This window comes from Balearica regulorum, chromosome 3 (genome assembly GCF_011004875.1).
Source record: "Balearica regulorum gibbericeps isolate bBalReg1 chromosome 3, bBalReg1.pri, whole genome shotgun sequence".
Lineage (NCBI taxonomy): Eukaryota > Metazoa > Chordata > Aves > Gruiformes > Gruidae > Balearica > Balearica regulorum.
Window position 1 is genome coordinate 62,926,217 of NC_046186.1, and position 71,505 is coordinate 62,997,721.

At 43.3% G+C, this 71,505-nt stretch overlaps 2 protein-coding genes across 2 annotated transcripts; one reads left to right on the plus strand and one right to left on the minus strand.

The window, feature by feature from the left end:
- Positions 1-5,190: 5,190 nt before the first annotated feature.
- On the plus strand, positions 5,191-18,990 carry TBPL1 (TATA-box binding protein like 1). The gene is made up of 7 exons (XM_075748120.1): positions 5,191-5,401; positions 11,709-11,895; positions 12,554-12,636; positions 13,553-13,616; positions 15,242-15,345; positions 15,447-15,541; positions 18,456-18,990. The coding sequence occupies exons 2-7, from the start codon at positions 11,761-11,763 to the stop codon at positions 18,524-18,526; spliced, it is 552 nt and encodes a 183-aa protein (XP_075604235.1). The 5' UTR covers positions 5,191-5,401; positions 11,709-11,760; the 3' UTR covers positions 18,527-18,990.
- A 5,395-nt stretch (positions 18,991-24,385) lies between these two features.
- Positions 24,386-58,069, minus strand: SLC2A12 (solute carrier family 2 member 12). The gene is made up of 5 exons (XM_075748119.1): positions 57,683-58,069; positions 48,683-50,005; positions 29,994-30,116; positions 27,725-27,857; positions 24,386-25,656 (listed from the first exon to the last, which is right to left on the minus strand). The coding sequence occupies exons 1-5, from the start codon at positions 57,813-57,815 to the stop codon at positions 25,554-25,556; spliced, it is 1,815 nt and encodes a 604-aa protein (XP_075604234.1). The 5' UTR covers positions 57,816-58,069; the 3' UTR covers positions 24,386-25,553.
- Positions 58,070-71,505: the final 13,436 nt, after the last annotated feature.

Consider the following 71,505-nt stretch of genomic DNA (forward strand, 5'->3'; position numbering starts at 1 on the left):
CAGCTCGGTGCTTGTGAAAGGACGGGCTGGGGAAGGGAGGAACTATCAGGAGCTCCATCACAGTCGGGTGGAGCCAGACCACCGGGGAGATGGAAACTGGAGGCTGAGGGCTGCAGCTGCCTTCCCTGGGAGGAACATCTGCGAAATCCTGCGCGGCAGCAGCAGGGGAGGAGCAGCAGGCACAGGCAGTGAGCGTTCCCAGGGAGTGCTCACAGATAACTGTCCCACTGGATGGCTTCCCAGGCTGCTGCAGCGGCACTTCCCTCCCCCATCAGGGATGAGGCAAAGACCATCGTGTGCGACAAGCAATCCAAGCGTCAGCGCGGTCTCTTGCTTCAGCATCCTGTTTCTTTTTGATGGTCAAGCTGACCAGAACAGGAACAGTTCTTCCTCACCAGAAACATGTTGGTTTGTTCTTACATAAGGACGTTAATACCACTGGCACCTCAGAGTCAAAGCAGATGGCAGTTACCTTGGAGCATTTGCCATCACCTCATGACCAAATGTTTTTCTATAGGAGGCCACTATCATTGTACAGATGGGAAGAAAAAGAGGTGCAGAGCTGACAAGTGACTGGCTGAAGGTTCACACCCAAGATAGGTAAAGGCTTAGGGTGACAGCTCTTCTCTTCGTAACAAACTTAAGAGCTGTTCTCCTGGGCATGCTGAAATCACCAGTGATCTTTGCTCTTTGAATTCAGTATAAAGATAGGAATGAGAAGGGCATAGGGAAGGATCCTCTCTCTCAGGCTGTATCTATATCTATATATCTATATCTATATCATCTATACTTGCTAGTATAGATAGAACAGGCTGTGGACCATTCTCTGTCTCTGACAGCCAGTGCTGCAGCTGGGGTCACATCCCCACATGCCTGCATTTTATTCCATGCTCACCAAAGTGTGAGAACAGTCCCTGGCACACGCTATTCCCAAACCGTGCTTGGATGCTTTCTGGGAGAAAGTTAGACAGGCCAAAGGCATGCCAAGGACCCTGCTAACAACCAAGCACTATGAAAAATAAGCCTTGGCCCTGTTTTATTTAGCAGTGTCACTGCAGCCTTAGAAGCTAGAGCCAATAAAGGTATTTGATGCCTTTGTCTCATACCCATCTTGTGCTCTTCTCACTTGTTTTCTAGATCAACCTGATATCTTCTTTTATGGGCCAAAAATTCTTAGTGTGGACCCTCTTTGCTATTTGTATCTCATAACTAATATATTAAGACAGAGATCACTAGAAGCAAGAGTCCAAGTTCAGTAACAAACATCACACAAGATTTAAACAATATTATAGCCTAAATTACAACATTGAAAACCTCTGTTCATTTCTTGCCCAACTCTACTGAGCTCTGCAGTACCTTTTCTACCTAATTTGTGAGTTCCCTGATGCCAAAATTTGACATGTGCCCTCAGAGTATCTCTTTCTCGCCATTGCCAAGCAGCTCCATGTAATTAGTACCTATATTTATTTTTAATATAAATACAAATATATAATATATATTCTGAAATTAAGAAGAATGTTTGAATATTGTCTAACTGGCTGAAGTAGCACTTATAGCAGGGGGGTAACAGTTTAATAGTGCCGGCATGAGTTATCAAACTGTACATCATCACAGAAGTGTGAGAAGGCACATTTGATTTTACAGTTTCACCTGATAAACCAAGCCCTGGAGCGAAGGATTCCCTCCTTGACTGATCTCCTGCCACAGGGTTAAGCTTGTTCCCTGCTGGCTGCCAGTTTGGGAGATGTCTCACAATTACCCTGCAGTATCACATGCACGTAGCTGACAACCATTCCACAAAATGTCATTCCTATGGAATGTGTGAGACACGGGTTGCTCCCAGGTACCTCCTCTTCAGGCACAAATACTTCAATACAGTCTTCTGTACAGACCCCACAGTACTTAAGCTGCAGTGGTATAAAATTCTTCATCTAGCCTTCACTGTGGGCTACCTCAAAGGGGCCATCCATCTTTCTTCTCTCCCCCCTACACTTTCCCATGGTCTACCTTGCACTGGATCTTATCTGACTGAAAATTAATCCCACAAAAATCCAGATAATCAAGCATTTGCTTCAGTTTGATAAGCTATTTCTTTGATGTAAACTCACAGTTAGATCTGAATAACAACATCATGAAATTGCATCTTCATTCCCTCTCACTGCTGTAATTACAGAACAGAAATATGTGCAGTGTTCTAAAGTTCGGCTATCCTTATTTTTACTGTGCTAATACTGATGGTCCCAAGCAGCCCACAATTCCACTCTGTAGAATGTCCAAGCACAGGAAACTGCCTCCCCACACCTCCATCCCCTCTTTACTTCCCAAACAATGGATTGAGAAACAAAGACATAGGAAAATGAAATCACATAGTAAGGAAGCGATGGTGTTAGAAATGGCCTCTGTGCCTTCCCTGTTTAATGTCAGTGCAGCATCTGTGAAGTGAGAACATGCAATAGAAAGAGGCAGATGAGGACACAGTTCCTGCAGGTGGGCAATCCTTAGCATCTCAGGCATACTAGTAGAGGAAGCCACGGAGCCATGTTAGAGTTGCATGAAGCGATGGAGACCAGGAGGGGGAGAAAATGAGGACAGAATAATCAGTTTTGTAACTATATACATGTGGAATAAAATTGCAGGCACAACTGATAAACTTACATGTCAAATTAGGTAGATGCCCAATCACCTTATTTGCATTCCATGTTAATGTGATCATAACTACTTGCACAATTTGCACATTTTGCAAATATATATTTAAAGACGCAATCTTCAAACATGTCCTAGTCTAAACAGGAAAAATTCAGGCTGACAAAGCAGCCAAAACTTTGAAATGGTAGGGGGTTCATCTCTTCATCAGTAAAAAAAATTTTCTTAATATCCCGTGATGACAGCACCTTTCTGTTGAACACTTGATAGAAAAAGTTATATCCTGAAAAAGCAAGCATGTAGAGATAGACAAGGGATGTGTATTTGCTAGAAGACATTTTGTGTCGAATTCATGTACACCTTTATGTGTATGCTAAAAAAACCCCCAGCTCAGTCAGAATTCAAGCAAAATCAGGGTTTCTAAAGCATTTCTTCATAACTTGCCTATGCGATCAACTATTGAGAAAAAAAAAATCAGCATCTGTTGTGATACAACTATATAGAACCCCAAAAGAACTGTCAGGGAGAAGACACCATAACAATCTACGCCACGTTAGCAGTGTTAATTGTAATGACTCAGAGCCTTTAGGCTGAAGCCCATAAAGAATTAAAACATCCTTAAGGCACTACATAAACATGCCGCCGAGTTACCGAACTGCGGTAACAGTCGCTGTAACTCCAGAATCCCTGATTCCATAAGCTCGCCTCCCTCGCCGAGACACGGTGGGTCCGTTTCTGTGACAAGCCGCAGGGTGGCAGCGCTGCCGCGCATGGGGGTGAAGCCAGCCTGCTAACAGGGAAACAAAACCGGCATTAGCAGGCAGTGCGGTCACTGATGTACTCGCAGCTGATTTGAAGTGAGACTCTGAAATAATTATTCTTGACAAGTGAACCTAGTAATACATTTAAAGGATTAAATTGAATGAAAACATCCCAACTCTGAAGACTTCGAAATTTAAATTTCATACTGTTCCCTCTATCCTAATTAAAGCTATTCTGGTATCACTTCAGATGTGGGAAGTACATAATTACTGAACCTCAAGTTCAAAAAATTGTCAATCCAGTGAATACTTTGCACTACACACATTAATATACATATATATACCTTTTTCACATAAAGTCTGATGTGTCTTTATAAAGTCGACCTGACAACTTTATTTCATTCTGCAGCGTGACTGCTGGGTCCTTAATTGGCAACACTGCAGCCACACTCAGTCGTTCCTGGGTTCCCAAATGAAGCACGACAAACAGCTCTTCCAAGAGAAAACGCAAGTATAGCTGAAAGGCAGTTCATCACAGGCTCTACTCCCTACAGACAGCATAGGTGAGACAGCGCCAAATTTGGAGGACTGTCCTGGACAAAGAGAACCAGCGCCATCCCCACTGTGTCCTCATGTCCCCTTCTGTCTCTCCTCAAAGCATACACCATGTGCCCACTTTGCAACGATTAACAAGCTGCATATTGGAAGAGTGCAAAGCACCAGTCTTACTTTAGTTATTTTAACATTAAAATCACAAAAAAAAAAAATGCTGAGGGCCACAGAGTCTTCAGGGGTCTTGGGAATCTTTGAGGCTTTTCAGTCACCTGCTCTTATATTTGTTTCACTTGGGGTCAGCAGTTTGCTCACACATCAAGGTACCAGAGTTCTCTGCTGTGGACTATCCCTTCAGTACCAAACAACGTTGCTCTAAGTTTTTTTAAAAAAAAAAAAAATCTTTAAAGCATTTGTAAGACAAGAGGCAGTGACTAGAATCCTTCTACAGTGCAACATGAATGCATGCAGCAGCAACAGTGACAGCACCTTGTTGCTGTGAGTCCTTACTGATGATTGCTGGATTGTGTCAAGAGCACCAATGACCACTCGGTTCAGTCAGCGTGCCTGTGAAGCTGCCAAGCAAGTGACCAAGGTGTGCGTGGCAAGCTAAAGAGGTCTGAGGGCAAGCAGCCCCGCAGAAGCACAGGTACGTGCCACAAGTGTTCACATCATCTGATCTGCAAACTTGATCAGATCTCCTGCCGGTTTGCTGGCAAAGCTGCTACCTCAGATGATGTGGCTAGATGGAGCCCGTATCAGTTGGTCAAAAACCGGGCCCCGCAGGCCCATCGGCACCAGGCGTGCAGGCAGGCGCTTCTCGGGTGGCCCGCAGCCAAGACCTCCCGCTGCACGGCCGGAAAAATTCACCAGAAAAATTCCCCGCCTGCTGCGCGGCCCCGGCAGCTCCCTAGTGAGGAACAACGCGGCTGCTCAGGGGCCTTTCACGACGGGCGCTGTGGCGCAGCTGAGGGTGAAGCCTCGCTGCGCCCGGCCCGGGGCGCCGAGCCAGCGCCAACACTACAACAGGCCGCGGGCACTGGTGGGGCACTAGCGGGCCCCAGCGCCGACGAGCGAGGGCTGGCACGGTAACTGGCCGCTTAGGCCGCGGCGGGGCGGCCCGGAGCCTCCCGCCCGCCCGCACCCCTCGCCCCGGGCGGCACCGCCGCCCTCAGCCCGCCGCGCCTGAGGGGGCGGCAGACGAAAGCGGAAGTGCGCTGCTAGCGCGGCCCTCTTCCTCCCCTCCCGCCGCCGTGACTTCCGGCAGCCGCTCTAGCCGGCGTCGCGTCTATGCCCGCGGCGCTGGGGGATGTTTATTGTTGCGGGGAGTCGGCCCAGGACCCGGAACGCCGCCGGGCGCCAGCGGCGGGGCGCCTAGCAACCGGCACCCCGCTCCGCCCCGTCCCGACCGCCGCCGCCCGACCAACCGCCCGCCTGCCCGCACGGTAACGGCCGCCGCCCGCCGACGGGCCGCGCTCCTCCTCCTCCTCCTCCTCCTCCTCCTCCTCCTCCTCCTCCTCCTCGCCGCCGCCTCGGGGGGACGCGGCCCCGCCGCCCGCGCGCGCCGGGGCGGCCACTGGGCCCCCGCGTGCCCCCCCCGCCTCCCGCTTCCCTCGTCCCTTCCCGGCTGAGGTAAGGGAGGCCTCCCCCCTCCCCGGCTTCGCCGCGGCCCTGCCGGCTCCTCTCGCCGCGGTGCCGGTCCCCCGCCTTGGGGCGGGCTGGGGGGTGCCGGTGCGTGGCCGGGGCCGCCGTTTGGGGAAGGGGCCAGAGCATCCTCCCAGGGGAAACGGCCGGTTCGCCGGCAGCCGGCGAGGCTTCCCCAAGGGGCACCGGCTGCCCCGCGCCCGACTCCCCGAAATAGCGTGCTCAGCCCCGAGGGCTTTGTAACAGCCCCGTCCCCTGCAGCGGCGACCGGCGCCGCTCCGGGTAGCGAGCTGCCGAGCGGCGGAGACCGGCGTGGCCAGGCCGCTGCTGCCTGCGCTTTGTTTCTGCCGGGCTTGTCGGAGAAGTTTTGGGCTGGGGTTGAAGGGGGAAAACGGTAATTATTTGTTAAGGTGAGCGTTGCGGCACTGGTACGCGTAGGGCTTTGAGCGAGATTCCCAGCTGTGTGAATAGCAAGAGTACTTCTGTTTCTGCGATCGAGACGTGCAAATGGTCAATGTTTGACTGGGGGGAGGATGAGAGGCTTACCTGTTGTGTTAAAATGTTTTGTAACGGTAAAACAGATTTTTTTTTTTTTTTTTTTTAGCAATGTTTTATCAAGTTATAATGGCCACCTTACTGGTCGGTTCAGACTTTTGTCATACAACAATTTTCCACGTATCGTAAAGACCTAAAGGATTGTTTTCAATGCTTGGCATTCGACTGTTACTGCATGTTATAAGGGAAAGCTGGCACAAAGTAGGATGCAAGTGAATCTTGCTTTGAATATGAGCTGACCGTTTCGATGAGAAAGATTTGAGGAGAATGGCCTGTTGCGCATTATTTAAAAGCACACTTCCTGATCTTGTTCTATAAACTGTTTGACTTTATTCCTGCAACTGGATTTGTGTTGGAAGATCCCATGTCTGTGGGGATGCAGTAGGCTTTTCCAAGAGATTTGTCAGCAGGATTGGGCATTTGTGTCTTCCTTGCCTATGGTATATCTGGTATCATCATTCTGTGCGTTGGTCTAATTGGACAAATCCCTACTTTCACACTGATTTTATGCATATTTGGAGTTGTTCTCCTTCTCTGAAATATATTTATTTCATTCTGTAGGAAGTAGTAATGACTGTGCAAATCTTGAAAGGTGACGGTATTAGCTTCAAGATGGCCTTCTGGTTTAGGGACAATTTAACTTGCCACTAGGGACAACAAAAAGTAAAAGCATGCCCTACTAGCTCAGTGGCTGTACCTAAGAAAGTTGTTTGGACCAGAGGATTTTCTATACAGACAGTAGTAGCTATGTTACTCTTGGTTCTGCAGAGTCATTCGCCTGCCACCGTGATTGTATTGTATCTAAGAATTTAAGCAGATTTCAGAGGTCTGTAACCTCCGGTGTTTCATGTGGATCTGTTTCCTGAGGGGCTGAACACAAATCTTAAAAAACGCACCTTCAGTGAAAGGATGTAATTGCCTCTACTTGTGCCTGATGGCCTTTATTTTGTATGTTTTCTGTTCTCATGTGGAGGTTCCTGTTAACTTTTTCAAAAATGTTTTTCAAGTTTGACAAATGCCTGCTGGCACAGTAGTGACAGATATCCCTTCAGCTGGGCTGTTGGAACTGTTTGTGGAGTTGGTAAGTTGCTTTGGAGCAAGGTTAAAAATAACCAGTAGAAGTTGCTTATACTTAGGCTGCTGGTGAAAAAGGTGTTTATTAAACTATTCTGCATTAATGTAACCATTGTTAGATACCCCTCCATCTACCTTTATAGCTCTGAGTTTGTCAGATCAAAGGTAGCCAAAAGCTTAAAATAATACTTTGTTTATATACCCCATCCCAAGTGCCTTTCGTCTGTCTTTGATGATGGGGTGGTTGGTTTGATTTGGAACTTTTTGAAGACAAAGAGCACTGGCTTTTTTTAGATTGTAAGATTTTGATGCAGGGTGTTTGTCTTGTAAAGCAGTATGGTTGTGGTCCTAATTGGGGATGGATGGATAATGCTTTGTTTAAGAACTTGAGTGCTCATTCCTTCCTCTAAAGTATTTCTTATTCTGGGAAGTTTTCTAGTTTCAGTTTAGAATACATTACAGTGTCAAATATCCTTGAGTTAGCTTTTGTTGTTGGTTTTATTTTTATGTTCGTTATCATGGTTTACCTATCTACTTTTTCTTCCCTTCCTCTTTTTTTCTTCTTAGGGTAATGTTCCAGACGTATCCCTGAAATCTATGTTGAAAAGAAAGAACAAACTTTTAAAATTTCCTTGATAAAATAACATAATGCAAACTTTTACAGAGATGCATTTAAGCTTTTTTTTTTTTTCCTCTGTTGGAATAGATTGTGTTACGCTGGTGCAAGAGAACTTGAAATCAAAGTTGGCTAGTTTCTTGTGCTGGAGAAAGCTGAATGAAGTCCATAATTCAAAAGAAATGCTGCACATATAGACAAGTAAATAATTTTATTTTCAATTTTAGCCTATTATTAAATTAGCATTAACTGGCAAAATATAGTTTTAGAAATGAGATTTAAGCTGCTACGGTTCAAGTGAGAGAACCTTTGAGCAAAATTGTTCAACAAAACCTAAGGTGAGCTCAATAAAATCAACTTAAGCATTTGCAAATCCAGAACTGGAAAGAACCAGATGTTTGGTTTCTATTCAGTCCCTCTGTTCTGCAAGTGTAACTGCATAAATATGGAATAGTAACGGGTTTATATGTAAAGCTGTTGCTTGATCTCAAAATGTATTTGTAAAAGCATGGGAGAATTGTTTTCCACATTTTGCAGCTAGGAGGCAGAAATGCAGAAATTCAGGGTTTGGGAAATAACATAATGGGTCAGAGCTGCGCAGCAGGGGATACAGTAGTGTGTATTAGTAGCACAGAAGAGATGAGAAAACTGGGAAAGAGGAGGATCAGAATGTTGTTTAGGTCTCCTGTATTCCAGCTAGTCATGCTACTGGAGATATGTATCAATAAGATCTTTCTTTCTTTCTTTGAACATTGTTACACCTTTTTTATAAACATATTCTTCAGATTTTTTTTATATAGTGCATGTATTATTATTTTTTTTAAAACCTTTAGCTTTCTTCTATTCACATGGTTCCTATGAATTCATATTTCTTTGAGACTTCCCAAAGAAAGGCAGCAGGATGTCTTTTCTCTAGATTTTTTTCTTTGTTGTCAGTGCAGAGTGAGACGTTAAAATGAATGCTTAAGGCAGAGATTGTAATAGGTTATGCTTGCTCACTGCTTGGATGGAAGTATCCAAGTCTAGAAGCATTTTGGTTTACTCAATATTTCTAAACCATGCCTTGCAAGAGGTTAATATTATATTTGTATACTAAATGGGAATGGGTGTATTCAAAATTGTTGACACTTAGATTCAGGTTCTCAAAGAGCATGGCTAGTATTTAGCAGCAGCAAATAGATACCTTTCTCAACACAAATGAGAAAAACTTGGTAATTAATATTTGAAATGTTCAATATTTGAGTGAAAAGTTTAACAATTAAAGACTTCTGTTAGGTCAAGTAACATTAAAATAGAATAAAAGCAGTTTTCAGTGTTTTTACGCTGTATTCACATACTGCTTCTATAACAAATTGTGTCCATTCTTAACTGAATATCACAAAACATGGTCTAGAATATTAGCTACAGCTCAAATTAAATTTCAAATTGAAAAGCATCTCCCTAAATATCTGTTGTCTTGAACTGTCAGAACATGGCTAATGAACATGGGGACACACTACTGTAATGTTGTGTAATTTCTCTCCCATTGAAATCTATGCAAGTAGATTGTACTTCTAGCCAAGATACACCATAATTGCTGTAAACATCCTTACTGACAGCTCCACAGCACATTAATGTTCTTTATTCCTGTAGATCCCCCTTTAATGATAGATCTTTTCCTTTAAAATTGTAATTTTCCTCTCTTTCAACCACTTTTTCCTTTGTTCTGAATAAGCATGTGACTTTTCTCTCCGGATCTGTTTAAGACAAGCCATCAGAGTTTTATGGAGACATTATCATACAGTATTATGGTTTGCTTGGAGGTTAGCAACCTTTCAAGGGTGTTACGCGTGACGGCGTTATTCTTTCAGAATGTAGCTATTGAGGGTGCCAGTAGAAACTTGCTGATAATTGGGAGACGCTGCTGATTGGAGGTATCTTGTTTTCTTACACGGCAGTCGTTCCTGGGTTCCAGTAAGTGAACTCAGCAAGAGCCAGGAGTTGGAGCCAGGGTGGAAATCAAATGCCTCTCGGAAGATGCCACGGGTTCCAGCTCCTTGCTCTGTCCTGGCCCTGCCTGCGTGCCATGCAAAATCTGCACATGTGCTATCTTTGGATCTGGTGCCGTAAATTGCCAACCCAATCTGTAGTAGTCCATCAAAACCAGATGGGATAAGTCATTTCTAACTTTGAGGATTCATGTAATTTTGGGTTTTTAAAAAAATAAATAAAATCCAGGCATACTAATTAGTTACTGTTTGTTCTCTTCTTTGCCTGCTTTCCCCCCCACCCCCACACATAGCCTTTGGTTTCTCTGTTTTTTCTCTTGCTGTTTCTTCATCTCTTTTCTGTGTTGTCACCCATCTTGCCTTTTCTGATATTGAACAAGCCAACAATTACAGAATAATTCTTTCAGCTGGGAACAGGCTGCACAGTAGAAGCAGTAACCATCACAGCAGTTGACCCGGTATATCATGCACATCTGCCTTGTAGTTTATTACTTCTGTATTGTCAGTGAGTTGTAGTCAAAAATGCACATTGAGCGAGTTCTCAATTGGAGACTATGGCATGATGTTTAGGAAGTTGTAGTCAGGTGAAAATACTGAGTAACATTAATTTTGTATCTTGAAGATTTCTGATACAGAATGTAAGGCCAAAACATTTAAAGTGGTATAAATGCATTACGTATATTGGTTCTTCATACATAGTCTCCTGCTTCTTCCATGGTGGTGATCATGTAGAACATTTCATTTGTCTGACTATTTTTCTTTAATTTTTGTTCTTTGTTTTCTGTTCTGTTCATTTTGGATGAAATACTACTAGAATTTGAGATTAATGGATCAAGATAATATTGCCTCTATCTCTTAGGCTGTGCTTTACTGAAGCTACATCTCCTGGAGTAAAACTAAGATTTTTAAATTCTTCTACAAAGAAAAATTCCTTAATGAACTACAGTATTTTGATATAAGTCCTTTTCACTGTATACCAATGTTCATGCTCTTTTCTGCTCTCCTTTCTCCAAATACTTCACCTGAGATTTATTTGAGTTGAGATGTGTCTTAGGAGTGTCACCTTCAATGTGCACGGGCAGACTGAATGCTTTCTGGCTGCCTTAGGTTTGCGGGGTGTGCACTGGGCACCCGTCCTGTGCCTTCACAGTTGCTCATGCTTTTTCTCAGAAACACTCAGTTTTACTCTGCATGTACGATACGTTCATTCTATACAGTTCCTGTGGGCAGTGCAGAAGGGGGTGAGAGGCCACTGTGGCTCAGCCCAGGCTCTTGTTGCCACCAAGACATTTTGTATAGTTTGCGTTGCGCTGTTATGTTGGGACAGATAGGCCAAGAGTGCTGGATGAAGATGGGAAAGCTGTGGTAGCCGGCTGTCTACAGACTGTAGTTTCTGTAACCCCTGTTAGTTCAAAGTTATTCAGCAGGCTCATCCATTCCAACACGAATGTCAAGCTGTTCAGAACTATCAACTTCAGCAGTCAGATAAGTGCATTTTCTTGAGGTGTCTAATGACATCCTCAAATGAGCTGAGGAAAGATTATCCACTGGAGCTATGGAAAAAGTTTCAGTAATCTTTACTGTGTCCTAATATAGTTGGTAAGAGTTGTAACATATTTAACTGGCAAGTTTAAATATTATATATATCTATACACACTTTATTTCTGTTAAGTCTGGCAACATGGTTTCAAACAAGTAACCTATTTTCTAGCATACAGGATGCAGACACCCCCCCTTCCCCACACACAGCTCCCTTAAATGAGTCAGAGTGTAGTTGCTTCTGCTTCTTGTTTCATTTGAGGGACAGATGTATACAATGGCATTAGGAGGCAATTTTCTACTGGTATGTGTAATTTTATCATTTTTGTTTCTCAGGATGTGATCTTCATGGTGAGCTGGTGGGAAAACTGAGTTGTAAATCACCCCAATGGATGCGGACAGTGATGTTGCATTGGACATTTTAATCACAAATGTAGTGTGTGTTTTTAGAACAAGATGTCATTTAAACTTGAGGAAGATCGCATTAGAGGGAGCAAATGTGATATACAAGCGTGATGTTGGGGTAAGAGATTCAACATACCTCAATTATCTGTTTTTATGAATGTTCCTTAAGCTAAACATTCTTGTGTCTGATGTCTATGTATGGTGGATAGGGAAAAGCATAGCTTTATTTCTGTATTTGTGTCTTGATAGACATTTAGTTTGCTATACACTAAATGTACAGTAAGGGGAGTAGGTAAATGGAGTAGGTAAATATTGTCTCAGAAGACTGCAACTAGTGAGGTGAATATTTAGTATAAGGTATGTGATGAGATCTCTTACACCTGAGGGTCCATTTTGCCTCCTGAAATTTGATGGTTTTGTCAAGAAAATATATCTTAATATGGAGTCAGCACTGTAGGAGTCACTGTAATAAAAAAATAGCACAATGCTCCTGGCTTACAGCTTTTTATTCAGAAGAAAATACCTTCATTTAATCTGTTTTGTGAACACTGAATCACTGGCTGAGGTATCCCACGCTTATTTTGTTCTTCTCAGGAGCTGGTTTTGTTTTGGTTTTAAATTACTGAAAGAGATGAAGGAACAGTTCAAAGCTATCAAAAATAAAGGAATTATTATTAGTGTAACAGTTGATTTGTCTAACAGTGTTATTATTTTTTCTGGTATGAAATTGAAGTACCACTAATTCCCAGTTCTTCCACTTTTATTTTTCTTTTTAGAAAGTATTAATGAAGCTTAGGAAGCCTAGGATTACGGCCACAATTTGGTCCTCAGGAAAAGTTATTTGCACAGGAGCCACAAGGTGAGTTCATGAAGATTCTTTCTCTAGCTGTAAATTCTTGTCTATTTTTTTAAAAATAGGATGTTATAAATGAAGAAGGTGGCAAGAGGCAGTACTTTGCACTGTTAAGATTCACTCACACTGGATCACATGTAGATCCTTGCCAAGCACTGTATTTGGGAGGAAGTTTTCTATGTGAAGTGTCTGCCTCAGACTCGCTTGAAATCTTAAGCAACATCAGTTCACCCTTCTGGGAGAGCAGCAGGGAAAACTACTTTACGAAGAAAATCTTAGAGATTTCATATGAGAACTCTAAGAATTCTATATTTTTAGCCAGAATTTGAAACTGCAGAAGGAATGCCTTTTTTGAGGGATATCTGTTATTCTTTTATGAAAACCCACCTGAATTTAATCAGGTTATACAGTGTTGAGGGACTGGAGAGAAGCAAAAGCAGACTCTCAGTTCAGATACGTCTGAGACTTGCTAAACTCTTTAACAACTGAATTCCTCTAAGATATGTCTGCATTGTGGAGTAAGGATAAGGTACAATAGTAAATTTGCGTACTTTCTGTATATGATCTCTGTCTCAAAATGGAAGATGATTGTTCAGGATGTTAACTCCACACTACCTGTGATCGTATTTGTCTCTTAAGAGTATTTAGTATCGTGTATGATCACAATACATCTCCCACTTCAGCTGGAGCCAAGTGCCAAGATATTCTTCAAATAGGGCATAAAGGACTCCATTTGAGTATCTAGATAGTTAAAATGTAATAATACAGCAGGATAAAATGGAGGCTGTCCATGCACTCATGGTTCATGTGCTACGTGATGTAACGGTTCATTTTATAGTCTGAGAAGCTATTGTGGTATGTGTGCACACAAATAAATACTCTATTTCTGTTAATGCTAGATTCTTTTCTTTCTCCTTTATAGTGAAGAAGAAGCTAAATTTGGTGCCAGACGATTAGCTCGTAGTCTACAGAAACTAGGTTTTCAGGTAATTCTAATGAAAAAGGACTTGTATGACTCAAGCAATGCTGGTAGTCAATTTTTTAGAAAGAAACAAAAATGAGGGAGCATAACAATTAGCAGTGAACATGTTTTCACTTAGATGCCCCTTTTGTGTCTGCATACATTTTCCAGATGCTGGTTAAAGAGAAGCTGTTTTATTTTGTGGATTTGAGTTTCATTTGGCGGCTCATAGTAGCCAGCTTCTTCACTGGCTAATGAACAACAAAATTTGTTTAATAAATGAACCACCCACAGATGTTTCTTGGATAGAATTTACAATATCTTGAAAGATTTATTTGGAATGAATGCTGAAGATTATAAACCTAACTGTCATTTGAACATAATTTTCCCTCATTTCTGATGCAATAGCAGATACACATCCATCTTGTTAAAGGCAAGTTTGAGCCCCTTTAATTAAAGAGGGGGGGAAAAAAGTGCTTCTGTGCTGTAGGTTGTATGGCAGGAAATAAGCCAAATAAAATACTTAGGACGTGAAACCCCTCTTTTTTTCTGGGTTTGAGTTAAAATTATGAGTCAAAAACACCACTTCACACTTCACCATAGTGAAGGCTGAAAGAGAGCAATGTGAATGACTTAAAATGGCATGGTTTAGTACTCTAAAACTTCCTAGTAGTCAGTTGTGCTGTTTACCCACAGTTTCACTTTACGGACAGACAATTAAATAGACACAGTGGCAGTCCTTTGGCAGGGCGAGGCTACCTCTGATTGTAGTGTATAAAGGCAGTGGTGACAGGCTATCCCGGTAATGATCCATCAGACCCAAGCAGAAGTTAGACACTCTTACTGTTACGAATGCATGCGTTAGACCCAGCCTCTTAAAGTTGGAATGGAACATTAAATCAGTGAGGTGAATGTTGCTTCCAGGGTGGACACAACAGGTTTTATTATAAAGCAAGCAGTTTAAGTGGAGTGTATTTGAAGATTAAATTGATAGTTGACCTTTTATAAGGATAAGTTGCTTCTACTGGTAGTTCTGAAATGAGGTAGTTCCTCATTTGACTGAGGAATGGTCATTTTAAGTTTAGGAAATCTCAGAAAACGAACAAAAGTTTCTTCAGTGGTATTGCCAACACTGACTTCTCAGCAGTGCATTTCTTTGTTTAGGAATGCAACAAGGCATTAAAGCAGCTTTCAAATTGCTTCAGATTCTTGTAACAATGAAATTTAAGCTTTTCTCTGCTTATTTTGATGTTCAGTGAGCTATTTAATTTAGCTTATTTTCAGTTTGGAGGTGTTTAGTACAGCAATACAAGTTGTTCTGTGTCTCATTCTTAAACTTTACTATAACCATATAATACAACTGTGAAGTATCTAGTTCAACAGTTACTGTACCATAGAAGGATAAAGTGATTTGAGTCCATTAAGTACAGTTTCGATTCCTATTAGAAATGCATCAATCACAAGGTTTTCATTTTGAAATCTCATCAAAACATTCTAATTAGTAGATTATTTTGTTTTGGGGTTTGGTGGGATTTGTTTTGGTTTGGTTTTTTGGGTGTGTTTGGGTTTTGGGGTTTTTTTTGCAACCCGTACATCTGCCTTGCTGTAAACTAAATCTCTAATGTCTTTTTTTCCCCTCTTTTTGAAAAGGTAATTTTCACAGATTTTAAAGTTGTGAATGTTTTAGCAGTGTGCAACATGCCCTTTGAGATCAGATTGCCAGAATTTACGAAGAATAACAGACCTCATGCGAGGTACGGTAGGATTTTAATGAATTACAGTCTTGGTATACTTCTTAAGCTTTTCTTTTTCGGTTCTAGATCTATCTTTTTTTACTTTTTATTTTGTTTTCTAGTTATGAACCAGAACTTCATCCTGCCGTGTGTTACAGAATAAAAACTCTCAGAGCTACCTTACAGATTTTTTCCACAGGCAGTATCACAGTTACAGGTATTTTGATGTCAAAAATAAATATTTAACTTTTGGGGAATATTTAACTTTAGGGCCACTAGGTTTAGGAAAGGAAGATGTTTAAAACAGTCAGAAGATACATGGAAGGGATTTTGTTTCCCAGTGCTAGCACCTAGTTTGTTTTTGAGTGAAATTGCCAGAAGAGTTGTAGAGAAAGTTTTATTATTGGTAAGCTCAAAAATTACTTTGAATGTAATCTGGTTTTTGAACGTAGTCTGGTTTTTATAAAAACAAAAGTGAGATAGGACTTGAGAATGCAGTTATTTAGTGTTTATTTAAATATTTGAATTTTCTTCCTTTTTTTCATCTTCATAGTGCTGTAAACTACACTGCATGTAGCATTAAAGTCCCTTTCATAAATACATGTTTCCAAACTTGAGATTTATGGAAATGTAAAGGATAGCATAGTATTTTGTCATAACTGAAGTTGACTAATACTTGCAGTTCTTCCAGACTTGTGCTCTCTTCTGTTTATTCTCAACTGAGAGAGAATCACCACCTGAATCACAGGCATCAGTGATTTTTTTTCCCCAATGTAATTAGAGACATGATTGTCCTGAGTCTTGGAGATGCCATGCCATGTTTTTGACTCTTTCTTCCTAATTTTCATTTTCCATTTTCTGTTATGTATGCTTGTGAAGTATCCACCACAGGTTTCCAGATATGAGAAGTCGGATTTTTTAGAGAATACGTGTTAAAATGGTACAGAACCAAAAACCATCACTTTATATCACTCTAGCAGGAATTCTGTCTTGTGGTTGTTAGAGCTCAGTTGGGTAGGGATTTTTATTTTCACATCTTAATTCCTTAACAAATACTTGGCTTTATGGGGAATGTTTCTCACAAGATATTTGGAGAAGTCTTTTTTTTAAAGATGACAAACTCCATCAGATTTAATCTGAAAATATAGGGCTGAAAAGTATTTCAATATTCCAGTATATGCTCTCAACAGAGCAACTGGTCTAGCCAAAACTAGAAACTAAATTTAGGATAAATCAGAAGCTTGAGTATTACTGCAGTAATAAAAGGCTCTCAGTGTGTCTTGTCAGCCTCCTAATGAGATTTAGCCTCTCTGTAAGATTCTTATTACTACATATACGGGACAAAATCACTTTCGTATTTCCAGAATTGTCCTTTCAAATATGAAGGCAAATACAGTAAACAACAAAGTTTTACTTCCTTCTGGTTTATTTGTTACAGTGAGTTTGAAATATCTCAGACCTCTGTTGGTTTTGAAGGCTTCTGTTTTGTCTAGGCCTTTCTTCTAGGGGGGAAGAAAATGTCCACAATCTTACGCTTCTAAAAACGTTTTAAATTACTTTTCAACCTTACTGTACTCACTCTCAAGTGCATTCAGATGAGGTTCCTTTTGACCATTCATACTTCTGTAGTACTAGTACTTGTCATGCCACTAACTCCAAGAATTTCATTTGAGATGCATAATTAGAAATGTTATTAAAAAAACAGGAAGGTGGGGGTTTTTTAAATAAATAATAAAAAGATTTAGAGTTCCATTGAGAAAAGAAAATAGAAGAGCTGATATGTAATAGGAAGAAGTATGAATTTTTTTCTTCCTCCAAAACGAGTGATGAGGGGGTTGGTTTGGGTTTTTTTTGTTTGGGTTTGTTGTTTTTTTTTCTTCTCTTATACTCCCTGCAATTATGATCCAGTTTTTAGATCTCTTCCACCCATACAGGGAGTAGCATTTTCTTACAAGAATTATTTGCCTACTCATACTCTCGCTTTCTGAAGGCTTTCTCTAGAACGTGCATTTCTATAATAGCAGACAAATTTAAGGAAGGTGCAGTATCTGCCCAGAAGGCAGGTTATCTTTCACCAGGCTTGTTTTAGGTGAGTGCTTAACTCAACTTGACAAGTTTGAAAGTACAGGAAGAATCCTATTCCATTCCACTCTTTTTCTCACTGAGCGTGTAAATTAAAACAGTATTTCCAGATTTACTTAAGTAAGTTATTTATGTTTTTTGGGAACCATTTTGAACAGTTCTCTATACTTGGAAGAAACTTTTGAAGTCTGAAGTGATGTAGAAAGCCCCTTGAGTTCAGAGTCATCAGAGCACATGAGAAACTGCTGTTTTCATTTATCTGCATCACCAAACTTCTATCCCGGATTAATTTCTTCTGGCATGTCACTACTCACCTATTTGCACTCTTAATTGTTCATTGCATAAAATGGTCTAGTACCATTAGAAGGCATCGCTGTTTCATTCTTCCTTTTCTTTCCCCAAATACTCACAGATCATGTTAGATAACCTTCATATGCTTCATCCTGAGACAATAACCCTTCCCTGGCTTGCAGGTTTTGTCCTGAGATCAATGGTGGAGCTATTTGCAAAATCCAGACTAGAAAGTAATAGTCTATAATTTTAAAACATAAAATAGCCTTGCTTGAAACACACTTTGGTTAAATACAGCATTACTTAGCAGTAGTTTTTGTTGGTAGGTTTTAAAAAGAAGAGATAAAAGTGGCTAGGCTTTGAGTAATACAAATTCCTAGAAGATTAGCATAAGTAAAAGTATTTTTTACCTCTGCCACTCAGCTTCTACCTTCTTCTCTAGGCTGTTTAAACCAGTAAATCGAAAAGCACCCAAGTTGTTACGAAGTTAAATGACAGTATTACTTATTTGTAGTCTAGCCATTGACCAGTGTAGAACATCTTGCAGACTTCATGTGAGAGTCTTTTCTTGTAAGTAAAAGTGATCAAACACCTTCTTAAGTTGGGAGAAACAGAGGAGAAATTATTTTTGTCCACAGTATAAAGTTGTAGTAGCTAAAAATATTAAGGTTATTTTAAAGATACTGTTGTTGGTTTAACTTACGATTCCTTGATTTTTCTTTTCCTACTGCCTTTTTTTTTTTTTTAATATGTCTCAGGGCCAAACGTAAAGGCTGTTGCCAGTGCTGTGGAGCAGATTTACCCATTCGTGTTTGAAAGCAGGAAATAAATTTTATAATACACCACTTGATGGTTAGGTTTCCTAACCAAGCACCTTTAAAGACTGCTGCACATTGGACTAAAAGCAAAAAGGAAAACTGGACCAACCGTAGCAGAGGAATACAGACTCTCTTACTTGCTCATGGCCACAGTATAAACTCCAGTTCTTTTGGATTTTACTCTTAACAGTGCTGTATTGTAAAAACAGAAGTTTACAAGATATGAAATTGCTGCTTTTAAAAAGACATTCTATTTATTTTTGCAGTAATTTCTGTGTATTCATAAGCAAAGCTGTCACAATGTGCACTACCTTTAAAACTTTTTTTTTTTTTTTTAGTTTGAGCTTGTGTTTTATTTGTGAATAGTCTTTTACATTTTTTGTATGCTGAATATTGGGCACCAAAGAAGCTGTAAAAGTTATCTTTTTCACCTGATGAATGTGCACAAATAAAAGTTTGAAAATATTTCTCTTCATACCTGTTCTGTTATATTCCTTTCCCTTTTTCTATTACAGTTAAAATTGTATAGTTGCAAATTTAATTTGAAACAATGTAAGAATAGTCTTTTGCTGATACCTTCTGTTTCTATTTGTAGTATGTGTAAAACTTTGTGCGTGGGTTAGATCGAAATCTATAGTAGTTACGTATGTTTATCCGAGGATGAAATTTGGTTTGTTCCCAGTTCTCTTAACTACATGCCAGACTTCAAGTATTTTCTTGCTGTTATGTGAAGAGAAGACATTTCCAAATATAAAGGTCTACAGCAAGTGTTTTCCTATAGATGGTGAGGAAATCTTGTCAACTAAAGAAGCTACTGTAGAAAACCCAACTGCCTTGTCCACCTTCTGGATGAAAAGGAAAAAAGTCACTGTGTGAGCTTCAGTTTTCAGGAAAGTGTTGTTGTGCTTCAGCGCGAGAAGATGGTGTGGTCACGCTAATCCAGCCCCAGCCTATTGCTGAATGATTAACGCAGACCTTTTCTACACTCTTCTTACTGTATAATATTTTCATGACAGGAGCTGCCAGCAAGCAATGAAGCTTGATTCTGGCATGTATTATTATTGGTATTAATCTTGGACTCGGAAGCCAGTAGATGTTTCTCTCGTAAGTGCACATTTGAAGCAGAGGAGAGGTGAATGCTTAAAAGTAACTGCAAATGCTACTTTTAAAAAGATACAATAAATATGTATAAATGTATGTATGTCTTTTTTCCCTATCTCACTGAAGAGAAATGTAACGCTACCATTGTATGCTGCAGGTAATATGCAGTCTTAGTGGGTGCTAAAAATAGTAAATGGTGAGCTGTTACTGCACCAGGAGTCACAGCTGCGAAAGAAAGGTAGAACGTCCTGAGGCAGCAAGTGTCTAGCATAATGTATTTAATCTGTCTGAGGGGATGGTACAGAAGTTGGGGCTATCTGTTGTGTCTTTGTGCAGAAATTATGGAAAGGAAGGAGTAGTATGGGAAATGTTCAACCAAACCCCTCAGAACAAAAAGAAGGAAGCAACAATTTGCCACGAGCCTGAAGTGATATATTCGTAAAAGCCCTTTTAAGCTCAATGTATGTGGGAAAGAGAGGACTTAGAACCATGAAATTGTGAAGTTGAGTTCAAGTCATGCTAAAGAGTAGGGAAAGGGATGCTTGCTTTATGCAAGCTTTCCAGTTTGTATAGAAGGTAATGTGGACCTCAGCACTCTTGACACTAATGAGGATTTTGTGAAATGTCATAAAGAGCAAGGGACAAACCACCATTAGGGAACACTAGTGTATTTTTATTACAATTTAAAAAAGAAAAAGCAGAAGGCATTTGAACAATGAACAAAATTGAAATGGGTTTTCCGGGAACAAAGTGTACTCCTAAGCTGATGAATGAGGATTTGGCCATTATAACGACAATAGCTGCCTTAGATGAGGCCTGCCTCTCTTTCTTTTGGATCAAATTACAAAGCACTTGAGTGCTACCAGTGAAATGCTGGAGCTTTTGTGAAGCATATGCGTCTCCTAAATTTATCTATGGAGAAAGAGGAACATTGTGCTTTTTTGTTAGCACTGTCACGTAATATGAAATCTGCCTGTTAGAACAAAAATGAAAGGTAATAATAAGCTGCAATGTATTAAAATGGGAACTGTTTCTTTTGAAGTGCTGCTTAAACCGTGCTAGCCATTTGAGGCCTTCTTAACAATCCATAAGGGAGCCGAAAAGCACACAGCTGAACTTGCAGGGGAGTATTGAGAAAGAGAGTAATAGCAAATAAAAGATTCCTTGCAATGTGTGCTTACCTATCCTCCTTGCTCCAAGAGAGCCTCAAACTGTTTGTGACAAATATGCTTTAAAACCTCTGATGATGAAGGGCATTTGGCAGCGTACATTTATAGTCGGGGGTATCGCTCTATTCCCCATCGCTGCTCTGAATCAGGAGGTCCCTGTCTCAGTGTGGAACAAGCCTTGCTGCTGCTGATGATGATGATTTCTGCATGCATGCACGCATACACACGCACCCCCCTTCCCCATCCTCAGGTGTTGGTCTTTGTTTCCTTCTCTGTCGTGTTGTTCTGCCTCCACCTAGTCTCTCACCATCAACTCCTGCAGTCATGATGCGGACCCCAGGCCAGACAGCATGCCCCAGCGCGCTAGCTCTCGCCCCAGTGTGAGGAGCCGTCCTCTCGGCTAAACTTACTTGTCGATCAATCAGCTCTTCCCCAATGGCCATGTCTTCTAGAGCACTGTTCATCAGTCCCTGGGTTCTCCAGGTGGATTCCATGCAAAACTCTGCACGGTGCTCAGCTGTGGCACTAGCAGCGCCATGGAGAGTTTATTTCATGTCGCTAGAGAGAAGGGCTGGTTCTATTTATGCAACCCACATAGGGCTCCTTTTTTGCAGTAGAATGATAACTCTGACTCACTGCTAGCTTGCGAGTTGTCATAGCCACTAGATCTTTTCCTGCGGTCTCTAGCTCCATTTTATCGTTCTCTGACTTGCAATTAGCGTTACCAGAGAAATTTGCACTTACGCTTTCAGAATTGTATCCTCCTTTTTTCACGCCTTTCGCACGGATTTGCGAAGGTCTGAATTCCAATCCAGTCTCTCCTAGTTTAGTATTGCGTGCAAATTTAATAAGTATACTATGTTCTGTAATCCGGTCCATTAATGAAGATACTGAATAATTTTAGATCTGGGACAAATTTTTTTGTGGAGTGCTTCAGAGATCCAGGGATGTGATTTGTGAGACGTGTCGCTTTTTTCCCTTGTATTTTCATAGTTGGTGAGATTGTGACTGCCAGTTCTGTCTCATCAGATGTGCAGGCTTTGTTATAAAAGACCAGTACAATTAGGACTACATTTATAGGGGTTTATAGGGCTAAGTCTGTAGGACTACAAATAAGACTATAGCTATAAAGATTTAAAAAGCCCTTGATCACCACCTTTTGGAGGTATCTGAAGCTATTAGTGTCTGCAGTTCAACTGGTGTAGGAACTATGCCTTTGTCAGAAAGATGGTATTTTTACTTAGTTTCTGCACTAAATAGGTGTGCGCAGGGAAAGTTCAGAAGAGCTCATAATGAACCCAAAACCTGTAAGGTGGGGAGACAATTTCTATGGTATTTTCTGAGTTAGATTTATTTTTGTAAGAACACTCACAAAATTATTACAGCAGAGGTTGGTTTGGGAAGCTGCAATGCTGAGAAAGATTTTGCGAAAGCCCCTTTCACTAAATGTGATGTAATAGAAATTGTAAGCCAGTATGGGCTTGGATTGCACGTGCAAAGGTCTGCTATCTAGAGGCAGCTGTCAGAAAACGGTACCATCAGAGCAAATGGGGATGCTATTGAAAATGCAGGTAATCCACTACCTGGTACAGTCACAGATCAGGACATGCAATTTCCTGCAATACAGTCTTACTAAAAATACATTATATTACTGGATTTAATTTCAAGTACTTGATAGTATAAGAATGATGTTGATAAACTGGCAGCATATTTGGAAGACTACTACTTTGATATTTCTTGTTCTGAAGCTGATTTAGTAGAACACATGATACTGATAACCATCCTCCATGCCTAACATGAAACAGGTGGAGAGGTTTCAGTAGACATCAATGCTAAAAAACTGAGGAAGGTACTAACATGCCAAAACCCAGAAAATGGTGGGTTCAGACTCTGTTTTTTGACGAGATCATTTTACAAGTGTTCAGAACGGATAGTGGAATTTGTAGGTTTTATAGAAAGAAAATGCCACTGTTGATCTATGAAAAAAAATGTACAGTATTAGCAGGTCCAGCCTAATAAGCGCCCTTTGCTGGCGCATGAGAAGTTCTTCTAGATCTTTTGCTTTTCTTCAACAAATGCTTGCCAGGCTTCCCGGCTTGACACACACTCATTAGGCAACACATGGCACTGACAATGTATCCCATATTTTACTATTCTTTCAGCTGCCCCTTTCCCCCCATCGCCAGAGTCAATCTCTGACTTCATTGCCCTTGCATTTCGTTTGCCTTCATCCATGGCTCCAAACCCAGTTCTCCAGCTCTCCCTGTTTCACGTGGCTGAGCTCTAACACGTTTTGCATCCTTTTTCTGACTGTTTGTAGAAGTTACAGGAATACTCTTACCTTTGCCAACTCTTGCTGCTGCAGCATGGAGTAAACTCTTACTGCTGTGGTCAGGGAAGCACAAGGAGACTATTTGCTATGGGCTGTCTCCCATGTGGGGGCAAAGGGAACTCTTCTCCTGGCCTCTTGTGGTCGATATGAGAACTGTAGAGCTCAAACAAAATTCTAAGCACAGTCGTCAATTTTTATTGGAAAATTCAAAGTAAAAGAAACCAAAGGTTTTCATGTCTGTGCAAAAGGAGAAAGCACCTGAGATCCAGGGTGGAATTTTAGCTTGGGATGGAATCTGCAGCTTCCCCATAGAGAATGAGAGCAAAAGGCTTTTGAGCTAACTGCTTCTGATGGGGCCTTTGGTCTGTCACCTACGTCTCAGGTGCACAGTCCCACTGTCTGTCCATGTGTCCTGGGTGTGCTTGGTCTCTTGTTGCTTCCTGTAGACTACATTGAAAGGGCTCACATGTACCCTTATCAGATGATTTTACTTAATCTTTGGTACATCCTGTATGCCAAAACCTGTGTCTTGCTGAGCCTTACGCATACTATCATAAACATTCTTAAAAGCAGCCCAGGCTTGCGACACCCATGAGGTTATTGTAAGGACGGCAGACCCTAGGATCAGGACAGAAAAAAATAAGGCAGCCAAAAGCCAACCAGCTAGCCAGTGGCTGGTGGAAGAGCTTCTTCCAGAGTCTTGCTTGTTTCAGATGACATGAGATCTGCATAGTTAAAAATCCTGCATTGCAATAACTACTTACCTGACCTTTGTACCAAAAGTCCAACAGGGTTTTTAAATTGATTCCCTGAAAGCTCACAATGCAGGAAAGTTGTGGTACAGATTTGGCTGGTAGGATCTCATCTCGAGGTAGCTAAATTTCCGGTGACTTCTGGCAAATCATGTCCTTGGCTTCAATAGTTTATTTTCAGGTTTTGAACACATGTCCACTGTCTGAATAGATGTGCTCCTATAAATTTACCATGTCGCTATCTAGAAGTGCGACCATGTGAGAATCTGATCAGAACTGATCCGGTCTGCTCAGAAGTAAAACTTTACCTAGATCAGTAAGTTACTGGTCCTTCAGTGCAGGACACAGTCAGGTGGTTTTAACACTATGAGACAGCAAATAAAGTGGGATCATGTGCCTAGTTCAAAGTAGGATCTGCACTCCAGCTGACAGTGTCAGTCTTCTTTCCGCAATTAAATCCTGGAAGAGATGCCGCTGTGTGGCTGCTGAGACAGCCAGCATATTTTTAAAGCATGCTTTTTTTCTTTAAACAAAGAACCATTTGTTTATTTGCTAATAAATATTTATCTACTGATCATTCTAGCAAGCCATTAACCTTTTAAGAAAAAACCACTAAGTTCTTTTATGAGAGCCATATAGATAACCCTTTGTAGAGGCTTGTTGAGTACTTCAGGATATGCTTACTAAGCAATAACCAAGAATTTGACACAATTTATGATTTGCAGTGATTACGGTTTCTGAACTTCCTTTGTGCTGCCCTGTACCACACAGTTCTCCCTTTCTGAATCCAAAAATCAAAGTCTAGTGTGCCCTGTATTGAGAAATAAAATTGTTTTGACATCAACTCTGGTACCTCCAGCTTCCAGCTTTCCTGGGACTGGGAAGCCAAGGAAATCCTATCTCTCTTCTGTAAGGACATCCTCATTCCAGAGTAATTGATTATGCAAATATCCCACCATTAAACAGTTTGACTATGTTTTCTGAGGACTGTTTCCTAGGTCACTAAATCCTGGCCCTCCTAGGAAACTTTATGCAAAATTCCTCTTATAAGCTGAGCATGCTCTGGTTATAAATAATTAAGTTCTGATAAACAAGATCCTTTTTCAAGTCTTGTTAAGCTGAAGCCTAAATTAATTCATAAACAGTTCCTACCCAGCAATTCTGCACTAACATCATCCTTTACACTCCATAGTGGTCCGTTTTTGCTCCATAGTGGCATCTTCCCTAACGTACTGACAGAGAGCTGTTAACTCTTTTCAGCCCCTTTTTGGCTAGGCTAAACAGACCTGTCTTGGGTGGGCTCCTCCCAAGATACAGGCTGTTCCTTCTCTTAGGCACCCCAGTTGTTCTTTGCATCTCTTCCAGGCTGAACTCTTGATGAATATGGATAACTAGAATTGTGCACAGTATTCCAATTTCCATTCACCTCCTATATGCAAGAGCTAAGTAACCTCAGGGGAGGTGAGAGATGGTGGTTTGAAACAGATGGAGCCCAGGGTTCCAGTAAGTTATAAACTACAACAATCTTTAATGTTGGCTGTAAACTGCCACTGAAAGAAGCTCTACTAAGAAATGAAAGAGAGAGTATCTTGCGTATAATAAAGTCATGCGTCCCATCAGAGCGTGAGCGTCGCTGAACGTTTTTTTTTGTCTCAGTCTTTTGGTGAAGGCTGCCTTGGTCGCCTCAGGTCTGGTAGAGCTGCTGTTTCTCTTTCTTGGCAAGCTCCACCGGCATCAGTTTCTCTCTGCGCTGGCTCATCCAGCACAAGGGGGTCTTCGCGTACTTCCTGGAGAAGCAAAAAACCCGCAAAGCTTTGCCATCGAACACAGCTGGCAGAACGCTCTCCCTGTTGAGTACGCCTGCCGCTGAGGACGCGGCTCTACAGCCTGCCCGCACCTCGGCAGATGCCAGAACACCCCGGGCCCGGGGACGCTCCGGCGGCTGCGGCGCTTCCCCGCCTGCCCGCGTGGGGGCGGCCCCGCCGCACGCTCCGCCCGGCTCCGGCTGCCCCCGCTCCGCCCGGCTCCCCCCGCCCGGCTCCGGCTGCCCCCGCTCCGCCCGGCTCCCCCCGCCCGGCTCCGGCTCCCCCCGCTCCGCCCGGCTCCCCCCGCCCGGCTCCGGCTCCCCCCGCTCCGCCCGGCTCCGGCTGCCCCCGCTCCGCCCGGCTCCGGCTCCCCCCGCCCGGCTCCGGCTCCCCCCGCTCCGCCCGGCACCCGCCCGGCTCCGGCTCCCCCCGCTCCGCTCGGCTCCCCCCGCCCGGCTCCGGCTGCCCCCGCTCCGCCCGGCACCCCCTTCCCGGCTCCGGCTCCCCGCGGCTTTACGTCTGTCTAAGGAGGAGGCAGGAGGGGGCGCCCGGGGGGAGGCAGCGCAGGCCGGACCAGAAACGCCTGTGACCGCAGCGAGGGAGAGCCCGAGGGCTCCGGCAGCACAGTTAGCTACCGGTTTTCTGCGCTGGGATAATTGCTCTTAATTAGCCCATAAACAACCTCCTTCACGTTGCAACCTTTATGTATTCTCTGGTAATGCAAAAAAACCCCGCAGAGGATGACCCACCGCACTAGGCTCTTCACACATTAATTAATTCCACTGTGAAAAAGTATGTGTCTAATTTTCAGTTTGAATTTTTCTGCCCGTGCCTCCTAGCCTCTTTCTCTCCGTGTCCTTTCTCTTGCCGACAGGCAGCAGCCTGCTGGCACGCTGTCAGCAGGGCGAGAGTGAAGGAGTCTGTGTTGCCCCATCAAGCCTGGGTGCGTGGATGAACTGGGGGATGCTGCCTCACCTGTAGCAGCATGCCGCCAGCTGTGGTGAGGCCTGACGCTCAGCCCAAGCCATCAGCCCTGCAAAAATTTTGTCCACTAAATTTTTTTCCCTATAATTTCTTTATCCTTTTATTCATTATGCTGATAACTTCTTGAGATGAGTCAAAAAAAACAAGTAGCTACTGTAGAGCAGCTCTTTGAACAGATCAAGAAAATGCTGCATTTTAAAAACCAGGGATGCTTATCTTTTTCTTATATTTTTTTATGGCCAAAAACAACTCAAAAGAAGGGAGACAGTAGCAAATTGATAGTAAAAATTGCCAGTTCATTTATGGTCAATGACACCTCCATTTGGACATTGGAAACAAACAGCATGTGTATCAGCAGATCATTTAATTCTGTTATCCAAATTGATGTGCTAATTTTGTTGAACGTATGTAATTCCAAGGGCCACTCACTCTACTTCTGAGGGATGAGAAAAGACAGGTAGAGTCAAAAGACACAAAACCAGTCAGAATGGGTCATGTTAAAGGAGCAGGCACATGGCATTCATGTCACCAACACTCTCTCCCTCTCATTGCTCTTCTACTCTTTCTATGTGGTGAGGTTGGGACACAAAACTCATGCTGGAAGAACCTTTTCTGGGCATAAGCTCATAGAGTCTACAGAGTCACGGGACTCAGTAAGTGCACAAAAAAATGCCCACCTAGAAGAGCTATCAAAACTCACATGGAGCCTTGAAGTATTTGAGATACAGCCCTCTTTCTGCATGCAAGCCAAGACACTCAGCCCTAAATGTGAGAACACAGTTGCCCTTCTCTCCAGGAACACCAGTCAGCAAAAGTGCTGGAAAGCCAAGTCTGGCTGCAGGTGTTCCTCACAGGGAAACCACCATCCCTATAGGGCCAGTCCTTCCACACCAACAAAATGTTTGCTTGGCCACTGAGATCAACATATGCAAGCTCAAGCTTTGAAACAATCTCATTTTTCCAGAAAAAAAACAACGCAGTTTCCTTTTTTTTTTTTAGCATGTAGCATTGAAAGGCTTTGTCCCTCTGGGCACTTGAGGCATGTGGTCACAGGTTCAGTACTTACTGTTTTGCTAGTTCCATGGATATTTGCTCCAAAGAGCATCCTTTCGTCTCTGGTATAAACACAATAACAAAAGCCAGGGATGCTAGGCTCATTATTGTGTAAATGAAGCACACCCAGGACAAGCCAATGAGCTCTACAAAGGAAGAAAACATGTCTTTTTAAATTTTCAAATATTATAATTTTTTTTTCTATTGCCATATCTTTATAGGATACAGCCCCTAATGCACAGGAAAAGTTAGAAAGAAACTAGGCTGTTATTCTTGGCTCACTTATTTGTGCCTGGCCATAATTTGAAAGAGAAGTGTGGTTTTGCTTTTTCTAATACTCCTTATGAAAGAAAATTGATGAGCCCATATTGACCCATTTAGCATGAACCTATTGATTTATTTTGCCTGTGGTCACTCTGCATGAAAACAGTGAGTAGCCATTGTTACTGGTTTGTGCAAAGGCACCAGGGGTCACAAGCGCCTCAAATTTCCACCCACGTCTGGTTTTGTTGCACATTATTTCATGGAACAAAACCAAGCATTTTTTCACACCGTTGCAGTTGTCCCCAGCTAATCCTCCCCGCCTGTCAGTTCCCAGCATTTCCACTGCAAGTCACGGGTTCTGCGCCAGAAAGGCGTCCAAGAGTGAACTCCGAATGGGTCCAGCCAAGAACTAGTGGTTTTCTGAGCCTACAGTCCAGGGGCAGGTAGGTCCTCAGGCTGAGGGATGCACTCTGCAGCCCCTGGAAAGTAAAGCATATGCAAACAGGCTGCTGCAGCCCACTTAGCCCTTTTCCCTGCTAAAACTAAACTGGGAAACATTTGTCAGTGGTGTTGTAGGCTAAAAATTGCAGCTGAAGCTACTAATCCAGCCGATATCTTCCTTCAGATACCTAAGTGCAGGTGCTGCTAGGCACTGTGACCTCCACACGTATTCATTTTAAGACAGAATTTCCAATTCTACCTTTCTGCTATAGACTAGGAATGCATATTTGCTTGTAGTTACACTTTCATAAATCCAGATTAGACCCAGCTAAGCCAATAGAGTTACTGGGGCTTCGCATTCATTGAACCTGAGACCAGAGCAACGACTGGGTGTGCATTCACAAATAACGCTGCACAGCAGGAGGGGGCCTTCAGATGAAACAGTTGATGCTGAGGACCTGAGGTCCACGCTATCTGTTTGCAGTGACATTTCCTTAGGAATAGCTCTAGTCTGGTCCAAGGACTGGGCAAGTGTTGGCAGCTGGAGTGCATTCACTCTGCATTTTCTGGTTTGGTTTTGTCCAAAACCTTGCTCAGTTCAGGGCTGCCCTGTGATGCAAACCAAAGTGCAGTGAGCAGAGGTAGCTGGATGATTTGCTTCTGAGGAGGACCCTTGATCTAACAAAAGTGCTAGTGTGGACACTGAGTTTGGCTTGGCATATTTTCCCTAGTTTTAGTCAAGTTAGTACTCAGGGTTTTCTCTCTCTCTCTTTTTTTTTTTTTTTTCCTAGGAAAAGAAAACACCAATGTGAAACCCATTTTAGTCACAGATCACACTTATTTTCAAATCCATCTCAAAATGCATCTAACAGGATGAAAACCACCTCAACTTTTTGTGGGTTGATTGCCTGCCTCCAGTGGAGAGTAATGTAGAGTTAAAGGAAACCTAGAATTTCTGTTCTCTTATATTTTTATTTTCAGCACATATTTTCCTCTGCATAAGACTGAAAACTAAAATTTGCAAAACTTCTTATGAAATACAATTAGAAACAAATATTTGCCAATCAGTGAATTTCAACATCAGCATTTTCCCTTGTTTATCATCACATTATAAGTTACTATATGGTAATCTCTTGCATTAAAGCATGAAACACTTCAACATGTGAAAAGGAATGATTTCAATGGGATTGTCTTTAAAAATACTTGATCAGAAAAGCTGAGGTCTGTTCTAGAGCAGAACTTCCATTAACTTCAGAAGGTGCAGGACTAAATCCTAAATATTATGTATTTTCAACCTACTAAGGAAACGGTGTTTTTAAGAGGTGGGTTTCACAGCCTATGGAGTCGATGTGCAAGGTGCTCTGATAGGCAGCACCGTGAGGCCGTAATTACTAGCACAAACCTAGAACGATGTGGTGGGAATGGTGAAGTTACACTAACAAGCAGCACCTAAACGGAGATCTGAGTTTGGCTCCTGAGGCATCATGGCTGAAATTTTAGCAGTGCTGTTTGTATAGGAAAGATTCATTTTGCCCACTAGAATAGTATCAACTTGGAATGATACAGAGAAATCTTACCGGTTACAGTCAAGAATGTCAAGGAGATGAGGAGATTGATACCCCAGTTCATGCTAGATGTCAAAGCCATGGCCCGTCCTCTGATCCCACCGGGGAAAATTTCACTCAGGACCAGCCAGGACACTGAAATGGAAGAAGAAAAATAAAAACATGTTATCTTTGAAGGGCGGCTTTCTTTGATGTAAATTCAGGTAGTCCATGAATTCGGGTGAGGCAACCTGAAAGAATAAGGTAATTTTCAGCGAAGTTAGGTTTGTGTGGGTCGAAGCCCCTGAGGACCACCCTGCTCTGCAGTCAGCATCACCCTTGGTGGACAAGGGAAGGGCATCATTGTGGACAGAGCCTGGCAGCCAGCAGCCAGCATTCCCTTGGTGGACAAGGGAAGGGCAACTGACATCATCTACCTGGACGTGTGCAAGGCATTTGACACTGTCCCGCACGACATCCTTGTCTCTAAATTGGAGAGACATGGATTCGATGGATGGACCACTCGGTGGATAAGGAATTGGCTGGATGGTTGCACTCAAAGAGTTGTGGTCAACGGCTCAATGTCCAAGTGGAGAACAGTGACAAGCAGCATTTCTCAGGGGTCGGTACTGGGACTGGCACTGTTTAACATCTTTGTCGGCGACATGGACAGTGGGATCGAGTGCACCCTCAGCAAGTTTGCTGATGACACCAAGCTGTGTGGTGTGGTCAACACACTGGAGGGAAGGGATGCCATCCAGAGGGACCTTGATAGGCTTGAGAGGTGGGCCCGTGCAAACTGCATGAAGTTCAGCAAGGCCAAGTGCAAGGTCCTGCACATGAGTCAGCACAATCCCAAGCACAACTACAGGCTGGGCGAGGAATGGGTTGAAAGCAGCCCCGAGGAGAAGGACTTGGGGGTATCAACTGATGAGAAGCTCAACATGAGCCGGCAGTGTGCGCTTGCAGCCCAGAAAGCCAACCATGTCCTGGGCTGCATCCAAAGAGGTGTGACCAGCAGGTCGAGGGAGGTGATCCCGCCCCTCTAATCTGCTCTGGTGAGACCCCACCTGGAGTACTGCATCCAGCTCTGGGGGCCCCAGTGCAAGAAAGACATCAAGCTGTTGGAGAGAGTCCAGAGGAGGGCCATGAAGCTGATCAGAGGGCTGGAGCACCTCTCCTATGAGGACAGGCTGAGGGAATTGGGATTGTTCAGCCTGGAGAAAAGAAGGCTCTGGGGAGATCTAATTGTGGCTTACCGGTACCTGAAGGGGCCTACAGGAAAGCTGGTGAGGGACTGTTTATCAGGGAGTGTAGTGACAGGACAAGGGGTAATGTGTTCAAGCTGAAGGAGGGTCGATTTAGATTAGATGTTAGAAAGAAATTCTTTACTGTGAGGGTGGTGAGGTACTGGAACAGGTTGCCCAGAGAGGGTGTGGAGGCCCCATCCCTGGTCCAAGGCCAGGTTGGATGGGGCTTTGGGCAACCTGGTCTAGTGGAGGGTGTCCCTGCCCATGGCAGGGGGGTTGGAACTAGATGATCTTTAAGGTGCCTTCCAACCCAAACCATTCTATGATTCTATGATTCTACCATCCCTGACTGGTGCCTGAGCGAGTGGTGGGTGGCACCCACGGGCAGCACCAGCGCACACAGAACCAGGGAAGTGAGCTCTGAGTGCACATCTGTGTATGAAAGGGAGCTCTGACTAAATAACTCTCAAGCGACGTAATGCTAATGGAAGTAGGGCAGCAAACCAAAGTAATCTTCAGCCTCAGAGCAGCACTGTGTGTTTATGCCACCTTATAAATCAACCTGCCACACTGAAGCAGGTTTGCTATTCCAGCTGTCCGCTCTATATAAATGAGATTGCTGAGGTATAAATGAAGAGAGAGGGTCTGATTTTTGGCTCCTTCATATCACACCACAACACAGGTGATCTAAATGCTGTTGTTGCTAGCCCACAAAAACAAATTCAGACATGAAGAGCTGGCTGTGCAACCACCTTGATAGCAAGAAAAAAAAAAAGACATCACATTTCTGCACCATTCCTGGTTATTAAAAAAAAGCAAACCCATCCCCCCCCCCCAAAAAAAAATTAAAAAACCCCTTCTTTTGTTCATAAGCAAGATGCATTAGCAAGAGGTTGCTGCGTGGAGAGGTTGTGGGTAGGTAGATGACCACAGCACAAGAGCAGAAAGGTACATGTGGATGAACTGTATCTTCAGACCCTTGGACATGGCTCCTGTGCAATGTTGGTTCTGCAAAATAACAGATGGGAATTTCCTCAGGACACCGGGAAATCTTGAAGTTACATTTTAAAAATATGCTCCTGTGCATCTGAGTGTGCATTACACTGGAATATCCCTTCTGATGTTTGTAGGAGTCCTATGTGACAGTACTGGTAAGGGTATAAAAGAAAAAAGTGCTGTGGAAACAGACTATAAAGGACCAACCGAAAAGGGAAAAAAATCCCCACTGAGCCTTGAGTCAACAGAGCAGATTCAAGCAAACTCCACTCTAGTTTTCTTTGTACCAGAGATTTTAATTAACTAATGTTTTTTGGAGCTGCCCCAGATTTTTCTTAATTTTTAAGGAAAAAATATAACGAGCCTCATTCCCATACTGCGAGTGACCTGACCAAGTGGTAACTTTATTCTGGAGAATCAAGACTACACTGCATAACGGTCTGACGCTGTTAGGCATAGTCAAGTGGCACACCATCATAACACAGCCACCGTGTCTAACAGCACCTGTAGAGAACCTTGGGGTTTGGTTTTTTTCTGACTTGGATCACAGCAAAGTTTAATGCACTCGTTGCTGACAAGACAAACTTTGCTCTAAAGAAATGCCCTGGGCATGTTCTGTGGGGTCTCTATGCACAGGGAGGGGGCAAAGGAGAAGAGAACTGGCTTCGCAAGCGGGTCTTTTCCCGTCAGGCCAGCTAGCCCTGCGCCTGAGCAAACCCAGGCCTTGGCAATGCATGGACATCTCTTTATTGTATTTTGCCCCTCCTCAGCATCAGGGCTGTTGAAACCAGTATCATTAGTCACAGCCGATACAACATGTCACGACAGGGAGTGCTAGCTGAAATGCAAAGCTGCAAGTAAGCGAGAAGCAAAGGAGCCCTTCTGAGCGGTGCACGCACAGCCTGTGGAGTTTGTCTCCATAGGAGAGCCTGGCAGCCAGCAGCCGAGCTCGGCTGGAAAAATGGTTATTCACCGTGACCGGCAAAGGAGATATTCATAGGCACATTAGACAGGATTAAAATAAAGTTTGAAATAATTAAACCTGCTCTCTGCTGGGCATAAACCAACCTCCAGGAATAAACTTTTTCTGTGGGTACTTTGGTCACGCCACAGCTGAAATGTGCGGCACTGTGGCAGCTCCACTACCATGCATTTTTCCAAGGACAGGCTGGCCCTTTCAGGCAAACTACAATTTGTTGGGAGGTTTGAAACATGTTGTTTTCCTGTTAAGTAACCAAAATACTTGAGCATCTGCATCATCTGCAGTGGTGCTTTGCTACTCTTATTTGAACCAGTTATTCAGTTCAGACAGATCCCACCAACATACCAGGTCTGTTCTTCATGTCTGCTAATGGTAGCTACTTCCTCTGGCATGGCCCTGACCTCAGCTTAGCTGGCGAGGAGTGGATAGGCTTATTCCCCACGGAGAAATAGCACTTACAGAAATCTGAGACTTATTACATTCTGTTTATCCCTTTCCCCAAGCTGAGGCAGCGATAATGATCAATTCTTTGCTTTTAGCACCTCTCTGGGATTGTTTTTGCTATTTGTACCTTTGCCAAAAAGCAGCAGCTGCTGTAGGTACAGCGGGGATGTGGCTTTCCCTCGGGGAGCCAGTAACTGGGTTCAGGCTCCCGCTCATAGTGACTGCTGCTACCTTGTGCGCTGTGTGCACGCAGCGCTGCGGAATTTTAACCTGCAAGCTCCCAAAGTCATTGCAGTCAGCTACGTGCTCTGCCTTCGCTAGCCTAAGCAGTGACATTTTACAGGGGAAATTAGCCCATCCTTGAAAAGAGGGTCCCAGTAACCCCACCACCACCTCTCCATCTGCTGTGTAATCTAACATTATTTCAAAAAGACACTGTGATAGTAACTGCCTTGGACGCACTCAATAGTTTTCAGTGCCTGCTCCAGCCACCCTTGGCTGGTGTATGTGAGCTGATGCTTTCCAGGTCAGATGTGGGTAAGAGATAAGGCTAAAGGCTCAGTGTGATTCTGTGTGCTAGGTTCAACAACTGCAGGATTTGATCTTGCAGTGGCTGCAGGTAATAACTCACTTTTGCTGACCTGGAGTGAGTAGTATATTGACAGCAGCTGAGAAAAATTGTATAGTTGAATGGTCTTTTATTATGGTACAGTCTGGAGAAAAGAACACCAAGTGCAAATGCAGAAGAAAATAATGCATTGACTCAGAAAGTTTAACTGTTTCATTAAATATCACCGAAACCTTGACATTCCTTGCCCAAATAGGAAGAGCAGATATACAAACAACACCTTGACCAAGATAGTGACATGCACCTCTAGAGTCACAGGAGCTGTAAAGGCAGAAAACAGAATAATAATGGAAGATTTCAGCTGCTCCCATTAAGGCTGAATAAATTGCATAATGGAGCACAGAGCTGGGACTACGTTTTAGATACCATAGATGATGGTTTCTTTTAGCACTTTGCCCGATACTTAATGAGAGAAAAAAAGCAAATCTTGCTTCAGTGCTGAGCAAGTTCAAGGGTAGTTCAAGGTGTAACTGTCACAAAGATGCTCTGTTGTATTGGTTATAACATTTCAAATTCAATATTCTTGCAGAAATGGAAGAGCCAAGAGCCTACTACATTTTATTTCAAAAGGAGAACAATATTTGAATAAGCCTGCTTTCTATAAAGAAATTAAAAAGATCAGGGTAAATTCTTTAGTAGTGTTATGGAGAATGTTTAAATTAGCGGATTAGAGTTGTCTTGTTTTTGCTAAGGAAAGCCGTGTCTCTTTGAAATAGCTAGGGAACATGAGGATCAAAACGAATGAGCCACTGTGCTTTTCAGTTTCAAAGAGCTTTGGTGAAGTGTCAGGGGATAGAAGAGAAGGTATTCATATAGTTCAATAATTGTTAATAATAGGAAACAAAGGACAAGGCCAGTTTTCACAGTGGAAGGAGATTACTAGATCTGCTCAGTATATTTCCAGATCTCTCAGGAAAGGGAGGTGAATGCACATCCAAAACTTACTGATGGTACAAAATTTTGGGGGTGATAACAATGAAGAAGGATCATAAAAAATTGAAAAAGGACCTCAAAATATTGAGTACTTTGAAAAAATAACCCATAACATTCCTTATAAACACATGCAAAGTAACACGTATGGAGAAAACCAGCCACCAGTCCCCACACCAGCATGCCACCACTGCTCAGGGCAGAAGTTCTGGAGCTTCTGTGGGTCGCTCAGGGACAGCATCAGCTCCCACGAGACAGACGTTGTGGATGCAAACAGAGGCTTGGCAATTTTTAGGAAGGGAATACTGAAAGTGCCACTGAGCACGCCTGTTGTGCCTCTGTATTTGACATGCTGCGTGCAGATTGGGTCAACTCAGAACTAGATGAGCCACAGGGAAAGGTGTGTAATGGGCTCTGCAAAGAGCAGTTAAACAGACGAGGACTCTTCAGCTTAGATAACATACAGCGTAGGGAAACAGAGTTGAAGATTATAACATTGTGGAGATGAACAGAGGACAGGTTTTCATTACATTTTTAAAGACACAAACCAAGAGAATCCAAGTGAAGGTACCAGGGAGAGCAGTTAGGAGTGGCAGGAGGATATGCTTTTTCAAACAATGCGCATTTCAACTATGGAACTCACTTTCACAAGATGCTTCAGATGTGAAAAATATTAGTGGGTTAAAATGATTAAATGCTGGGTGTTAAAACGTTATTTCTCTGTATGTGTGGAAAAAGATCCATCAAGGACTATTGTGCACAACAGTAAAAATAAATCCCCAACATTTTTCTTGAATCTCCCTAAACTACAGATAGCCAGAAGGACACACTGTGCATGCTATATGTGTCTTTTCTTATGTATTTTCCCTCAGCATCTGCTACTGGCTATTGCTGGAGGCAGGGTAACAGATTGATTGAGTGGCCCTTTTTAAACCAATGTGGCCAACTTAATGAGCTTTATATTTGGGCCATAAGCAAAGAGATGTCCCAAACCCTCATGTGATGTCTTCCTTACTTTCTTACTTTACAGCTAGGCAGTAAATAAAAATAATTTTAAAAAAATTAACAGACTTGCATCAGAGAAGCAGAAACATCTGTGAACATCTGAGAAATACTGTGAGCTTGAAGGGTACTCAACATTCAAGTGAGGTACGTGAATGAAAAATGTCCTTGTTTCGACCTTATTCCTGCCAGGAAGCAGAAGCAAATTGGAAGCTGCTCAGCAGCTCTCATTAATGAAATGTTAGATTCCCTTGGTATTCATTTACTGCTTAGCATTTTTTCCTTTCCTATACCTGTATTGAGTGAGGTCAAGTTCTTTATGATGAGATTTAGAAAGCGACCATTGCAATACTTGAAAGAATTCAAGTTTCTGAGGTATAAACTCTGGGAAGAGATTAAGTGGATTTACAGCTTAGGAGGGAAGTAGGCAGAAGTATGTAAGACTTGTTAGCAACAAGACGTCCAAGGGAAGATAAGGAAGGGATTATCGCACCAGCAATGCAGACAGACCATCTAAGAACACGTAACAAATGGTCAACATTGGGGAAGGATGCAAGCAAGCCACTGCAAAGCTGCCACGAGGAAGGAAGTCAAAGGACATGGCTATTGACTGGCTTTGCCAGGGTCGAATTTTTTTTCCAGGCTTATGAAACCCCACAGGTTTTTCATTTAGCTGGTTTCTGGCTCTGCTGAGTATTAACACAAATAGCCAGCTGGCCAGCTACTTCTCGCAAAAGGCTGCTTCAACACTGGTTTGCCTTGATTTGAAAATGCAGGTTTGCAGGGGACAGCACAACCCTTTGCGGTGTGCATGGTAGTGAGGTGCATACCTGTGAGGGCATGCAGCACTGGGGGAGAGCTGGGGTCTGGGGTGGGGGGGACCTGCTGCTGTAATGCACCAGCACTGTCCCGGCACCGCTCCAGAACACACACAGTGCAACCCCTGCCAAGGCTTTTGCAGAGAGAGATTTGCGGGGCCTGGAAAAAGTGAGGGACGCTTAGACTGGAAAGAAGAGAGGATGAGAGGGAGTTTGTCCTTTGCCAAAGCAGGTAAAAGAGATATGACACAAGAAAAGTGGACTGAAACTCTGCCCGTTGTTTTGTGCAAGCAGCCAAAGCAGACAACCGTGACTGGTGTTAAAAATCAACGACTCTGCTTAATGAGAGCCATTTATCTCTCTGGCTCTACCCCATAATATGAGACTGAAGTGGCTGCTCAAAATTAATAATGGGCAAATATAAAGCAAATGAGCAGCTATATTGCTTTGGAGAGCGTGTAAGCCGCCAGCAGAGTGCCAACCTGCAAAGGGTCAAGTCAAACCCTGCGTGCGCACATTAAAAGGAATGGAGTTACTCTGTTGCTGAGAGATAGGGGAGTCAGGAGAAGCCTCAGCTAATCTCACGCCCCTGGCTGCGTCCTGATCTCTGTGAGTGAAGGCAATGTGTACCTCATTCGACGGCTTCCGAGGCGCTTCTCTCTGAGCAGCTTTATGACTACCGGTTGCAAGATACCTGATACCATTGATGATCCAAAAGGAGCTGATGTGGTGTGGCAAATCTTAAATTCTTTTTCTTTTCTTCTGGTACACTACATTTCTAATGGTTAATCTTTTAGGCTGACTTCTTGAAGTAACATATGTTAGGACAAGTGGAATTTAATGCTTTTATCTCTAAGGCTGTATCAGAGTACATAAACATTGTTGTTCAGTGTTTGGACTATTCGCATCACTATCTAATAGACAGGCTCAACATGTACTTTTTTAAGGAACCTTGCAGTGAACCATGGAAATCACCCTTCACTTGCGCCTCTTCCAGTTTACATTAGAGCAGCAGGAGCGTTTTGGGGGAAGGGACTGTGAGACCAACACATTAGCTCCTTCCGCTGTTTTCTGGGCCACTTGAGAAGGAGGACAGTGAGATATACTTCACCTCCAATTTTCCCCAGCCATCCTTCCTCCCCTAACCTTCTCACCACCGTAAGCCTGCATTTTAACACTTTCTTTTTTTACTATTGCAATTTTCATCTTCATGAACGTGAAAAAAAATTTAATGCCCGGTATGGGTTTTCCTGTTTCAGGCAAGGTTTTCAATATATTCTTAAATCTATTTTCAGAGATTTTCAATTACCGTCCATTTTCAGCTTGAAAACTGAACAAACAAGTCACAAACAAGAACAGCTTTCTTACAGACAGTGATTCCCATCTAAAGGATTGCTGGGCAAGAAGTGATAGATATATAAGGATCTAGGAGTGGTAGAATTGTCTTAGTTAATGTGATTTGTGGCTCATCTTGCCCAATAACAGTACTCAGCAGCAAATATATCAGTAGGATGCATCATAGCTTTACTGTAAGCAGGCATGTCATAGTCTATACCTTTTTTCAGGTCCCCTAATAGAAGTTGAATTGATGTATGAGATGACAATTCTGTTTGCAACTGGATTTCACAGCCACTGTCTCTCTCTCTCCTCCTTTGTTATACAGACACTTACAGTGTCCCATCAAGACAGAGCAACTTGCAGAGCAAGCAAAAAAAAAAAAAGGAGAGAAAAAGAAAAAATGAAAACAAGCCTTCAGGGGAGAATGTGGTTATTGTAATAAATCACATACTATCTACAAAAAAAGAGCCTTTTAATTAAAACCTGAAATGTGTATTCCTGTTTGTAGGTGTTTATTTGTTCGGAATATTGAATCCAGGATAATCCTCTGAGGCATTTGCAGAGGAATGACTGCAGAAGCCAGGGGCACTAATTCACAAGGAAGTTGTGCATGAATTAGTTCAGATTATCACATATGTCACTTCTACGAAGTATAGAGAGGAGATATTACCCAGCTAAGTTGGTAAATGAACCTGTTTTTCCAGTATGCAAGGGCCAATGTCGGTCCTTAACGGAGTGCACAACAGAAAAGAGCTGTTGAGACACAGCAGTTTGGGGAAATGTGAGCCTTTGCTCTTGCAACATAGAGATTTGTGTGTATGCTTTAGAAAATTCCCAGTGGAAAGGATAAACAACCATTTAGAACATGGCTTGTTTGGTGAGAGACCTGCAATGATCCATTTTTTCAAGTCCCTCCCTGGCCACTGCTGCTCATGCTTTGCTCGGGTTGCTGCTGGAGGGAGGCAGCAAGGAGGAAGGTGTGAAGGCTCTAGGTCCACTCACCACAAAGTGTCTTTTAGTTCCCCTTCATTCATAACAGTTTTCTGACTTGGGGTTGATTTTCAAAGGCAGCAGAAGCTGGGTGCCCTCCTATGTCCCCTTTCCCTGGCTTCTCTCCCAGAGCTCAATGTGACACAGAAACTCAGGTGCCATGGGGAGAAGCGGTCTCCTGACCCCACGCTCTGACTTACCGTCCTCTCTGCACTTGGGCTGCCAGTATCCGCCTTCCCGAGCAGTGCCAGTAAGTTACGTGATTGTACATTTTTACCTTTCTGGCATAATTATTTTCTCATACTTTATAATACATGTTTTATATTGATCATCTTTACAAGTGAAATAAAATACTGACTTTGCACTTGAAGTCCTACTGACAGTTCTAGTTTTCACACAAAGCTGGCCCAAGATCAGATTCCCTCTACAAAATTCCTCCCAGCCCTCTCTCCCAAAGGAAACTAGATTTTATGGAGCTTTTATGAAGCTTGTCATATATATACTTTTTATAAACATATATAAACTTTTTAATAGATTTCAGTGTCACAATGATCTTCTTTCCAAGAACATGGTCAGTGGAAATGAATGTAAAATCTTTCATTGTCTTCGATATGATTATCAAAGGCCACTATTATTTACTGAATGCTTAAATGCAACATTAACGTACGAAGTAAGAAGGGCAAATTTAGCTAATGATAGGCATCCTTGATTACCATACAAAAGCTTGTACTAGATGGTATGCTAAACTCACTGTGCATCACTTTACAGAAAATAATGTCCCTGTAGAACAAAAGGGGATCATTAGTTCCAATAACTAGTTAGAATCGCAGCAATATTCATTGCCTAGATTTTTTTTTTTATAAAGTAAGTCTGGAGGTAAAATGCTTCATTTTGGTCAGCGATGACTAACTAACCTGAGTCAAACTTTAAAGCTATGCCTAATTTTAAGGACAGGAGCCATTCCTGTTAAGCAGTGCCCTTGTGTCAATAGCTTTATTAACATATTAGTAGAGACATATTTATATAATCCAGAGCACCAAGATCAGAATATTGACTCAAATTGCTGTTTAAGTTGAGGATAGTATGCCAAAAGACAGGTAGTCCCATACCTTTTCTAGGTAGTTCCCGGAGGGCCAAATTTCATGCTCAGGAACAGCAGATTGAACCACCGTTGTTGCAGAGACACAGGCATATTGGCTGGGGCATGGTGTTGTCGCTCCCTCTTTTCACAGTACCGAGGGTTCTGTCTTTCAGAAGGCAAAGTCCTTGGCATGATCTGACAAGATTTTTCCTTATTTATATACTTAAAAGTAAAGTTTGAAGAGAAAATGATGTCCCACATTTCAGTTGTGCACCTCAGTGTATAGTTCAAGTTCAGTGTTGAGGTTGAACAAAGCTCCTTGCAAAATGGTGTCCTAAAATAATTAAGGAGAAGCTCCCACTGACATTGTCTCATTACCACAAAAACATTTTTTTCCTTATTATGACCTTTTTCACACCTAAAAAAGCCTTCCAGACTTGTAGGTTCTATCAAGTTAGATAAGATTAACCTATGTGGCTGGTATTTTAGAGAACACCTCCTGCAATTTGAAACCCTGTAATTCAGCATCCAAGTATCCAAAAATATCTTAAATTGACTTGCACTTCACCACTACCAATCATCCTGTGAAAAGGCAAACTGATTCCTGGGTTAGCTGATGTGTTAAAAAGGGGCTTCAGATAAACTGTGTCTGAGGCAAGGCAATAGGAAGAGCCGGCAATTTGCAATCCTTGCCTTATTTTTTATTTTAGCATGCTCTGTCCTTCTACTGCAGCTTCGTAGTATGGACGCAGTGTGAAGTAAAGGCCACATGAGACACTATTTGAGTAGCACAGGAATAATGAATTAGATAAATGCTAGGAGTGTCATATTCAAACCACGTGGATGCATGCATTAAAAGATGATTCAGTACAAATGAACAGTACTAGGAATCTCGTCATGAAATAAAGAATCCAAGCTAATTTTTTAATTAACTAAAATAGGACTTTCTTTACTGATCACGAGTGAAACATGCACATTTCCAAGGTTTATTATCCTGCTTCAGATCCAACAAAGCATTTAAGCACCTGCTTATTTTTGAGCACATGATTTAATCCCCACCACTATCTCCCTTTCCAGAGTAAACCACAAAACAATATAAAACTGATGTTGCGTATTTCCATGACATTTAAGGCCAGGCCACAGCCACTCTGCAAAGTGTAGAAGCTCAAAAATAAAACATTGCAAACAAATGTCATGCAAAGCAATGCTGAGCATGAATGCCTGTTAACATCAAATTTATGTGCACTATAAATTAATACAATAACCATGTTTTGTAAAAGCCTAAAATATTGCTCCAATGCCAAAGATACTGATGTGAATTCTAGATGCCCCTATCTTTTACCAGTGTTTTCCAAGCTAGTGCAAGGCCATACAGCTTACAATATTTCAAAACATAAGAACAACCAACTAAATCCACAGAAGGTCAGAATTTCCACACTGACAGTTCTCTCCCACAAGATTTTCCAGCTTCTGGCAGGACATTTGGAGGTCAAAAGCAGATCCGAGAGCATTTTGTGCTAGAGAAAAAGCAGTCCTAGGCAATCTGGATCATAAGGGTGGCAAGAAAGAGGACCTCTGTGAGCAAGTCCTTGGGCTGTTCAGTGCCATATGTGAAACCAGCTGTTCTGGGTTTTGTTCATATATGCATTTAGTGACTGAGGTGAAAGACACAGAAAAGGTTCTGCATTTAACCATGCTAATGAATCATGCTTTGACTCAGGCAGCCAGTTAATCTAAGAATCACAGGAGCTAAGTCAAGGAGACTAAATTTGTCTCGAGCATAATTCTCTGGGCTTTAGGGAAATGTTCCAGGTCTGGGTTTCGGCTTCCTTAATGTAATAAAATGCATAAAGACTCCCACAGACCACATAAGATTGCATAAGAAGGACAGAAATGGATTGAAAGGCAGACTTATTTCCTTCCTCACCTCCATGGATTTCACTTTTCTTGTGAACCCTTGAGCTTTCTTCCATCCTCCTTGATCTTTCTTGCCTCATCCTTCTTCCATCTTCCCCACTGTCCCCAGCATGGGTTTAAAACTGCATTTAAATGACTTCAACAACTCACAGTAAAATGTAGACAAAACAAGTGGGTTTTTACATGGCAATAGAATGGAATGGAATGGAATGGAATGGAATAGAATAGAATAGAATAGAATAGAATAGAATAGAATAGAATAGAATAGAATAGATTCAGTTGGAAAGGATCTACAACAATCATCTAGTCCAACTGCTTGACCACTTCAGGGCTGACCAAATGTTAAAGCATATTATATGTGGAATATTATCACACAGTCTAATTTAGCTTCCTGATCACCCTTAACTCCCTCAATAGGCAGTAAGGAAAGGAGGGCTACACCAAAGGAGGAGTCAGAGAGCAGGGGTCAGAAAGCCTCCCACAGGTGGTGAGAATATTTTCCTTTGTTGATTATCTGAGGAAACTGGCTCCCATATCAGCTAAATTTCCAAACATATTGAAATATCTGTTCCATTTTAGGTATAAATTAGCTCAGGTTTAAAGCATCCATTCAAACTGATATAATTTTAACTCCGATATACTCAATATGTAAAATCTGCCAAGGTTTAATCTAGAACCGGGGATCTCTCATTCCAAACTAGACTTTCATCAGTAAAAAGTTGCTCCTAAGATTTGTGCTCACTAGGGGCTTGCCTTCACTGACTTCCCTGCGTGGGTTTTGTTCCTCACGGGGCTGACAACCTACACAGAGAGCTCCCACGGCAGCGAGATGGTGCATTGCAGCAGGGCTTGCTGGAGATCATGGTCACTGTCCCTTCTCAGGGGCACCCAGGCTGGGGGACACAAAGCCACAATCGCAGGTTCCTCATGTGGGAGGAATTCCATCACTGTGAAACTAGTAACCCAAGCTTTGTGCCCTGCTACCCTTCCATGCGCTAGGGAACTGCTGTCCCCAAAACTGCCATTCATTTTGTGGGCCCAGCGCTCACCCTCCCCTAGTACATGGTCCTCAGATGTGCTTCACATCCACTGCAGGTCTGGACTTCACAGCCCTGGGCACTGGCGAGGTGCTCCCACAGCCAGATGGTCCCCTGGTTTGTGGGTAATGTGCTTACTTCACAAGTTAAAAGGAAACACTGCTGTGAACAGAGTGATGAGCACGCATTTTTTTTCCAGTTTTCCAATCAGAAATATTCACCTGATGGCTGAGGCTAGCAGACAGCAACAGAGGGCATAATATCACAGTCTGAGAAAGCTTCCCATGGGTATTTAATTCCATTATTTAACATGTTTTAATCAATACCAAAGTCCTGCCAGTCCTACAAGCACCCACTCATGGGAGCTGTGCTTTGATGGGACTGTAACAGCTATGTGGAAAAGCAGGGTTTGCAGCAAGTTCTAAATCTCTCCTCCAAGACTCTGTTATGCACTTATTTGTTGACCACAAATATGTACAAAATATTTTTTAGATTTTATATCTATGTGGATCGGTATATGTGGTATTTTTTGTCCGAGCCCTGAAACTCAGAAGACATTTCTCCAGCTGCAGACACTGATCTGCCTTGGGTGTGTTGTGGCCGCAGCTGTGTGTGTGCCAGGTGGGTTCTGAGCACTTGGGGCCAGGGCACCCCTGCAGCTCCAAGAAGTCGCCTGGAAGAGGGGCCTGTGATGGCCTCCAAGAGAAGAGCTCTGAAAGTTTGGCTCTTGGCTTTGGAGAGCCACACAAAGCTGGCAGCTGCTCTAGGACACACAGTAACAGAACATCTTCAGTCCCCAGTTGGCAGAGAAATAAATACTTTCCAACTTTATGCATCTAAGTGGTTTTGAGGATGATTCATCTCACGAAACTGCCCCTCAGTCTCTCACTTGTAGGTGCTTTTGTTGATTTGCATCCACACCATCAGCATGAACTGTGATGATGGTGGTGGTACTGGTGTTATTTGCACCAGCAGATTATCCCAAAGTTCATTGTCCAACTGCTTAAACACCTTTGCAGAACAGAAACTTGTTTTAAGGACTGACAGAGGGGTAAGAACTCTTTTGTGCAAGGCACCAATGCCATACATGCAGTCTAAATGCACATATTTGACATCTCCCTTTCAATAAAAGTGTTCCCTACTCCACAGCAAAAAAAAAACCTTGTGATGTGCATGGATCCCATTGAATTGCACTCCCACAATATGTGTAAAGAGGTACTGCCCAAGGCCTGTTTGCTCGCTTGCTTTTTATTTCCTAGAACAAATTCAGACTGTGAAAATATGCCCTGTTGGGTCCACACTGAGTTTGCATCACTTGCTTCTCAGCTTAGGACTTGTTGGAGCTCCTCTGTTTTTTGCTCCTTAGAGAGGATTGCCTCCAGACCACATAGCATCCCCGTATTAACGTGTATGGTGCTACTGTTGCTCTTTCTTGTTGACTTGTTGGTGAGATCACCCAGTGAGATCTCCTCACTCAGGGGATATATAGGAAAATATGGAGGGAAGTTGTCTCTATTTAGTCTTTGGTCTTAAATGGTGGAAAAGGAGATGATCAGGGCAGAGAAGCAGTTCTTTGGTAACGGCAGCCACCTGACACCTAAACCTGAATTTTGTTCGTGGGGTCTGTGAGGAAAGCACCAGGACTCTGGGCACCTACTCTGCTTCAGAAATGCTAGAGCTGCCTACAGTTGTTAACCAAAAGAAGTCCCTTGCATGTGCTCCATCCAGTCCCAAGAGTCCCATGTTTACAGCCTTATTTTGGAAAATAAGTGTGATACTCCAGGAGTTTGGCTTTCCTTATTCCTGCATCTCAAAATGTTTTACCACACAACAGTGATGACTGAAGGAGGTGACACCTCTTTATAAGAAAGGACCACTATTTTTTGCCCCTCAAGTAGTTTGAACAGAGCATCTGGCAAATGAGATGTTCTGCAACTATTTCAGTTAATCCTGTGCAATTTAGTAAGTGGTCATGCATGGTCGTGGCCCTGACTAGAATTTCTCTGTGTGTCCTTTGTGTTCAATTAATTTCCAGGGTTACATTGAGCTTGGGTGACGAACTGGTGATCTGCCTCCACACCGCACTCATCTCATTAGCCTGCACTCACTGCTCCCTGTGCAAGGCATAGCAACATTTCTGTGAGGCTCTGATTTCTCCTGTCCACTTCTCCACATACAGCAGGCCTGAATGCCTCTCCTTGCAAACATGCACTGAAAACAATGAAGAGTCCCTCTCGCACCCCTCGCCCTTCACGTGGCAGCCAGAGAGAGGTTTCTCATGGGCTCTGCAGGCATGTTTCCCTGATGAGAACGGTTCATCCTCGTTTGACCTTTCTGATACGCAGACAAAGGTAGCTCAAGACAACGATGGGTGTCGAGTAAGTCCCCTTAGCTAATAACTGCCTTGAAATGCCTCTGCAAATATCCCTGGAGAGACGGCATGTGCTGTTCTGCGATGTGATGCAACACTGATTTGTTGCACCTACAAAACATCCTCATAATTGTGTGAAATTGAGTGTGAACAAGCAGTTGAATCGAGTTCATCAAACGTAATTAATCCAAACAGAGCAGCAGAAATACTCCTTTTATCTTGCCTAAGGGTTGATGATATAAATACAGAGCACCCCAGAATCAAAAAAGTGACTAAGCAGATGCTTGCTAGTCTGAATTCTTTTATAATGCAAAAATGGCTTTTATCTCTCACTGTCTATTTTTGAGTGTTCATCACTGTGCTGCCTGGGTGCTTTGATAAAGGGCAATAAATATATTTAGCATATGTTTAGTTCATTAAAAAATCCATCTACTTCATGTAATTTGGAGACAAAAGAGAAATCATGCAAAAATACAACATTTATAAATATCTGCTGTGCAAATCTGGACTGTAACTAGCTCTTTGACCAGAATCCCCAAAAAAAGGAAGGGGGGGAAAAAAAAGACAAAGTAATCAAAAAAAAGATGATAGAGCTCAGGCTGCGTGGTCTGCCCTAAGAAGAGTGTGCCGTTTTCCTAATGGTGCTCATAGACTCTCCTTTATCCCCACAGAACATAATGCAGCATGGACTCAAAATAAAGCGGGTGAATTTGTTCCAGAAATGGCCTTGTGGGGCGAAGGGAAAAGAGCAAAATCTTCTTTGTTCAAAAGAGGCTGATTTGATCTGTAGGTTACAAACAGACACATGCCCGGTGCTGCTTCCACCTTAGCCAGCAGGATGGGCAGACATTGTGCAGAGTATGAAATTTGCACTGAAAATACAGTGGTGTGGGGGTTACAGTGCTTCTGTCCCCAGGCTCCCGGGCATCGCCTGGCTGCAGCAGCCCAGTGTGCAGCCTGGATGCCTCCCTCCCATTGCATTGTAGACGATGGCTAATGGTCTGGTCGAGGCCACAGACCAGATTTAGAGAGGCATAACATAAACATGTTAAAACTGTTTACTTTATATTAGCAGAGGGGCTCTTTTTTTTTTTTTTCTTCATGCTAAGAAAGGCACACTGAGGATAAGAAAGCTAGGCTTTTAAAATACATTCAGAGATTTGGACTCCAAACAGCAGATGTTGAAGGCTGCGTATGAGACATAAATCATAACCTCGTGTCCCAACCCAGACTATTTAAACGTAATAGATCCTCTGAAGATTCCAATAATCTCTTGGTTCTCTGACCCTTGCATTTTCTATATATTGTCAATTTTAACATTGTATTTTTAAAGGCAGGGAAGTGTTTTGAAAGTACTTATCTGCATTTTGAAATACCTGTATCTCTCCTGGACCTGGCCTTCACTTGCTGCACAAAGGCGTCTGCCAGTTTAAATTGCTTTATCATACGTGATTTCAACATGCTGGAGCTAAGATGGTGCCTGTTGTTTCCCATTTGCTGTTTGAGAGCATTTTGCTCTTAGTCAAGAAAGGGATGAGAAAACAAGCAGGGGGCCTCAAAGACTTCTCAGATTAGCCTGGCAAACACATCTCAGTTTCTGTAGCCCTCAAGGAAGTAGAGGTCGTTAACATTAACATCACATCAGGCCAACTCAAATGACCAGGAACCCACTTAGAGCCAGGTCAACAGGAAAGCAGCTTTCAACAGGAGGCCAAACCTGAACGAGTGCCCCTGCCTTGAGGGTCATCAAATGTGTGTTTGAAACACCCAAGTAAGAGCTCAAGTAACATTTTCTTTTCAGGGCTGCACCCCTGCTTATGAACCTCTGTCACAGAAAGCAGAATCCAGCCTCAAGATGGTCTGCAAGAGAGGGAATAATACTGCAATAACACAGTCAAGCTCGCTGCCCTGGCAATGAATGCTTATCTCACGCTGCTCTCCCAGTGAGTAATGTTTAAAATAAATAAATACTGCAGGGGTGTTGCTGTTAGTGCAATTGTTGGGTTGTATTCTTGTGGCAAGCTTTTTATCATAATAGTGCCTCAGGAGTACAGTGTGTTTGCAAGGCAAGTTTGAGCCAGGGCACAAAAGCACATAAAGTCTGTTAATAAATAATGGACTCTATGCATGTGGTTTTTGCAATATGGCTTAAAAAAAATCAACACCTTCAAAGAACAATAATATGCAAGTGCTATTGAAACAAGACAAACAAACAAAAAAATCCCCAACAAAATGAAGAGATTTAATTGCTAGTGGCTGGGACATGTTCTCCTCTGAAGAGAGTGGGAACCCTGCAAGTGTGATGGTAGCTGTAGCAGTACCTCAGTTGTACAGGGATGCTCCTTTGTGTTCTTCCACTTGCGCTGTTCAGCACAGGTGGTGGAGATGATACTACAGGTTACTAATGAACTATGATGCCTTGAATTTCTTTCCTGTATCTGAAGATTGCTATATAGTCAAGCGGCCAGATCCTCAGCTGGTCTCAGGCATGTTGGCATTTCATGGATTTGACGGAGCCATATCATACAGAGGTCTAGACTCGTCATTATCTTGGGTTTATGAGTTAGCAGCAGCAAATGCCTCACCTTAACGGTCCCAATGTGAGGTCACAATAGACTAGGAAGAGGAAAGGTAGCCAGGGGCCCCATATTTTTGCTGTACAAAGCTCACACCAGTTCTTACCTTCACTGAAGGGGAACAGTTAATTTCACTGAATTGAAGGGAGATTAGGCCATTGTCCTCAATGGGAAGGACCTATTCCTAAAAAGTACACCCCAGGCCCACCAGGACAGCTTGTGACAAAACCAGCACATATTATCAGAAAACACTGTTTTGCCCAGCTTGGGAACTGCCTGATGCCAAGCTGGGCATGTCATCCCAACACTTAATCCGGTTGTAAAGAAATCATTACAAAGAGTTAGAAAAATCAAATACTTACTTGGTCCAAGACCTATAGAAAATGCAGCAACATAAACAAGCAGGCTGGCCAGTGAGAACCATTTCAGGACAACAGGAACCTCCCCACTTTCCATGTGAGACCCTGTTGTGCTTTTGCCTCCAGCCAGGGCAGTCCTGTTCAGTTCTCCTGTCCTGGCAAAGGCTGGACTTCTCTGTGTGTCAAATGACAGCCTTTCTGGTAAAGCCATGCTAGCAAAGAGGTCCTTGAGACTCCCATTGGTGACATCAGTGAGGTTTCCTGGTCTCTGAAGAAAGAAATCCTCTGGAGACTGGCTTCTACAGACACTGGTGAAATTCACATGTATGTTACGGTTCACTAAGCCCATAGTGACCAACGATACTGCCATAACAGAAGACCCTATACACAGAAAAGTTTTACTTCCAACTTGATCCACAAAAACCGTGGCTGGGACTGTGCTGACCACTTTAACCACTCCAACTCCAGTAGAAGCCAAGCTGGCAGCTTCATTGCTCTGGAACCCAACTGACTTCAAAACAGTTGATGCATAAAATAAAATGTTGGGTTGCCCAGTTGTTTGCACAAAAAAGACTAGAGTGAGTCCTACCAACATTCGGGCCCTCATGTTGTTTTTTGAACGAAACAGGTCCAAGAAACTATACTGATGTTCATCTTTCAGGGAAGACTTGATCATAGTAAGTTCTTTAGTAGCATCTGATGTTTCCCGTAGCCTCTCCAGTACTTTTCTTGCAGCTTCCTCTTTATTTTTCATGACAAGAAACCGAGGACTTGGTGGAAGGAAATACATGGCAATAGCCTGCAAGGCACCTAATGGAATCACAAGGCCAAACATGTACTTCCAGCCATGAGATACACTGGCAAATGCATAATTTGAAATATAGGCAAAGAGAATGCCTATCACAATCATGAGTTCATTTAATGACACAAGGAGGCCTCTTCTGTGCTGTGGGGCGATCTCGGCGATATACACACACGTTGCAATTGATGATAACGATATGGAAATACCTATGGCAATCCGTCCCACAATAAGTATCCCATAGGATTCATAGGGCAGTAAAAGCAGACTCCCCAACACAAGTAAAGATGATGCAATAATAATAGCAAGTCTCCTTCCAAATCGGTCTATCAGGAATCCACCAGTAAGGGATGCAAATAAGGCCCCAAAAAGCAGGGAACTTACAACAATTTCCTGCTCTTTGCAAGAGAGTGCTAATATGCTGCTCATCTGAAGAAGAGCTCCAGAGATAAGGCCCAACTCATAACCCATCAGAAGTCCACTTACAGCAGCAACAGCAGAAGACAGAAAAGTAAATGTTCCACAGCCTGAAACAAGAGGAAAAACACAAAAGCTGAAAGTGTGACTTCTGCAACATTCTGACAACTAATAATAACTTTATTTAATATATCAGTCCATAAAATCTTTTTGTAACTTTTAGACAAAGCACTTATGTGCATACAAACTCAGCAGCAGTGGTGACATAAAAAGCTATTCTGAAAAAGAAAAAAAAAAATTAATAAAATTTTTTATTTTAATGCTTTTAGGTTCTTTAGCTTTCTGATCAGAAGTCAATAAGATTTTGATCAGATCCTAAATAATTAAACCTTCTGGCTCAGAATATATTGCAAAAGGCAACATTGACAATTCAACCTTTTGGTAAGTAAGCCATTTTTGCCTTGAGACATTCTTAGTGTTTTTCCTGTACTGAATTGAGGAAGTCTTGTCCGCCCAACTAGTGTACCATAGGCAAGGAAAGCAGTAATTTCCCAGCCACATTGCTTCAACCCTGACTTGAATAATTTTTCCCTCACCACTTACTAATTCTTTTGCTTCACCTGAGGATGCCATGAAGGCTGCAGGCGCCAGTGTTTTTTCTTTGCCAGTGGAAACATACCCACTGAGCACCAGGCTGATCCGAATAGCTGGGATATTCTAGGGAAACCAATTCGTGAACTTTCTGGGCTTTGTTCATCACTAATCTCAGATTCTTTGGAATATCAAGAGCAAATATTTCACATAATTTATGACAGCCACAAGGTCAGGAATAAAAAACAGATGGTGAAAACATAAACCAAATGGAGATTATATGCCTTTGAACGTCCACTTTAAAACAAACTCATTTTATACAACTGCGACTCATTGTTTATTGTTACAAGATAGATTGAACTGATCGTATTCTACTAACTGTGAAGCCTTTTGCACCCTAAGCCTCGAGGAATATATCAGTTTGTTATTGTTGGTCTTGTTCTTTCTCCCAGCATGATTTTCCTCTTATCACGATTTTGGCTGTGACACAACTAGGAAAAGAATAAATTGACTTCTGATTTTCCGGTTAGTTGGAGAGATAGGACGTGTCTGATGAGAGGTAGTTTTTGCAACATAACAGAGTCTGTATTTCAGTTAATTCTCCTGGAACAAGTACTGTCCAGCTTGGCTGGAAAGTGGTATACGGCCTAATTGAAAATGATACATTGACTTTGTTTATTTTTAGCTTATTTTTCTAAGGCATTAAGGCTCTTTGATCATGCTGACCGCCTGAAGTTCCTTGCCAATAAATTTTGAGCGCATTGGCGAGGATCAGTCCCATTTGACAGAGGATATTACTTTTCTAAAGCAAATTGTGAAAAGAGAGGAGAGCGGCCCTAACAGTACGTCTGCACTGCTAAAATAAACAGTGCCAGAGCCCAGGCCCGGACCCTGGCACGTGGCCACATATCCTACTAAATCTCTGGCACGGTCCCTGGCATGGTTGTGCCCCACGCCACCTTGCGCTCTCCTAACAATTCTGGGAGGCACCTTGGCCACCATCATGCCCCGCAGCCACTCCAGAGCAAACCAGGTTATATTGGAGGGTAGCAGAGATTAGCTGTGTGAATATGAACTGTGCCTCCAGGGTCAGGGGAGATGCGTAAGTCCATTAAGTCTATTAAGATAAGTATCGCCTATCAGCTCTCCTACCTGGCTCTGGGTTGACTCCCTCTGAGCCAAGCAGAAGCCAAGCGGCAGCAGCCCCGAGCAATTGAGTGCATGGGGCTCCAGCGGCTGGAAAACCAGAGATAGACAAGAGAAGGGCAAAACCCACATGGTTTTGTTATGATGGGCTGTAAGGGCATGGGGGAAATGGCGGTATTGTGAGAAGTCTTTCAGGAGGTAGGGGTGGATGGTAGATTTATTGTGATGGAGGTGGGAGAGCTTGAAGAAAATGCCAGAAACAAATTTGCAAAATGCTCCAGTGATAGAATATTTTTTTTTTGTATTGTTGTTGTCCTTGTCTGTATTATGTCTAAAGCTTTTTCTTCCTTTACGTCTGCAGTATCCAAGATCATCACACTTATTTTAAACAGAGGTTAGCACATGAGTTAGGGCAAGGTCCTGCTGTACTTTCTTCACACACTTAACAGCACTTCAGTGGAAGTACTACTAACTCCAGTTAAGCTGCTTTGTGCTACATGTGCTCCATCCTCCAATGCACGCAAGCAATATAAGTTTTATCATTGCAAAACCTAATTTCTCCCTCACCTTTATACTTTTGACTGGCCTGCTTGCTGTACATTACTAGATCTGGAAAATATACTCTTCCAGTGAATCCTAGCTGGAAATCAGGGCTGATAACAACATTGTGTTGTGCTGAATGAATGAGCTTGGGTATCAGAAGCTATACTGCTGATTTGATCACAGTGCTCTTCCCAAACTACTGCTCACTGCTGAAATTTGTGCTTTCTTGGATATCTCTGTAAGTTATGTCATTGGTCTATGTAGATTTAACCTAAGATTTTTCTTGAATTTATATATTATGAAGCCAAAAGAGACTGTTGTGGTCATCCAGTTTAACTCTCATGAACAGCACGACATAACCCTTCAGGCACATATAAATTACATTTTATTTGAACTAGGCCATTTAAAATATTCAGCTTTGGTTTAAAAATTGCTAGTGGTTGAAAGCCAATGACTTTAATCATAAGTTGTCCCAATGGTTAATTGCTTTCACTGTAAATGATTTGTAATTTATTTCTAGACTTAATTTCTGCAACTTTGGCTTCCCAAAGCTGCCTTCAGCTGCCTTCAGATCCCATTCTCCATTTGCCTGCACTTAGCTGTGTTCACTAAGTACAAAATTATAGCCTGTCATCGAGTCATCCCACAGACCTCTCCTTGATAAGCTACTTAGCCTGTGAGGCTTTACAAGTTTACCAGCCCCTTAAGTATTCAAAGTCCAGTTCTCTGAACTCTCTCCAGATTATCAATTTCTTCAATTGTGAGCTGGACCCAGCACTCTTGCAGTGGTTCCATGGTGCCAGATAGGAACTTGACATAATTTCCTGCTCCTGGTGGACATTTGCCTCTCTACTCGTCTAAGGATTGTCACAGCAGTGTACAGGAGCTCATCTTCCACTGGTTATTCCCCCGGACGACCAACTTCTTTTCTGACTGGCTTTTTCCCAAGGCACTGCCTTTCCTTTAAATAAGGCCTGCCTTCTTGCATCCTAGCTAGGAATGCCAATCAGTTTGCCTTGGGCTGTATTAAAACACATAGAATGGGTTCAACTTACCTAACTGTGAGAGATCTACATCTCTAGATTTCTTCTATAACCACGTGCAAAAAATAGGCACTTCTAGATGTCTGAAGTAGGTCAGATGCCTATTTCTCTCCAATGCCTATAAAAGGAATCTGTGTGGCTTGCTCGGATGTGGATGTCTAAAGTTAGCTGAGCGGAACCCCAGACAGCACATTCACTTGCAGTCAGCAGGCCAAGCCATCCCAATTGCTTTCAGCCAGTGACATATCCCATTTATTAATTACCCATCACCTTGATCACCCACAAATGCAACTTCTTCCATGCAACTGAGAAAAAATATTAAGTAACAGAGGGACATAAACTGAGTTTAAAGCTCTCCAGCAGAAATAAAGCAGTGCAGGCAGTGTCTCCCACTGGTACTTTAAGATCTGTGTCCTGCATGGCTTTTAATTCTTTAAATGTGTGACTGTCAGTTTTGTTCCAGTTTCTGATATAAAATGACAGTGCCAAGTCAAATATCTTGAAGAAATCTGTCATCAGCACTGTTCTTGTTCTTCTCAGCTGGTGGTCCTCAGATCAGAGCAAGGGAGGTGATTTTTATTTTTTTTTTTAAATCCTAGAGGCTGTACGAGCAGGGCATGGAGTTTGGACACCTGGGAAGTTGCTAGGGAAGCACGCAAGACCATGTATTTCTTACTGCTTCGAGTACAACAGCTTGATCAATGCCTCAGTATTTCTTTGGCTTATTTTCACTGGGTCAACTGGTGTCCTTGTTCATGTGTCCAGTGACACATGCCCACAGTTGTATAGAAATAGCGGTGTGCTGAAACTAAAGCAGACACCTGAATGAAAAGCAGATTGTGACGTGATGCAGAGGGAGACATGTTATCTTTCTGCATTAGCAGCAGCAAACACAGCAGTTAACTCGCTGTCTCTTGTCCCTCACAGAGCACTATTCTGCTGAGAAACATCCTTACATCACTATGATGTTTTGTTGTAACTGGTATACCTAAGACTTGCCTGCTCAGAACTGCCTGCTGAGTTAAACCCTGAAATCTCTGCTCAGTTTTCCTTCATGGTCTTCCTCCAGACAAAATTCCCTCTGACTTCAGCATCTGTTTTGCTTTAACATTTCCAGATAAAGCATGCTGCAGTAGTTGTACTCACAATCCTTTAAAGTGTCACTTTTAATGATGCTGCTGGCAGTTCTTAGGCATTCCTTTTTTTTTTTTTTAAAAAAAAAAAGCTTCTTAAAACGTATGTTCCTATTATTTTTATGAGATGCCTGCAAAATACATGGCAGTGTGCAGCCCAGGGGAATAAAATATTTCAGTGATGGCTTCCAGAGAAATTTCTCCTTCTGCCTGCAACAAACACCATGGCTAAGGAGCGTGTGGCTGGTATGTGACAAGTGATTGGAAAGTCTATTCTCTAGTTTCCCCATGTAAACAAAATGGTTTCTCACAATTGTTACTCAGGTCAAAAGCAGCACTACTTGGCAAATAAACTTATCTTTAAGAACATTTGCTGGAAATGTTTATGCTTGGTTCCTGAAAAGGAGACCAAGCGCAGTTGCAGTATAGCACAGTGTACTGCTGATGAGAGTGGATGGGGCCAAGTTAGTGAGGGTGTGCCCCTTTACTTATTTTCAAGCACATATTTGGGAAAATACAGTCCTTCCAAAGGCAAAATGTTTGGTCTGTGCATGTATTTTATTGGCATTACAGATAAATGATCTGTGCCAGGGCAGATCTACAAGCAACCCGGGCTGGGAAACACCAATCTTCCCCTGCTTCATGTGCAGGAATGCTACGGGAGAGGTGCCTGGGAGCCCTTCCCAGCTCACGCTGGCAGTACCACGCTCCACATTAGTCCAGACACTGAGATTTCTGAGAGGCAGTTTTTCTTTCCTTTCTCCCAAGAGAACATGCAGTGCGCGTAGAGAAAACTAGTGGGATGGAGAGGGGGAGATTACTTCTGTAGGTGACCTGTGCAGATACATCTGTTTTGATAGGAGGGGACTCAACACGCTGTCTCTTCTGACATGGTGCTTTCTTCTGTTGACTTTGATTTAATCTGAGGTGAGAAATGTCTCAATTTGGGAGTGAAGGAAAGTATTTTCCTGGAAGGTCAAATATACATTCTTTAAATCCTTGGGGATTCTTTGATCTATTTAGACATTTGGAAGTTGAAATCAAGCCCTGTCAACCCTTGGTTAATAACCACAGGTTAGAAAATCATGAGTTTAGTGCATTGCATAGATATGAATCCACAGCACAGAATCTCTCTTTTTCAGTAGAACAAGGCGTCTATTTTTATCCATGATAAATCTTAAAACTACAGCATCTGTATCTGAAAATTTTAAGCTGTCTTTAACAACATATTCCTTCTCCATCTGAGTGCTGTCTGACATACAAAAAGTTTGCCTTTACAGAGAAATAGTGTTTAAAAATCCCCAAATTTTCATTAGAGGAGGATTTTGCTAAACTGTATAGCATGTGGATCACACAGTTTTGTAGGATTTAATGGCATGTGTTGGGAATTGCTGCATAATTAAATCATGGGTTTGCTTCTTGTAAAAGGTGATTATCACATTTTCATGCCACCATGATCTTTGCTGTGCTGTCACAGCCATCTTCTCCGTCTCATCCAGTTTTCTGGTGTAAAGAGATATATGTCACCCTGTTGATCTATTCTAATGCCTGAGGTTTCTTTAGATCAAGCAGCTGCTCAATAGGTGCATTTGTTCTATTAGCTAGGATACATCTGATCTAACTGTCCATCTAGAAGTCTAGCATAGGATCTAAAACTGTTACCCAACAAGACCCTACGGGATGAAACAAATGGTGGCTTTGGGACAAAGTTATGTTGCAAGCAGAGCTGGAAAATCTCAGAAAATATTAAATTTATGCAAAAATAGTGTCAGGGCCATGTGGGATCATGACCATTTTACAAATGTGACTCCTGCCAGCCAAGTATGAAAGGCAAAACCAAAACAAATATTTTGTAAATTGAACTAAAAAGAAGGCAGAAGGAAGCTAATGTATCACACATCTTCACACATCTAAATTCCTGCAATGGTGGGAAGTATTGTATACTTTGTACACCGTAAGCTCAATGAATGTATTGTGTGAGTAATACTTGAATTTCATGAACAAAAGGCCCCTGGCACTGATGGACAGACAGGGAATGCACGTCCTGTACAGACCCCCCCGGCCATCTCTCCATCTTTCTTAGTGCTCTGCCATGTATTTTTTCATTATGTCAACAGCCAGCCTGGCCCTTCATTACATTAAATGGGATTTGGGTTTTGGGGTTTTTTTTTATTTCCCAGTAAGAATGAACAAGTTCTTTTAATTCCTAGCTAGGTAATTATAAATTCCTCAGGTTACTGCTTTAATTTCTGAGGGCAAGGCCAAGTGTGTAATTTGCGTGTCCTCTTCTAACCGTAGCCCTTGTGCTGCGGTAACTTTGCTATCTGTTTATTGTAACTGCTGTGCTTCCCTTTCATAACGCTATCCTATAACCATCTGCATTGCTGCCCCCATACCCTAAGGTAATGTTAAATATGACTGGCTTTCTGTTCTTGATTAACCTCTGCTTCCAGGTATCAGTAGATGTTGCTGGACTGCTCACTATTACACTCCAACAAAGCATTTGTGCCTGTGGTATCTGAACATCCATGGGTTAGTCAATTCATTCATTTTTAAGTGAAAAAAACCTGCTTGGGACACAGTCATTTCTGGCTTACAACTGTACTTTCCTGTTTGGGTACAGCTGTCTTGTGGGTGAGAAATGTCATGCTTGCGGGTCATTTTCCCTTTGATCTTATTATCAGTGAAAGACTCAAGATGCAAAACTATGCTGTAACCTCTAAAAACTGGCTGGGTAGGACAGCAAAGGTGAAGAGCTATGAAATTCAGCTTCAGCATTCAAAAATCTTTTGCAAAGAAAAGAAGAAATTCTACAGCTGACTTTTCAGGGTGTCAGCACAGAAACCCTGTTTCTTCCTGAAATGCTAGGGGAGAAAAGGCAGGAGGGATTCCCCGTCCCCCCAGCCCGTACTTTCCCCCTGCATGAGCAGGTGCAGTGCTTGCCTGGCCTCCCTCCACTTCAGTGAACAGGGCTGAATTGCTCCCAAGCGTGCAGGGACCAGACCACCGTTGTTATCTTAGACAGCAGCGGGTTCTCTGACTTTTCAGGTGACTGATCTTCAAAAAGGAAAGGGATTTGTACAACAGACAACACATGCATGAACAGTTGGACAGAGGCCTTTTGGGAAAAGTATCGCATAAACCTTCATTCAAAATTCAAGCCAGCATTCCCCTTCCTTACTCACATTTTCCTCTCTTTTGGAAATTGAGAGAGTGTGCCCCGAGAGTCCCTTGCCTTCGCGGGGCTGTTTTCCCCCAGCCCCACGCGTTAGCTACGCAGGCACGTTGCTGCTGCTGGCTCAGAGCTGGCATTCAGCCCCTGCCACTGTACCTGGTCCAGCCGGGAGCTTGCGGAGGTGGCGGCGGCTGCTGCGGTGGCTGTCCCGGCTGCTCTCCTCATCCTCCCCTGCTCTCATCGTCTGGCTCTGCTGGCCGAGGTCCTCCGTGCTCTGCCCAGGTACCATTGCCACCCCCTTTGCACCTTGGGGCAGGAACACTTCAGGGGGCAGCGGTCTTTCCCCGGCCGCCAAGGAAAGCGCAGGTTATTTTCCTCATGGCAACAAGTTGCTGAAGCTGGCTGAAACCAAATGCAAACCACAAAGTGGTTTGTGAACAACTTTGTTGCTATTTCAGAAGGCTTTGCCCTTTGCAGTGACACAGGCTGTTGCTATTCTTGGGAGCCTATTGCAGGCGAGGGGAGGGCCGTCTGTCGGAAGCATTGCTTTTGCCTTTTAACAAATAGTTGGAGACATCAGACGTCCACGCACAGCTCGATGCGCATTCCTTACCCATTAGCTTAAAGGGTCTCTCTCTCTCCTTCTCTCTCATTTTCTCCTCTCTCTGGTGTTCATACGCACAAGTTTGTAACAGAGAAGGCATGCTGAAAGGGAGGACTTGAAGTGTTTGCTGTGTCAGCTAAAGTTAGGGCACAGAGCACACGCATGTGGCATCACTTCAGTCTTGTAAATTGTGAGCAAGTTGTGGTGAGAAATAGCGGAGAGGAAAAAAAAAACATGGCAGCCCCTTCGCAGTCTGTGACTGTAGGAGTCGGGATTTTTCATGGCATAGATGCACGTGCTATTTTACAAGCGAATTAAAGGCAAGCCACCCTCTCTCCCATGACAATTACTTGTGGGAAAACTGAGACTGTCTCAGTTATATTGAGTCAAAGGCTTGATTTTGAGGGCTGCTAGGAGTCGCTCCATCCCTACTAGCTTCGGTGGAAGCTGTGGCCAGAGGCTGGACGGCAGCGGTGGGGAAAGCTACAGCAGGTGCAGGCAAGCTGCCTACAGGGCTGCCTGCCCTGTCCTGGCCCTGGTCCTGGACCTGGTCCTGGTCCTGGTCCTGGCCCTGGTGTGGGAGCCTCCGAGCGCTCTCAGCATAACCGCTGGCCTCAGTGAGGCAAGTTTTCCAAGCTCTCCCCAATGGGAATTGCTGTTGTATAATTTGGCAGTGCTGTAGGCTTCTTGTTTGTGCTCTTTTTCTCTTTCATTACTTGCTGGTTTGTCTTGGTTGTTTTTGTTTGAATACACTAATGCCTGCAGATAGCGTGGGAGGCAAGGCAGAGGTGGAAAGTTGGTAGTTTTTGCAGTATTTTCAGGAAGCAGAATTCCTAAACAATTTTTCCTTAAGTAGAGCAGGCCTGATACACCCATTATTGGTGGTTGCTTAATAAAAAAAAATTGACAAAAGACATTGTAACTGCCCCGTCTGACAGCTGCCTCACTGTTAGCTTCAGAAACTGGAGCGCCAGGGATGCCATGGGGGCACCGGTTCCATTAAGGGAGTTTGGTTTCGGCAGTGCCTTCGGCATGGAGTTAAATGAGTCAGCCTAGGTCTGCTCTCATGTGTAACATATTTTCCATGTAAAATGTCCACCTGTCAGGCAGTACAGCATGCTATCAGGGCTGTTAACAATTTCTTGCCACATCCAGAGAGGTGTTGTTTCTTCATGGGGTATGTGCAAAAAGTAATGTCAACTTTTAAATAACTTATTCTGATGGTTTGGGGAAAAATGAGAGGCTGTTTAGGCTGAGGAAGGAGAGGAAATCTTTTCAAAGATTAAATTCATCTGCGATAAGATTCCTCTGTTACTATGTGGTGTGTAACTGACCTCCTCTATCAGCCCACACCTCAGACAACCCCCAGCTCTGCTCAAGCACCTGCTCTCTGGAAACTCAGCTAAATCCATAGGTACACACTTGTTCCCCCCCTCCCAAATGCCTTTATAGGTAATGGTCCTGGAGAAGTCAGAGAGCTGCCCAGACACCTGTGGCAGCTCACGGGGGAGCAAAGCCATGCTCCCAGACATGTGGCCCTGACATGCTCTGGGGTTCGCTCCTCCTGCCCAGACCTGCTGCCTGGGGAGGGCCGACCCCGAGGCAGCGATCCCACCGCCTGCTGAGGAGCTGGAGAAAAAAGAGAATTCAGTTCAGCGTTCAGTTGAATGGCAGGTTCAGCTTCACAGAGAATTGATGAGAGGCTCTCCGGGCTCTTGGCAAGGTCTGGCAGAAAGGGGGGGATGTTTTTAAGGGGGAATGCCCAGTGGGAAGTGAGGCATCCTGAACAGCCTGAACTGCTGATGGACTTCCCCCATCCCACGCTCTCTTTGCACCAAGGTTATTCAGATATTCTCAACTGTTAAGTTTGTACATGTGGACTTACAGAAGGTTCCATGCAGAAAATTGGTCCCACCCTTAGGGAATCAGATATGCAAAAACCAACTGCTTAATTTTACAATTAGCTTTTGCCATCCAGCTGACAGGATGCTGCTTTGCTTAAACAGGGACTGCTGTGTGAAATTATCGAGACAAGCTTGCAGCACAGCATTGGCAAGACTGGAAGTATTCATTGCTCCTTGCATTTGTGAAGAACTGTTGCAGCCTTTCTTTGTCCCCTCATTCCCCCAGTTCCACCCAAAACTAACTCTGTAAATCTCTACAAAGACAGCCTGGGCAGGCATCTCCACTCCCATCGCACTTGTAGAGTGTCCTTCTTCAGCTGTGAGCTGAATCAGACTCATCAGCTACAGGGTATTACAAATTTTGATGGAAGTAAGACACGTAATGCGACTGCAGCCCTTACTGTTCAAAACTCCCCCTCTAAATGTAGGCCTCCAACTGAATATATAGATTATGTATAGCTGCTGGCACCTATATACTTTAGGAGAACTTAAAAGCCTGTCAGGAACTGCACCTTCCCCTGAACAAAAAACATACTACCCCCCCCCCCCCAGGAATAAGTAATAAAAAGAAAAGGCTTCTTTTCATCGAGTTCCCAAATCTTGTGATGAACAGATTTTAAGTGATTTATGTTAAGTGAATACAACAGTGAAATTCATTCTTTGTTTTTAATAGAAAAAAAAAATATTTTAGACAAACAGTGGGATTTCTTTTAACTGTGTTTAAACCTGGAGTTCAGTGCTACCTACATTCCCCTCAGAAGCCAGAGCCTAGACTGATTTTTAAATGTTTACCTACTTGTTTACTTAGAAATCCAGCATCTAATCTCCTCCTGAAAATAAAGACCAAATAACCCATTTTCCCTCCTTAGTTCTGCCTTTATTTCACGGTATCTATGCCAGCTGCAACACAGCAATGGCTTAACTTTGCCTCCTGTGGTAACCTCAGGAGGTACCTTGCTGTCACAGATGGTAAAGCAGCCAGTACAGTGCACAAACCATAATGGCCAGACAAAAAATGAGGGAAGACATTGTTATTCTGGGGACTTGTGTTTGGGGTGCCTTGGGGGCAGCGCACCCTTGCCATGCTGAGCTGAGGGTCTGAAGAGGTACCAGGGAGCTTCCTGGGCTTTGACCTGCTCCCTAAGTTACGCCCCATGCCAAAACCACTGTATCAGGGTGATAAGGTCTTAGGGAAAAATGTTCCCAGTAAGTGGAAATGTGAAATATTTTATCCTGAGATCTGCTGCTTGGCATGGCATTGGTATGAGGGATGTTCTACGGCATCATCGGTAGCCAGCTGATAGTGAAAAACCACAGCTCAGCAGGTACGAGAATCTGTTTTCACATTTGTGTCTGAAAAGCTGAGGTATTGATCTTATTGGTGTTAACTGGCGTTAACTGGCATCCCAGAAAAGGAAGGAACTGGAAAAAAGCGGGTTCCAGCCAATGAAAGCAAACAGAGGGAGGGAAAGCAAACAGCCTGTGCTGGTTTTGCAGCCAAGGCGATCGTAAAGGGGTCTTGCGAAACGAAGCGACTGTGAAACCCTTGTTGGTGGTCACGGGGTCCTGGTCCCACAGCCCTGTACCCCCTCCATTTCCCAGCAGAAATAAACAGGCAAGCAAACAAGCCAAACTCCAGTACAACAGACATGAACCGGATAAGGAGGAAGAAAAGGGAGTGTGCTTCGCTACTTTTCAATTCTCTATTCTTTTCCTGTTAGTGCCTTGCCTGTGTACGCTGTTAAAACAACCGCTTGGCTCGCGCTGTGTGCCCGAGAGGTGTCGGTCAGAGCAGGGGCAGGGGGGCTGCCGGAGGGTTTGCAAGGTGAGACAGGATTGCACCCGCTCTGCCCTTCTCACTGCTGCTTGGGAAGGGAGTCCTGCTGATATCGGGGCGGGGGGGCAGGGGGGAAGATGGGAAGAAATGTTCCACAAGGCAAAAAAACCTAAACACCGAGATATAGGCAAGCAACTTAGCTATGCTCCAAAGAGTTTGAGCCCCAGCTCCACAACCATGCCGTGTGAGGCTGGGCACAAGGTCATGCGCTTCAGGACAGAGAAGAGTGGAAAAGATAAAAAAGCCAAAAGCATGAGAGGGTCAGGAGACAAGCCAGGGTGTGAGTGTAACACCATCATGAGATTCCCCTGTCAGTTTTGTCCATGTGCAGTTGGCAAGAAATCATCTTTTCTGATATTTTCTTAAGTCCTTGCTTTCAAAACTGACCAAACAGTTTAGAATTAGAGGCATGATTAGGCTGGAAAAAGAAGATAAGATATTCACATTAAATTGCTGAATAATCTGCCTGGAAAATCTCCGAGGCTGAGGTGGGCATTCCTTCTAAAGTCGCTGGTCCTCATTTGTATTTGTCTGTGTTTCCAGCGATCTAATAAGTCAAATCTGGGACGGTGGAGAGACAAGAAAGTTGGCGCTAGGCCAACAGGAATGAATCAGGAGCTGAAGGGCTTTCTGAATCAGTTTTCTTAGACCATTTTTGTCAGAGTTGGAGTAAAGAAGGTTGTCTTACTTCCCTGTAGATTTTATGACTCTCAGAAAGAAGATAGTGGAACTCTCCCAATTAATTTATTCTAAAATATGGAAATAAAGCTTTTCAGCAAAACTATGGAGAGGATTTTCTTGACATATCAGCTGAAGTTATGTTGCTTGCATCTGTGATCGCTGAGCTTTGCTCTCAGAACTAATAGTTCACCATTTGCAGAAGAGTTTCCTAAGACAGCCAGCACAGCCAGGACAACGTGAGGGAGGCTGGGAGGACAAGAGAAGGAAAGAGACATGGAGAGAAAAGAAAGAAACAGCGCAAAAACCCCAAGAAAAACATACCATTTATTCCAGAAAAAAAGTACCAATCTAAAAAAGCACGAGTAGCCTTTCCCATTAGTGTTGATGCATTGACACCCACACACAAGGGGGAAAATGTGCCAAAATTCCAGTCACAGAGATGAACTCTGAACATCTGAACTAGATGAAAAAGACAGAGAAAACTATCTCAAGAAAGTGAAATGATCCATCCTTGAGGAACTGTGAATATAGAGAAGATAATTGTTATTACTGCTGTGCAGCAAATTAATTGTAATTTAGAAGTTTAGCTTTGCAATGATGCTTTTTATAAACGGAAAGATAAATTTCATGAACACAATATTTAGGCTAGGCCATTTGTATCATTTTGCAAATGAATAAACTCTAAATACATCAATAAATGGATAATGCTAAGTAAATAAATCCATAATCTAATGTCATATAGCAAATTCATGACAGAACTGAGAACACAAGTTTCTTCATTCTGAGTCCTGTGGTTTCTCCCTCAGTCATTCTCTTTGTCTTTTGTTCTTACTCTTTCAGAGGCACTGATTTACACCAATGTACTTTTATCTGTCTTTCAAAAAGTCTTTTAGAAAAGTTCTTGACCTCTTTTGATAGAACAAATAATAGACACAGTCCAGAGCTCATTGCACTTCATAACTCCCTCCAGGGTCTGAAAAACACCTGCAGACTCACTGCACAACTGTTTATTCCTGCTGCTCTTCTGTTAACATCTTCTTTGAAAGTACTCTTTAAAAGTACAATATGTGGCCAGGGTCAGCAACTTTAAGAGCTATGTTTTGGCAAAAACTTAAAATCCAACTGAAGGTAAGAACTGGAGGTTGCAAAATACAATACAAAAAGAATTGAACTGAGAAAACAAAATAAGAACTTGATTTTACTTCAGTTCTCTACTTTCATCGCAGTGTAGCCTTTCCATCAAATAAAAGGTCTTCTAGCTTCTGGGTAACCTGAAGGGCCACTTGTAATAGTTACTGAATTAACATGTCTGTGGTTTGCCGTCACACACTCTTCTTTCCTGTTTGCTTCAGCTATTTCACACGTAACTTTTTGTAACAAACCATAGAAACAGCATCCCCATACATTTGAAAGAAAGTTGTCCATCTGAAATAAAATCAGGAGGCAGTGATAAATGAAAGCTGGAAAGTTTAGTAAAAACGCCTGTTTTATCCAGTTCATTATCTTGTGGGAAGAGAGTACTGACGGAGCTGGCGGAGGAGCTTGCCCAGCCACTCTCCATCATTTATCAACAGTCCTGGTTAACAGGGGAGGTCCCAGATGACTGAGACGACTGGAGGCTTGCCAATGTGATGCCCATCTACAAGAAGGGCCAGAAGGAGGATTTGGCACTGGTGAGGCCGCACCTCGAATACTGTGTTCAGTTTTGGGCCCCTCACTACAAGAAAGACATTGAGGTGCTGGAGCATGTCCACAGAAGGGCAACAAAGCTGGTGAAGGGACTGGAGCAGAAATCTGATGAGGAGCGGCTGAGGGAGCTGGGGTTGTTTAGCCTGGAGAAAAGGAGGCTGAGGGGAGACCTTATCACTCTCTACAGCTACCTGAAAGGAGGTTGTAGTGAGGTAGGTGGGTGTTGGTCTCTTTTCCCAAGTAACTAGCGAAATGACAAGAGGTAATGGTCTCAAGTTGCATCAAGGGAGGTTTAGATTGGATATTAGGAAAAATTTCTTCACCAGAAAGGTTGTCAAGCATTGTAACAGGTTGCCCAGAGAGGTGGTGGAGTCACCTGGAGGTGTTTCAAAAACACGTAGACGTGGCATTTCAGGACATGGTTTAGTAGGCATGGTGGTGTTGGGTTGACAGTTGGACCTGATGATCTTAGAGGTCTTTTCCAACCTTAAAGATTCTGTAATTCTATGATTCTATGAAATGGCAAACCAGTTTCTCTACTCAAACTGAAATTTTTATGGACTTGATTTCTTTCTTACCTACTTTTGATATAACATTCTGGAATCAGTGGAGAAAACTCAGTATGAACCAGTAAGAAGTGTATCAGAGCTACATTTTAAATGTCTTCAAATGTCTTTAAATGTCCTGTGCACTGCTTTGTGTAATCGGAGTCATTTCAACCAGCTACTTCACTGGAAGAGGCTGAACTCAAGCCTGAACTTGGAGGAAGCGTCTCAGAAAGACGGAGGGGGGGAACAGGGAGTACCTCGCCCTGATTTCTCACTTTGTTTCCACCATAAGTGCACTGTCACCTGCGTGGTGCAGTGCCTGCTGGTGCACAGTCCCGTGGCAAGGGCTGGAGATCTCCAGTCCCGTGGCCTGGAGATGCCAATTAGTAATGTCATCCACTGCCTGAAATCAGGCGGTTTTTAGGAATTTCCAAACAAGTTGCCAGGAATGGAAGCCCTTTAGATCACTGTGCAGTGGAAAAAGGGTTTTGCTCTTTCCTCATGTAATGAATTGTTAAAAAAGTGTAAGCTGAAATTCCCTTTGCCTGTTCCAATTAAGGAAAGGGATGTACATTGCTAAGAAAAATGTGAGCTGCTGAAATGTATTTTTTTTTGTTGCTGGGAAACATTTTCTCCCACATGGAATATGTCAGTCACACAGGAAATGCAGTCATTTGCATGGTTTTAATTATTTCCACTGAGATAGTGTTTTGTTTTCTCCTGAAAATCTTGTTGCAAAAATAAACAACTAAATGTCATTAATGCTGTGCTTCAACTTCTTGCTTTTTTTCTGAACACAGTTGGCAACCTGAAAGCAGTTTTACATGCATTCATTAATACCAAATGTCTGGGTAAAGCTTTCCAAGGTCCATCAAAATTTTCAGATCTTTGTAGGCAAGCAGGAAACGAAAACAGCCCCCAATGCACAGGTCAGTTCATGTTCACCCAGTGGGTGCGAAGAAATAAGCAGTAATGGGATAAAAGGTTTAAGTCATCCATTCCCCAGAACACCTCTCATCTGGGTTCGTTAACAGGTAGCAAAGTCAGTCTTCGATAGACAGGATATATTTGAGGTTGTCCAGAGGAAATTCGGTCCTTTTTACAGCCTCAAGTTGGGCGCTCAAAGCAGCTCAAAGTCTGCAGAGCAGGTGGGAGGAGGAGGAGAACAGGAGCCCAGTGCGGGCAGGCAGCAGGGCTGCGACTGCCTCCACGGCTCTCCTCGAACAGAAAGGCAAGTTTCCCCTTCCCTCCCTCCCTGCCGGTACATTGCCAGAAGCTGTGGGTGCCTCAGTCTCTGTACTCACCAAATCCAGTCTTTTGAAATACAGGTAGGGGACATACCATGCTGGCAGCGCTTCAACAGGGAGGTGCCGACAATGTTTCCTTCCCCCACTGCGTCAGCCCCACAGGCCATGTATGCACTTTGCTGGCAGAGAGGCTGGGGAGGAAACTGTTTGCTTTTCGCTTTAAAAAAAAGAAAAAAGAAAAAAGATGGTTTCTCCCAGTCACTATGAGGACGGAGCGAAGGGCATTTGGCCACCAGCTCTCTGACTCCTTGCACCGTCTGACGTCGCTCCCGCGGGCAGGCTGTGCCTCTGTGGGTAGTAGGTGCTTTGTTATCCGACACGGATCGGTCAGGTGCGCGCCTGTGGGACCCTAGGGACCTCCTCATGGAGGAAACCTTTGTGGGGCTGCAGCACCAGAGCGGATCCCTGCCATACACCCTCTGAAAGCACTGGGCGCTGGTTCCAGCCCGATGCAGTTCAGGAACTGGCATTTGCTCTTCAGCCGTTTGCGTTTTTATTTGCTTTTTTTAAAAGCCCAAGGTACATAGCACCTCTGGCAAAGCTGATTTAGTGATCTCCAGAGTAGAAGCAAACCCTTTCCTGTAATTTTCTGTTTAATTTACTGGTGTGATTTTTACAGAGGACTTCCCTGAGCTGCTGAAGACTGCAGCATGGGGGCTGACGCCGCCTCCCTTCCTGCCGCTGGCACAGGCGGACACAGCCTTGTGAGAAGATAGCTGCCGCCTGTCACCAACATCCCTGCCATGCCAGCACAGCTGCTTGGCTGAGTTACTTCTGTGAAACAAGAGATGTTAGCATCAGGACTTGGGCTTCTCCAAAGATTACAGAAGTCCTGGTGCAGTCCTTTGGCTTCTCCGTGGTGTGGGCTGCCAGCCTGTGAGCAACTCCATTCAGCAGACGCCCTTTTCCCTCACTTCTCATTCAGATTCAGACTCCGTGCTGCTCAGTTTGGCTTAAACCTCCCTGCTTCTGACCAGTCACTGAAGCATGAATTGTTTGAATCCATGCTGACGAAATAGGCATTGGCAAAGGCCGAGGGGCTGGCAGTGGTACAGCACGTGCTGTGCAGGAAGCGCACGGTGCCCTGAAGAGCACCTCTGAAGTGCTGCCTCTGAGCTTGCATGTCAGCCCTGAAGTGCTGCCTCTGAGCTTGCATGTCCCTGAGGAAGGGATGTCTGAGATTGGGTTCACAGGATACAGGGTGACACAATGCTTTAGCCTTCCGGTACAGCTAGTCTTGTCAAAGAAGCATGGGCAAAGCACGGGTTTGTAGTCAGCTGTCAGAAAGTTTAGCTTTTGGTAAGGACTTTCCTACTGTGGACATGGCACATGTGGAGTCAATAGGCAGGAGTTACTGACTTGGCTGAAGGTTATTTTCATACCACAAAAGTAATGAGAAACTCCAGAGCAGCACCAGGGTGGCTGCTTAGTTGCAGCTACTTTTATGAGAGTAAAGGAACTTGCTGGTCTCTTCTGGGCTTCTCTGGCAAAGTGAAAGACCTGTTTTCCTTCTCCATCCTCATCACAGAGAGATCGCACCAGTCCCGCTGACTTTCGGGGAAGCTGGTGAGGAGTTTTGGCACTGCCTTCAACTTCTCCCCCTCCAGACAGAGAACTCTGTACATTCTTCTCATGCTCCACCTTCTTCACCAGATCTTACCCTTTCCTAGGCAGTGACCAATACATGCTCCAACACCGAAAGAAAAGTCTTCTCTTCCCCGTCTGTGACTGAATTGCACCTTGGCTTTTTGCAGTGTCTGTCCTCTCCTGATGGACAGCTCTGAAATTTCAGTCGCGGTCAGTGAACATGCCTTCACACACACCCCTACACACACACACACTCACTTTCTTACTCCCGGCTCTCTGACTGTGTCTTCTCCTCTCCCTCAGCCCACCCAAGAGGGCAGAGCAGCTACAGAAGCAAGGATGGAAACTCAAACCTTCTGTTCCCTTCTGAAGAAAAGTGCCAGTTCGCTGCCACACATCTGACTTTTAAACAGCTCGCTCTCTCTCTGTGGTTTAGGGGTTTTTGTGACTAACAATGTATTTAGACATGTATATCTATGTTTATTATCGTAGGGTTTGGCTCCCTTGCAAATTCTAAAAGCAAATACACTTGAGCCAGCTCTCAAACTCTTGGATATGTGCCACTGAAATCATAGGCAACACGTTAAAGTGCCTAATTCCTGATCTTATGATCATCACATCTACACAACCCACCCTCTCAGTTGTAAAACTGGAAAGCCTGAGTCAGTTGAGCTTCATTCATAGAAACTCAAGAGTGAGAATATGAATGTAAATAACTCAGCATTTTTTATTTTTAAACACCATGTTTTCTAGGCCAGTCTTTTGATTTAGATTTTCCCAAAGGCATATGAAGTGTTTAACATTTCATCTTCAGCTTGAACATACATGACCTTAAAATTGAAGAGGAGAAGCAATTTTATGGATAGAAGAGATTTAATCCTTTGGGATTATGACAGCAGGATAGTTGGAACAGTCCAGCCCTTGCGCCATTGACACGGATGGGGCAGCGGTGCGCACATACCACAGGGACAGTGCTCAGATGTGCAGCGCCTTTGCAACGCTCCTCTGACAGTCTGGTTCTTGATTTGGCAGTGAGAAGGGAGAGCCTGAGCACAGCCTGAAACTGCTTCATTCATCTGAAATCCTCCCTGCCAAGTGACACCCATGCCAGTAGCAAGCGGAGTAGTGAGGGCTGGGGGACACAGCTGCAATGGTGTTCCCCTGAGCTGATCTCCTGCCTGTTCTGTTTGGAGGCATTGGGAGCTCGGGGAAAGCACAGACCCACCTTCTCATTGAAGTCTCAGCCTCTTCTTTGTCAGATCCTGATTCTGCCCAGATAAGGAGTGATGAGCTACATGGAGCAAGTGGGATTTGGAGGGAGCTTGTTGGAGAAAAAGTAGTAGAGCTACACTGCACTGCATTGCTCTGCATGGTAACTGCAGCTGGCCAGGTGCAACACATGGTCTTGCACCCAATGCATGGGCTCTACAGCCTGCGGGAGTTGCCCAGGCTGCAATCGCAGCAGTACAGTGGTGGTTTACTCTCAGATTTGACATGGACCTCCTGCATCATTCCATCCCTCCATTTTCATTTTCAGGTGACTGGTGGATCAAATTGAGGTTTGATCACCATAGGTTGCCAAGAGGAGACACCTCTGGACAGCCCACTGGGCCAGGGGCCACCCTGAGTCCCTGTGGACATGGTTGCTGCCTGGGTTGCACCACCCTTAGAAAGAGGAAGATGGGGAGCCACTCACAGCTCTCTCAGCAACAGTTTCTGTTGTGCCCCCCACTCTTGTCCCCCTTAAATGAGCAGAGAAAGGAAGAAAATAGCTTCTCCTGTTTAGGCTGAGTCTTCTGATGATAAGGCAGGTTTGTTTTGATGAATCTTATATATGTGTTCTTCATGTTTGAGTACCTTATAGGTTTATTTCATGCACAAGGGCACCTAGAAACACTATTACAAAAAGCAGTTTCCCAATAAAATGCTAGATGGTACTGTAATATATAAAAATTTCATAAACCTGAATTAATCCATCTTCACAACATGTCAATAAGATGAGTGGATAGCATTATCTCTGCATTGGGGTTGAGGAACTGGGATGTATCATTTTAAGTCCAAAAACATCCCTTAAATTTGGATGCTCCGTCTTAGAAACCTAGGATCTGTCCTTGTCATCTAGTATTAAACAAGTCTTAATACCTATAAAGGCAGTTACCATTGACTTTGTTCACACTTGGGACTCTTGAACACAGCTGAAAATAAAACTTCAGGATTTCAGGTCACATGAAGAGAAAAAATAAGTCTGACAGTATCCCCTGTAGGCCATCTAGTCCATCTTCCTGCCCTAAGGTCAGCTATATCAGTCTTCCCTGGGTATCCCTATTGCTAAATTGTTTCTGTCTAACCTGTTCTTAAAAATCCCTAAAACCAGAGATTTCGCTGTCTTCTGAGGCAACTCTCTTCCAGTGCCTAATTATGCTTGTTCTTAAACTGGAGTTACTAAACTCTCTATACTACAACTAGTCCATCTTTCCTTGCTTTGTCCACAGGGGACATGAAGAACTGTATATTCCTCTGCTCTTTGAAAATGTTGAATATCTGCTGCTGGCCCCTGGACTCCTCAATGGCTCACAGGTCTCTTTGGGGAATGCTGCCCAGAATGGGACATGAAATGCCAGCAGAGGCCTCGGGGTGCTGAGTAAGGCAGAAAAATTTCTCTGTGCCTCTTATGTGTCACTTTTCTGCTTTTATGTCCCAGATATGATCCTCACATTTCTTCACAACAGTGTCAGTGTTATTGCTCATGAATAACTTGGGGTACATTACAACCCCAGTTCCTTTTCTACAGAACTACTATCCATCCTGCCAGGTCCCATTTTGTAATTTTGTAATCAATTACTCTTATTTAAATGTAGACCTTTGTGGTCTTCCTTACTTAACCAGTTCCCACATTTTTTCAACTCACTACACTAATTTGTTAGTCTTATACCCTTCTGTGTGCCTGCAGCTCCCCTCCCAGATGGGTGTAGCTTGTGATGTCCCACACAAATTTAATATGCACGTCCGCTAATGACATGAATGATGGAGCAGAAAGCACAAAAGAGAGGCAGATGCAGGGCAGACAACTTTGGAAATAACAGTGGATTTTTTTCCATTTTTAACAGCGATTTGTAAATAATTATTTAAGTAGAGTTCCCACCATAATTATTTTCCAAGCATCTAAGAAACAAGGCATCTGCAAATGAACAAACTACCACGGAAAGTCTGGTGTAAGTGACTTCCCCAGCATCAGGTAGCAACTCTGAGTCATAGGCTGGGGTTTAAGTTCAACTTTCATCTACCTCTAGGATGGGGCAGTGCTTGGGTGCCCATTCAGTTCGGAGGTGCCGGGGGTGGCTGGCTGTTGGGGTTTAACCCCAGCCGTCAGCTCAGCCCCACGCAGCCGCTCGCTCACTCCCTCCCTCCAGTGGGATGGGGGAGAGAATCAGAAGAGTAAAAGTGAGAAAACTGGTGGGTTGAGATACGGACAGTTCAATAGGTAAAGCAAAAGCCATGCACACAAGCAAAGCAAAGCAAGGAATTCATTCACCACTTCCCATGGCAGGCAGGTGTTCAGCCATCCCCAGGAAAGCAGGGCGCTGTCACACATACCTGTGACTTGGGAAGACAAATGCCATCATTCCGAACATGCCCCCCTTCCTTCTTCTTCCTCCAGCTTTATATATTGAGCATGACATCATATGGTATGGAATATCCCTTTGGTCATTTGCGGTCAGCTGTCCCGGCTGTGTCCCTTCCCAACTCCTTGTGCACCCCCAGCCCCCTCGCTGGTGGGGTGGGGTGAGGAGCAGAAAAGGCCTTGGCTCTGTGTAAGCAGTG

Coding starts and splice junctions, on each gene's coding strand:
- TBPL1 (XM_075748120.1), top strand. CDS start 11,761: ATGGATGCGGACAGTGATGTTGCATTGGACATTTTAATCACAAATGTA. Junction 11,896..12,553: donor TATACAAGCGTGATGTTGGG/GTAAGAGATTCA, acceptor TTTTCTTTTTAG/AAAGTATTAATGAAGCTTAG. Junction 15,346..15,446: donor AATAACAGACCTCATGCGAG/GTACGGTAGGAT, acceptor TTTGTTTTCTAG/TTATGAACCAGAACTTCATC.
- SLC2A12 (XM_075748119.1), bottom strand. CDS start 57,815: ATGGTACCTGGGCAGAGCACGGAGGACCTCGGCCAGCAGAGCCAGACG. Junction 50,006..57,682: donor CAAGCTCCCGGCTGGACCAG/GTACAGTGGCAG, acceptor CTCTTGTTTCAG/GCTGTGGAACATTTACTTTT. Junction 27,858..29,993: donor GACATTCTTGACTGTAACCG/GTAAGATTTCTC, acceptor CTTCCTTTGTAG/AGCTCATTGGCTTGTCCTGG.